Here is a 72089-nt window from a genome sequence, read left to right on the forward strand (position 1 = left end):
GAATCTCGAAAGTCGTCCCAATAGGCCGTGATAGGGATTGCGAAGGTTGAATTGATTGTTCACAAAATGGTTGCTCGAGTGACACCGTGTGAACCTAGAGGACACCAATTATATTTGTCAAACTCTTGATTTAACTGATTAATTCTTGAGTACATTTTTTTCATTAGGCTTTTAATAAATTTTATAAACTTTAAGTAGACTCTCAACAAATTTTATAAACTCTAAGTAAACTCAATAAACTTTGAGTTTACCATCGAGTCAACGAGTTAATAAGTTAAAAAAATTAGACCAAAATATAAGTCATTTTTATAACATTCAACATATCTTAAGTATTATTCTCAAATACAAAATTTTCACATTTAATAATATCACATTCTTGTTCTCTAATAACATTAAACTCTGGATGACAATGATCTACCACTGCTATAATCTCTGCAAATTATTATCTATTAGTGATATATTATTACTAGACTTGATTATTTAAATACACTGAACTTTATAATTTATTATTTTACTTTATTATATTATTGAAATATTTAATTAATATGTTATTTATTGATATTTTATTATTATTTTCATATGAAATAAACTCTTATAAGTCTACGAGTTGAGTCACGAGTCGAATTTATAAAGTTTTCACGAGTATGTATAAATTCTCGAGTTTGATAACCTTGACACCGATGCTATTGAACAGTGGTTTGACATGGCCACCATTATTGTGTTTTGTGATTTCGGGTTTCTCAATTCGGGTTCCTCGATGGAAGGAGTTTGTTGATAATTGGTAGTGGTTGGAGTGCAAAGGTGGGGGGTTTGAGGGTTTGTAGTTGGTGCAAGCTCCATCTCATTCACCTATCGCCCTCAACTTTCCACCATCTCCTCCACTGCCTCCCTCTGAGTCATTGCCCAGTGTTCCTTCCGTCACTCCTTCATCAATCTCCTCTTTCCTCCGTCTGAAGCATCAGCTCCCTCTTCTTCTCATAACTGCGCCGCTTTAAACAGATTCACCGTCACTCGTGTGAAGATTCATTCTTTCCATTATTTTCTGTGGTCTTCGTTCATCAATTCTGAACTCCATATAGAGTTAAAAAGTTGGCATGATTAAATGTTAACACATAAATAACCATTTAAGCAGATTATTATACAATATATGATATAACAAAATTGACATTAATCTTGTGTCATGATGAAAGCCAATTCCTTCTTAGCCTTGCCTAAACATGTACATCTCACACCTATTTTCAATGTTCAATATGCCCAAAGTTATGCATATTATGAATTGAAACAGAACAACCAATGAATAGCTGCCTCCCTCTGAGTCATCGCCCAGTGTTCCTTCCGTCACTCCTTCATCAATCTCCTCTTTCCTCCGTCTGAAGCATCAGCTCCCTCTTCTTCTCATAACTGCTCCGCTTTAAACAGATTCACCATCACTCGTGTGAAGATTCATTCTTTCCATTATTTTATGTATTGTATTTATGATGATGAATGAACATTTTCATGATCTTAACTTTTCCCATTTTCATTCCGTTATTATTAGTAATTTGTTAATTATAAATACAGCCTTAATTTTGTACGAAAATAGCCTAAACTCATGTCAACTTTAATTTGTTCGAGATGTTTGATTTGATACATGGCAGTGCATTTCGAGAAATAGGAGAAAAAGGAGAAATCCACCTTTAGCGTCTTTCATTTTTGCTTTTCGAGAAACAGTCTTGGCTTCTAATTGGTCGTGTGAGGAATAGATTAAAGGGTAAAATTATCTTTAAATTTCATTAAAGCAACATGTGCCTAAAATATGATAAATTTTGTTAACAGAATCTTAATTGTGATGGTGCACGGGTGCCTTTGTAATGGAATAGTAAAAGGTAAGAGATTTTGTGTAGGAATAATTTAAGGAGGGAGTGACCGTGCAATGTATTATTTAGAATTTCTATTGCACGTATTGAGAATTTCTATTGCATGTTTCGTTAATTTTGGGAGTTTTGATATTGTTAATCTTTTAGCTAATAGTAACTAAGTTAAGTTGTTATTTCATTATTTTAATATTAGTAATAATTTTACAATATATTTAAATTTAATTCCTGTATAATTAAAAAATTTCTTTTTAATCAGGGACTCTGGGCAGTGTGGTGGTTCAACTATGGTATTGGTAGATCATTATGTATGCAGTAGGGGATGGGATAAGATTACAAGAATGTAAAAGATTCCTGAGAGAGTCAGAGTGGTGATCCCTTTGGTCTTTGGAGTTTGGATAACATTTTATTTTTATTTTATGGTAAAACAACAAGGTTTAGGTAACAGTATTGAGGCGTATCTCCAAGATGTTGATTTGTTATGAAGTATGGTCCCCTAGTTAGCGGTGATTTTTTCGTGCAGGTGGGGTGGGGAAAAGTCTCAGCTTCTTTGCAATTTTATTGGACCAGATTTTGGTAGGTTGGTTTTTTGGGGAAACTAGTTTAGTACCGTGCATACGAACGGGTGAGCTATGAAAATTAACCATATAATTATATTCGTATGGCTTAAAAAATTTATGATTAATACGTGTAAATTGAATTGAAGGTCTACCATAATAAAATAAATATTATATAATAAATAATCAATTAATAAAGTCATAATATTAGAGACATTGTTTTGTTTGTAGGAAAAACACGCCCATAAAATAAAGTGTTAATTTATAAATATTTACAAATGTTGGAATAACATTGTGTTTAATTTATAAACATAGTCAACATAAGACATAGTTAATTGTTGGATCAGAGAATTCGAAGACAATTTCCATGTCAGGTTCGAAAGATTGTTTCACAAAAAGTTTTTCATTCGACTCCAATTTTAATTGTCTTTCTCTAGTGATTGTAAACAATGCGACATTCTGTAATATCTTCCAAATTCAAATGAGTGAACCCTTTGTCTTTCATAAAATAATACATACTGTTTGGGACGTCTTGATATTAACAATAACTATATGTGAGAAATGGAAGAAATTAAAAACTTTGACAGATAAAGGTTGACTGAATGATTAAGTAAATTATTGAGTAACTTACCAAGCTGCTGCAAGTAATTTTGTATTGATTCAAAAGCACGTTGAAAGTAACCGAATTCGGCACTTATTGGTATAATGAGTGTCATTTTGGGAACAATTTTGGATGACTACTGGTTTTGAATATGGTCATCAAGAATAGACTTTGACCATAATGGGTTAACGTCACTTGATGATCTACGATCAACGAAATCCCTCAACGCTGTCCACCCTGATACAATGGCTAAATTGTTCAAATCTTGGTTGTAGACAACAATATGCATATTTTCATTTTTGTCAACCAAATGTCAGTAACGTTCAAGCACGTCCATCCACCTTATGGCAAACGACCTACTAACTTCACCGTAAGTCTATATTTGAAATAGGTGTAACATTAGAATGAGAATAATTGTTTGGTCAGTTGTACAAAATAATTGAAAAAAATGACATGTTAAATAAAAATGAAAATGACAACAGTATCATAATAAATGGTTGACCTGCTCCTTGGCATGAACAATGTTTAAAATCTCTGATGTTCTTGTGATCTGCAACATGATGGTCATTTCATAGCATTTTCTGTGGTCTTCGTTCATCAATTCTGAACTCCATATAGAGTTAAAAAGTTGGCATGATTAAATGTTAACACATAAATAACCATTTAAGCAGATTATTATACAATATATGATATAACAAAATTGACATTAATCTTGTGTCATGATGAAAGCCAATTCCTTCTTAGCCTTGCCTAAACATGTACATCTCACACCTATTTTCAATGTTCAATATGCCTAAAGTTATGCATATTATGAATTGAAACAGAACAACCAATGAATAGATAAGTGTAATGAGATGAAAAAAGCTGCGGCACTCATAATTTGCTGAAAAGGCAATTTAAAAAGGTAACATAATAATGTGTCCAGTTCTCTGTTTTCTGTTCCACAAAGTTATGATTATAAAAAAAATAATATACTCTGTTAACGAAGAAAGGGATGATGAAAGCCCCTTCATGCAATGTACATAGTGTTCATATAAATCAAATGGGTAAAATAGAAATTGTTTTCAGACAAACATTTATTTTGTAATAACAGTTAGGTCATTCAATTAGCATGTCTAACATAATCTGCATTTGGCCACTCGTAATGTTTTTTTTCCTAAATTCAAACTAAATGTGCATGTCTTTGTGTCATTGTTCAGATTGTTTTGATTATCGAAATATAATATCCTCCGATAACCAAACAAAGTGCATGCATAAAACATTAAGCCTAATATGATGTTGGGTCTGTGAGTGATAATACAAAATCATTCAGTACAACATAGGAGTTTGAACATTCTTACCAGGCGTGGTGGCTTGACGTGTGGCTAGTGGTTGGTTGAAGCTGCCAAACAGTGACGATGGTGGAACAGAGCGTTGTGGTTGCACGTTAGACGGACCAACTTCGTCTTTCAACCCTGGCTCGATCTTCATCTTTGCTAGAAAGTCATGCATTCTTCACTGGTCAGTGCAAGAGGTCTCTTTGGCTTTGGAAATAAAAAGAAGCAAATGATACTGCGTACGGAGTTTGCGGTTTTAAGAACGAAGCATTCATCACAGTACCAAATTTTCTTCCTACACCCACCAATATACTTGGACGCCCAGGCCATTGTGGACAATTACAAAATTGTCCTTTGTTGAATTTGATACATATTATGAATCCGTAAAGTCATTATAGATTTGCAATTCATATGGGTCAATGGTGATTTTGTGTTGATTGTGCATTATTTGAGTGTGTAAAAAATTAATTTGTACATAAGTTCAGACCAACGTAGGACATTAATATGATACTTTTAAATAACTTCTGCTTTATTTGGAAAACTACTTAATTGAAGACTTTGATATTTAAAAAGAAAAGTTACAATTTATTTCAAGTGGTTATAGAAAAAAACATGACTCGAGGTAGCATGAATGTATGGAAATTATAGTACATGTGTTAATTCTTTCTTTATAAATCAATCAATTTTGTACTTGGAAGTGTTTTCATATCAGCACAAATGGTCATTATATACACAACAGAGGAAAAGACATGCTAATTTATTGGGTTGCATGAAGCTTGCCATTTTTAAAATATCATAATTGCAAATTGATGATACCTTGCAGATAATAGCCTCAGAAGTTGATTCTCATGACTCAAAATAAAAAGATGCACCATTACAGCGCCATACCATTCAACCACAAAAAATGATTTAATACAAAGTCACACTAACTTTGACTTACACCACACGTGCTTAAGATTCTAAGTATAAACATTGCATAAAGTATACATGCATTTAGTGTAAAGCTGAAATCTCGTGGTTGAATGATCTTGTTGCATCAAAACATTAGTTGATTTTAATTAGTCATACAACAGTGATGTTATAATTCAATGAGCAACAACAAACTCTTACACTGTCAATACAATATTGCACACAGTAATTAATAAACACATGTAGTTTGCACACAATAATTAATAAACACATGTAGTCTTAAATTGAAACCAAGTAATTAAATAAACCATATCTAAAGAACTCATGTTGCAAGCTTAGGATAAGGAAGCTATTACAAATTTTGTCTTGAATGAAATTGTGCAAAAAGAAGATGTCATGAAGCTGTTACAATATATAATGTAGTTAATAACCCTGCAATTAACTTTAGATAATCTTAATCTGATTGCTTTGGAAATGTATTGATATCAAGACAAATGGTCATTACATACGCAACAGACGTATAACCATCCTAATTTACTCGGTTACATGAAGCTTGTCATGTTCAAAATATCACATATGCAAATTGATGATACCTTGCAGATGATAGCCTCAAAAGTTGATTATCATGACTGAAAATGAAGGGTTGCACCATTACATTGTCATACCATTTAACCACAACAAAAAATTTGATACAAAGTCACACTAAACTTGAGTTACACCACATCTACTTAAGACACTAAGTATAAACATTGCATGAAGTATACATGCATTCAGTGTAAAACTGAAACCTTGTGGTTGATAAGCATTGATGCATCAAAATATTAGTTAAATTTACTTAGTCATACAACACTCAAGTATTTATTCAATGAGTAACACCAAACTCTTACACTGTCAATATAATTTTGCACACAATAACTAACAAACACATGTAGTCTTAAACTAAAGCTGCAATAAATAAACCATATCTAAAGAACTCATGTTACAAGCTTAACTGGATGAAACTGAGGTGAATTTTGTTGTGTATGAAATTGTGCAAAAAGTAGATGTCATGAAGCTGTTTCAACTTGCAGATTTGTTAATAACTGTATAGTTAATTGCAGATGATCTTAATCTGATTGCTTTGCAAATGTATTGATATAAGCATAATTGGTCATCATATATGCAACAAAGGTATCACCATGCTAATTTACTGGGTTACTTGAAGTTTTTCATGTTCAAAATATCACATATGCAAATTGATGATACATTGTAGATAATAGCCTCGGAAGTTGATTATCATGACTCAAATTAAAAGTTGCACCATTACACTATCATACCATTTAACCATAATAGAGGATTTAATACAAAGTCACACTAAACTTGACTTACACCACATCTGCTTAAGGCATTAAGTATCTATTGCATGAATACATGCATTCAGTGTAAAACTAAAACCTGGTGGCGGATAAGCATTGCTGCATCCAAATATCAATTGAATTTACTTAGGCATACAACAATGATATTTTTATTCAACGAGTAATGCCAAACTCTTACACTGTCAACACAATATTGCACATAGTAACTAACAAACACATGTAGTCTTAAACTAAAACCAACTAAATAAACCATATCTATAGAACTCATGTTGCAAGCTTAGGAGGATGAAGCTGAGGTGAATGTTGTCTTGGTGAAATTGTGCAAAAAGTAGATGTCATGAAGCTGTTACAACTTATAATGCAGTTAATAACCCTGCATTTAACTACAAATTTTGTAGTACTTCCTTGGAAATCAAATTGGTTGTTGTATTTAGTGGTTTTGCTTCTTTATCATGAATAAGAATTTTCAATCAACTTTTGCTTTGAACTCTTGAGAATGCCACATAAAGCTGACCATAACTGAAAACTGGTTGAGGAAGATATAATCCAACACTTTGAAGAGATTGGCCTTGAGATTTATTGATTGTCATGGAAAAGGCATGGTTGGATAATCCTTTAACGATTTTTTGTTGGATTGTAATAACTCTTCAATCTCAAACATTGCTAAATTTTGTAACTCCTTTGTTTCCAACAGTAAATCTTTGGACACAAAAAATAAATTGAATTTTTAAGTTCTAAACAATAATTGTAACTGCAAAAGGAAGTAATGGTTTGATATATGTTACTTGGTATGTTTCTTTCTCTAATGATGAATGATACCATCAATTATGCACTCCCATGTTTCAGACCATACATGATTTGGTCTTTCAATGCTATTTGATATGAGCATTGTTGCAAACAATTTTCTGAGGAATTGGCTAGAACCCCAATGGTATGCTTCTCTTAAAGCCTCAATATATTCCTTGTCATCAACCAAAAAGCCCATAGCAAAGCAAACTTCTCTAAATGTAGAATACAATTGACCATTGATTGTACAAATTTGTTCATAAGTGGTTGGTCCTTTAACCATAGCCAACATCATCCTAATATAATACAATTCTCCAGTACTTGGAGGCACCCAATTAAGCCTTCCAATTGCATAGCCTCTTTTACATGGCTTCCAACATCTTTTATTGGAGACGTATGTAAATTTTCTTATGAATTACAGATATGTAAGATCTTTTGCTTGCTGGAAAATGATGTTAGCTTGCATCCAAGAGGTAAACATGTACTCTTTAACAGTTGACTTGGACAACAAAGCATCAATGTCATCACCATCTTCAAATATTATAGATTTTTTGTCAGGAAAATGAAAGTACAACCTTGTGGGAGAAAAAAGTGTTTAAAACACACATTGCAAAATAAAAGGATCTATTTTGTATTTAAACTATATTATAAACATATGACGTATTAAAAAGTGTACCTTTTAATGAGCTCTTGAAGCATCTACGTGTATCCACACCGAGACTAAATTCTTCAATAGTGTGAAGACTCTACGTGTATCCACACCGAGATTAACCTTTATTCGTCAACAACTTTGACTAGTGGAAAAATAAGAATAGAGAAGTGATATTGGGATTATCTCAACGTGCAGCCTAAGGCTCTATTTATAGCACGCTAAGGATACCAAATTTTTGATCAAATCAAAATCATTATTGATAGTATCCTTTTTTAAGCTATATTATTTCTTGTTACCTTTTATTGCTAATCATTTAGCAATTAAAATTGAAATAATAATTGACCAAGTCAATGATTGGCTGATAGTATCAAAAGTTTGTCTAGGTCTTTGATTTAAAAATGATGGTATTAATGGTCATTGCGGAATCGACTTTAGAAACATTAGTCTTGATTAGAGATTTAGAAGGAACTATAGTGAAGCAGGTGGACTCAAAGAAGGTAATTGCTGCAAATACCAAGTATGGCCTGAGATTAATAGAGAGCAACAATACCATTTTTTGGGAGTGAGAATGGCCAATATATGTACATATAAAGGATGTAGTCTAGTTTAGAAGTTTAAGGGTGAAAGTGCAAATGTAAAATTGAATATATGAGGGGTAGGGAAGTGTGGATGAGAGGGAAACAAACTCTAGCAAGAAATTCTATCAATCAAAATAATAGAGGACATATGAATGTATGATTAATTAAATGAGACATCAAAGCAATGGCATCTGCCCAAACTTTTTTTGGAAATCTCATGTTGATCAAAAGTGATTTTGTTGTTTCTAAGTTATGTATATTTTTCCTTATAGTAATCTTATATTGTTAATTGATAGAAATACATGAAGACTAGTGAGATTGCCTTGTTAAGCCAAGAAATTGGAGAATGTAGAGAAGAAATATTTTTTAGTATTATTGTTTTATAAAATATGAAATAACATATTTAAGTTGTGTTGGAATTTCAGCACAAAAGGTAGGAAAGATAGGAAATTGATATTAAAAAATTTGAGAATGAATTTTTAAAAATGAGTCTAGAGAAATTGATTTTGTTTGTATGTTAAAGTAGAATCACTTTTGACGTATAAATATAGGTATATTTTTTAAAATATTATTCATCTACTCGGTGACTTTTCTCACAATTAATTCTCATAATAAATTTTGTTTAGTATTATTATTATTATTATTCAATTTTACTATCTAAAAAAAGAAAATAAATTTCATTTTTGACTTTTCTCACAATTAATTCTACTCAATGAATTTTTTTATGGTCTGAATATTTCTTGCTACATTCATCTAATTAGTATGTTACTTTGGTAACATATATAGGAAATCTACACGAAATAATGAGTTTTCAATATTTCTCTTTTCATTGAAATCAATTAATCCTATAAATTTGTGAATGACGAGACCGTTATTAATGCTTCAACATTAGTGTACATTTGATTTTAACATAATATGGCAATGGTCTTAAGTGGAAAATCAAAACTCTTGAGATTAAAAATATTTAAATGTCAAGGTTTGTCATACTAGATTAGATGTTAACGTGCCTGGATTGGATTGGTAGGTTCATACGTAGGATTGTAAGGCTTGTCTTTAGTTTTTTGTATTCACATGTTCATTAGCACTTAAGTACTTGTATTATTATAAGCATTAAGTTAATTTTATTTTAGTATGATTTATGAGAATGAAGTGGTTGGAGATGATGTGATTGAGATCCCACATACAAAAAAGATATATGGCCACAAAATGTTGGATCTCATTTCATAACTTTAATGGAGGAGGAAGTTAAGAAAGATAATAGATAAACAACTACTCTTACAAGGTTGGCATGACAACACATCAAGGAAGAGATGGATTTTTTTTGGCAATGAATACACAAAATATCAGTTTAAGAACAAGTTTAATTAACTGAGAGGAAAGTGGAAAGATTTCACTAATTTGATTAAAATGGAGATTGGATTAGGGTACAATTCAACTACTGGACAAATTATTGCCACAAATGACAAATGGAAGAAGCTATGTGAGGTATGTTTCAATTCAATTTTATGTCTTTATGATATATTATTATGTTATTTTTTTGCAATATATTAATAATTGAAATTTTGATATTGCAGAAATATAAAACAACAAAGCAATTTAAGAAGAAAAGTTGTCTTCGTTATGATAAGTTGTCTACCATATTTGGGGCACAATTGCTTATGGTGCAAATCAACATCCTTCTACAAAGAGTCCTTCAATAAGTGACAATGATGATGGTGAAGAACATGATGATGATCAAGACGAACATAGCTCTCAGCCAAAAAGAAGGCATTTGTTAGTCTTGATACGAAGAAAAGAAAATCAAGAGAAAACTTTCAAATGACATTTTTTAAGGCTTTAACAGTTATGAGTAAAACTTCTAAAAGAAAAGTTGATATTATGGAAAATATCAACACAAGTTAGGATGTAGGGTCATCCTCTAATGCTACGGTGGGGAAGTAGTTGGACAAAACGATGAGGATAGTAACAAATTGTTGACTATAGGAAAAAGGGTATTCAAAAAACACACATTGCGTAATAAAATGATATATTTTATATTTAAATTATATTATAAACAAATGACATATTAAAAAGTGTACATGTTGATGAGCTCTTGAAGCATAAAAATTCTTCAATAGTGTGAAGACTCTACGTGTATCCATACCGAGACTGACCTCTCTTTGTCAACAATTTTGACAAGTGGAAAAAATAAGAATAGAGAAGTGATATTGAGATTATTTAAACGTGCAGCCCAATGCTTTATTTATAGCATTCTAAGGATACCAAATTTCTGATCAAATCAAAATCATTATTGATAGTATCATTTTTTAAGCTATATTATTTCTTATTACCTTTTATTGCTAACCATTTAGCAATTAAAATTGAAATAATAATTGACCAAGTCAAACTTGTATCTAGCTGCCTTTTCAACCCAAATTCCAAATACAAAATCATACATGTTTGTTTCTCTTCTTTCACCAAATCTTTCATATTATTTATATTTTCAGTGCTAGCCAAAATATAATAATATTCCACCTTTTTGAAATCAATTAATCATCAAATATTAAAATAATTTATTTAACAGAGATTAGAACACTCGTTTGTGTGTGACCCCGTAGGTTCAATACTAAGCCGGTAATATATTAATCAAATTAATATACTAATCAAGGTAGGCGTCTAGCAACACTCCTTAACGTCCGGATAGCATGAAGTAACATTTTACTTTCAAGAATCATTAGAAGAGTAGTGTAATAATTTCTTCCATCTTTACAACTCTGGGTTAACTATAGAGTATGGTATTACTATCAAACTCTTTTGAGTTAACTCATAATGACTTAAGAAACTCATTTCTTCTTTCATTTAATTTTCGTGGCCAGGATATAATTTTATTCATAGAGCTCAAACTCATTACCAAGAGTTGATGGATTCCTTCTTGATTAATCATTAATTCTACAGGTATTTAATCATATCCAATATCCATTCAACAAGTGCTCTAAAGCATTAGGTGTCCGAAATCAAAATACAACAAATAACCTGTTAATTATTATGAGAATCTCAGGTCAAAGAAAACTATTATACCTCTTCTTGAGAATTTTCTATTGACAGTTTATGGTAAATTTAAACCATTAGAAAATTTCAATTGAGTCCGTTCAATGATCACATCAACATGTGACTCATCTATATATGCAAATTAATAAATGAGATCTATTAATATTTATCTAATAAATACTATCACATAGTATAGATGGTACAATTGTTAGAATATAAAAGTTGAATTAGTGGAAGACTTTGTACTCTTGATTGCTATGCTTTCGTTGGTAACAACACCTTTTTGGTAGTTGGTAGACTTAGTATAGCTTAAACTACCTTGTAGCCACCTGTTGGCACATTGTGACTCTATTTTTTTATTGCCTAGAAAATACTATAATCACAACATAGCGAATTCTAGACATATTCGATCCAATTGGTAATAGGCTGCCAACACACTTAAAAGCAAACCTTCTTTTGTTTTTGATAATAACCTCTCATGAGTCAACTCCCAACTCTTCCATGATTTATGTTGGACACTTATCTGCTTTGCTGTGATTTGTTTAAGACCATTAAGTTGAAATTGATTTGGTTTTGTCCAGAAGTTACTTCATACAACAAATGATTTTTTTTATGATTCCGAAAGGTCTGTAACACATGTTTTACAACACAAGCTAAAATGTACAGGCTACAAATAATTGGAAAATATTGCTTTTTTTATTTTTGTGGAATTGACAAAGTTAAGTTTAAAGGCATGCTTTGTTGGCCTAAAATGTTCAGTATTCTTCTCAACATTCCACTTTAACAACATTCCATTTACCAGGATCAACATTTTTAATTTGAGCAACAATCTTATGAGCCTATGTAAATATTAAAAACTGTCATATCAGATGGCAATTATTTGACAATGATCACATTTTGAACATACCAAAGATGTTGATTCATCATTATAATTTTTTGTAGCCTGGGCTGCATCGTTCCTACTTCTGCCAAAACCTTGATATCTTAGGTCCTCCCTTTGCTTTTTAATCCATTCAATTAAAACTGCAGGTGGAGCCGACTGTGCAATAATCATCTTAGCATTTTCAATTGATGATCTTTATCCAACTGTCTTTGCACCTAACTGGCAATACCAATGGGTTTAATTATCATTAATAAGTCTCAGTTTTGACACAATTACATCATGATAACACTGAATTTTTGACATACCTCTTGTGCCACAGTTAAGAACTCCTTGGCATGAAACATCGTTAGCACTTGCTTGTCATGACATATTTGATGCACCATATATCCATTAGGATAATTAACAATATCTTGAAGACATCTTCCTTCAACACTTTCTCTTTCTATTAAAAATAGTATATGTTTGCTAATAAGCGAAATCACCTGTGGTGGATACACTTTTGGATTAGGATCCTGAAAAAGTCAAAAAAGTAGGTTATGCAACATTGGTTAAAGTATTGAAGCAATCAGAGGTCTATGAAAAATCTATAAGTACCTCAGTTGACAAAATAAGATTTTGGCAGTCCTCATTGAGTAAGTTTGCTACATCAGCATTTGGTAATTTAAACCATGCAGTTTCAGAATTATAAACTTGAGCTATTAATGAGTAGTTGCAATGCCATAATAAACTTATTTTTTAATTCACTATCATAGGAATGATTTGTGTGCAGAACAAAATGTATGAATTACGTATGTTTACCTGGGAATTAGTGGAACACTGACTTCAGTTTGGTAATGTCTTGTGTCATTATATTCTACCAATTGATGATCATTTTCAAACTCCCACCAAGGTGTATTATCCATGGATCCAACGATTTTGGCCCAAACTGCACACAAATCATCCTTCACAGTGAAAATATCATATGTAAATATTAGTGAAGACCATATTAACAACTTCAACAATCCAACTAAACGGTTGTATATGAAGGATTAAAAACACTGACCTATCCAAATAAGTGCAGATCTATAATCCTTTTATAGGCATTAAGAATTAGGAATTTGAAATAAACGTCTTTTTGAATTGGTCCAAGATTAATCACATACACTTTTTCAGGCCTGACTTTGTTATGGCACACGTAATATTAATCTTAAATGAATGCATATTTGACCAATGACAAAAGCAATATACATTTTTGCCAAAATTGCAACTGTAGTAGGTACACATTACATGAATGTATATACCTTATTCCAGAATTAGACATGGTTGGCAAGTTTGGATTCAATATTATGTTAGTGACATTAGCCACCATTTCAATATACATTTACCTTGTTTCATTGATATGTTTTTAGTTAATATATTTACAAATGTATGTTGTATCATCTAGCGAGAACGACATTCAACATTAAAATTAATGCCTATCATGAGTCAACGCACCACATACTTGCAATCTGCTATGTTGAATTACCAAAAAAGGAGCAGGAATATTGCTATCTCTCACTAAGTTTATTATAACTTTGACATATTCATCACAGAAAACACACTCAATAGTATACCTGCACAATAATACAGAATTGAATATTAGACACTGTGTAGTATACAAAACGTAATTTGAAAAAAAAGTGAATCTTACTCTCCGTTAGTGACGTTAACAAATATTCTTTGAATAGTGGTGCCATTTTTTACAAAGTTTTGCACTAAAGATATTGCTGAAATTCACCTAGCTATGTCTTCATTACATAAAATATCCAACAAATTAAATCACAAACTTGCTCATAACATTGTAACTAAATCCTATTAGAATAAGACAACTACTATACCTATGCAATATGCAGGAATTTCAAAAAGGTTCAGTAATGGCTTCTAATGGAACTGGTTTCAGGCAAAGAATTTTGTTATTTCAAGCTTATATTCATGATTTGTCAAGCTTAATTTAGCACCATTCCTTAGTACACTAACATTATGCAAAATATAGAGCTTTCCTTCTTCCATATTTAAACTCAGGAGATTCCAAACATCTTCTCTTATAGATGTTTCAATTTGATCACCCTTATTCCATATGAAAATAAAACTTGGTTTAAGGCACAAACAGTTTTCCATAAGTATCAAACAAATAAGATATAAACACAATAACTTCATATCTGACTATCAAACAAAATCATTTCAAACCTCCCAATTGCACTTTCATTAACGTTGTCAATTGTTTTCCATAACATACTGACTTGAGCCTTCATAGCCTAATAGGTAATAGAAGAAGTAATAGCCTTCACTAGGATTAACATGTATCCTGAAATTGCCATCACCTTAGGACAACAATATCACGAATACAGGTGTGTTGGATTTGTAATGAAATAAACTACTATTACTGGCAGTGTATGAGCAAAGCACCTCTGCTAGGCCTTCACTGCTCTGTGCTTTTTGAATTTGAATTTCTTTCGGCCAAACGCTATGTAATGCCGAGAGTGTTAACCTGTCATTTCATGTGCACAAAAATTAGTAGGCTCTACTATTAGCAACTATGTGCAATTTACACCCATCTCGCTAAAATATCTTCGTATGCAACTATGTAGTGCACAAATCAATAACTTTGACTGCAATGTGACTTAAACCATAACATATATCATTGTTACTGCACAATTCTTGTTTGTTGTAAATAAAAGGAACAACATCTATGTGACAGTCAACCAATAGCTCAAATATTAACATATCAATTACCAACTCAAATACATTTGGTTTGGTTACATTATTATATTCATGTATGTACCATGAACAAACACATTTTGACTATGTTATATGTCAAGAGACTGCCTAAAAATTACTGAATTTTTAGCACTATTTTAATTAACAATCCGAACACAGGTGACAACCTCATAATAATACCAAATTGTGTTATATTTTAATGATTCCATAAGGTGTGCAATACATGTTTTAGAATAGTGGATAAAATGTAGTGGGTGAATTAACACTAAATATACTTATAACACTAATGACTTTTATTTTGAATTGATCATAACACAACTCTGGTGTATGAGGAAGACACCTCTGTTGTATTAGAAAGTGGTATACAGGAGGAGAAATACATAAGCTCGCGTCCAATATGAAACATTTCATAGTCAAGAAAACATATTTTATATCTTAATTTAAGCATGCTACATAGAGCATAAGTGTTAACATATTACAACACCCAAAATAGAGCAGTTTTGGTGAACCATCACCCCTAATATTGACATATTACAACACACATAGGGCAACATTTAACAACCCAAAAAATAAGCAAGCTTCAAAATCTTTTTATCCAACTATGTTTTACTCAGACTTGATATGCTTGGATAGTCTGGAACAGGATAACTAAATTCTCTCTTTGTAGGAGTTACTGACTTAGATGATTCATGATCAAAATCTCCACTGGCTAATAAGGATTGTTGTTGTGCAGTATATAAATACAACAAATGTGTTGGACAAGTGGTCTCAAATATCTTAAGAAGGGGGGGTTGAATTAAGATATTACAAACTATTTCCCAATTAAAATTCTACTTTGATTTTAATGCAAGTTCCAAGTTCCCTTAAAGATGAAATTCTAAATAATGATTCAAATTAAACAATCTGAGTATAAATGTAAAACAACAATAAATAAAAGAGTTTAAGGGAAGAGAAAGTGCAAACTCAGATTTATACTGGTTCGGCCACACCCTTGTGCCTACGTCCAGTCCCTAAGCAACCCGCTTGAGAGTTCCACTATCTTGTAAATTCCTTTTACAAGTTTTGAACCACACAAGGACAACCCTTCCTTTGTGTTCAAATTTCTTTACAACAAGAGGCCCTCGACCTCTTAATTCCTTTTTGAGAATTAAAGTGAAGAGAAGAAGAAATCTCTCTTGAAAGAGATAGATTGAACAATTTGAGCACTCAGATAATTTCTTATTGAATTGCAAGTGTATTGGCCAAGGAATTTTTAAGAAGATAAGATGATTTTGCTTTTTGAAAGGATAAAACCTTTTTGTTCTGAAAAACTCTAAGCAAATTCGTATTCCAAGTCACATATAAATAGACCTTTGATGACCATGTAAAAACCATTTGAAAAGTTGTGACTCTTGGAAATAATTTTCTGAAAATCTCCTCTGGTAATCGATTATAAGACTTGTGTAATCGATTACAGGCTTTAAAATTTGAATCATAATGTTTAGTAACTACTGGTAATCGATTACCATCCATGTGTAATCGATTACACAGTGTAAAGTTTAAATTCAAATTTGTAATGGCTGTTGTAAATCATTTTTTGCCACTGGTAATCGATTACATCCTCTGGTAATCGATTACCAGAGAGTAAATCTCTTGAAAAAAAACTTTTTAACTTAAATTTCTTGGCCAAACCTTTTGCTATTTCAATTTGGAATTCCCTTCCTAAAATACTAGACATCTTCTTGATGTTGTATCTTGTATTCTCAGATTGTTGTCTTGAATTCAACTTGAGAAGCGCATTTCCATAAGACATCAAATCATCACGATCATATGGCATCATCAAAACATCAAAGGCAAAGTCTTTGCTTCTACAATCTCCCCCTTTTTGATAATGACAATTTAATTCCTGAAATCAAGATACAAGCAATGTATATGCATGATATATTGCGTTCACTCATTTCATACTCCCCCTATATTTTGGAATTGATGATCACTTGATTTCTAAGCTTCTATACCACCCTATTTCTCTCCCCCTTTGGCAACATCAAAAAGCCAAAGTGCGGGGCAATCAACACAAGATAATATAATAAAGTGGACACAATCAATCATAAGTCACAACCAAACATAAGCCAAGCATAAATAAGTCATAACCAAACATAATCGAAGCATTCAGAAGTGAAATATAATCCAAACAGTCATGATTTAAAACCACATAGAATCCAAGCATAAAAGACTAAAGTCCAAATACCGAAGAATAATTTAAAGTTTAGAAAATGATAATGTAAAGAGCATAGCCAAATACACAGCTTATAAGAAAAGATAATAATAATCTAAACACTAAGAGGGTGGTGGTGGTGGTGGAAGATCGAAGCTCTGACGAATATAACCCACATCCTCTTCAAGCTGCGTGAGACGGATATCCATTCCTACAAAGCGACCATCCAAAGAATCAAATCGTTCACCAACATAAGTGCGAAGACCCCGTAACTCTGAAAGAACTTCAGTCATAAGGGCTGAATCATCTCACTGAGGAGCAGGAGAAGGAGTACGCTCGTCTTGTGGAGGGAGTGCATCTTTCTTTAGCCATTGACCATTACGATCCTTACAATAACCAAATGAAGTGATTGCACCAACACCTATAGCAAAGGAACGCTTGACTTGAACAAAAGGTTCATCATCAAGAGGAATTTGAAAATGATGGAGAAAGAGGGTGACCAATTGAGGATATGGAAGAGGTGCATTGACCCGTAATGCCTTATGCATTCGGTACCGAACCAAGTGAGCCCAGTCGATCTGACGACCGGTAAGGAAAGCCCATATCAAAATCAAGTCCTCCTCAGAGGCTTGAGCCAAATTTGAAGACCGGGGAAGCAAAATTCTAACAATAATATAATGCATGATGCGATTATCAAATGTCAATGATCCGGCCAGCAATCTACCGGTCATTTCAGTCTGGTCATTACAAACCATACGACGAGCATCATGACTAGAATAATCGAATTTCTAGTCATCAACAATGGTGCCCTCAAAAGGTGCACCTTGACTGGGTAATTTTGTCAATGAAAAGAACAAAGATTGATCAATGATCATAGAAATAGCATGCACCTCAGAAGAAATAATACCATCCTGAATTTTTAAATTGTTGTAAAAGACTTTAACAAGTTCAGGATAGTAAGACAATTTTAAAGACATAAAATCAATCAATCCAGAGTTTTGAAACACTTGATAACAGTCAAATGTCTCATCATTAAAGAAATCTGTGTCTAGGTACTTAGGATCTAGAATGATCCTAGAAAAAAATTGAGAAATGTAACGTAGAAATCTTTGATGTTCGGAGGTCGAATGTGAACCCAAAAGTTATTCATTTAATTCATGGACTGCATTAAAATTGCAGGCTTTGTGGTTAGGCCTAAAATGACCATACTAACCCGTATACTTAGGCCTAATTAAAACTGAAAATTTAACCATGATATTCAATAATTCAATGCATGTTAAATTTAAATAAAAAAAATTGTTTATGGTAAATTCAGGAAGAGAATACTAATAGTCATATCTTTCCTGATTAGCTTTTAAGAAAATCTTATGAAAATTATTTGTTTGACATGATAAATTTATATTTTTCTTTTACTAAAAAAATATTTTTTTATCTATAGGAATCAAATAAAAGTATTAGATAATTTACAACAAATCACACATTTTGCTAACCAATTAAGCTAGACTCTCTTTATAATTTATATCCTTTTGTTTTGCTTTTGTTTCTATTTTTTTCTTTCAAAAAATACCTCTAATATTACTCCATCTGCTCCTTTAATTATATAAGAAACAAATAATTTATTCATCAAGACTCTCTTTATAATTTATATCCTTTTGATTTGCTTTTGTTTCTATTTTTTTCTTTCAAAAAATACCTCTAATATTCCTCCATCTGCTCCTTTAATTATATAAGAAATAAATAATCTATTCATCAAGACTAATAAAAATAGATAACCTAGAGCACCATTGCTTAACAAATTTATACCATAAATAACATATTTTTCAAGCAAAGTAGGACCTGTAAAATTAAGTTAAGCACTCATTTTAACAATCCTAACATTGGAATGAATTTTCACATAAAGTGCTTAAAGTTACATGGAATTGAAATACTCACAAATTTAAAATAACTAACTCATCTAATCAATTATGCATTGTAGATACCCTTGGTTAATTTAAATCTTATTCCAAAAAATACTCATAGAAAGTAGTAATAATATTTAAGAATACTACACACAAAGCAAGGGATGATGATTCCCACCAATGGATGTGCTTGTATTATTAATAAGTTAATAAATATACCTACTTACGTGGAGAATGAATGAGCATCTTTCACAATCAACTGAGAGTTTAAATGAAATTTAACAATAATACATCTTAAAATATATCAATATTTTTTATAATTAAGTTCAAAATAATAAATTTATTTGTTTGTTATAAAAAAAAAAGACTAGAGAAATATGATTATTTCCTACTCTTACCATGTCAAATGCTACTCAGTTTGTGAGAATGAATATTTCAAGAAAAAAATTTAAAATCCTACTGTATGTCTTTTCCAAGGGGTCAATATAAAGATCATATGTAAAACAATATCACTCTCGTGATGTTGTCCTCCTTGCTGTTGCTTCAGATTGAAATATAAGTTTTAAAAAAATAATTAATGTGTGATTGACTAAAATATAAATAAATTTTAAGGTTTAAATATATTTTTGGTTTATTTAAGTTATTTTTTTTTATTTCTACAAATTTATTTTTCTAATTTTAGTTTTTGTAAGTTGATGAATTTTCAATTTTCGTCCTTGTAAGTTTTTTTTTTGTTTTTATAAGTTTTTTTTTCCAATTCTATTCCCTTTAAGATTCAAATTCTTTTATTTATAGTCTACACAAGTTTATGTTTACATGAATCAAAATTAGAAAAATACAAACTTATAGGGATTAAAATTAAAAAAAAAAACTTACATTAACCAAAAACATGGACCAAAAACATTTTAAAGCCAATTTTTAACTAATTTTTGCTAATTTAAAGATACCATATCCAAAATACTCTTCATTAACTAGAGTTTTATTTCCAACAACCTTATCTCTTTTTGTGTTATGCAATTAGATGTAAATGATGTTTTAGTAAATGAATTGGGTTTGCTTTTAAGAATACCAAAATTAAATGATGTTATATAATCTTATTAATGGGTGTGAATTATTTTTATTTCTTATATTTCAGTATGAGGAAGTATAAAATCAAATTAATTTTCAGTAATGCAACTCGTCTTAATCTCCATTGAATTACCTTTTTCCATAATTCATAATGTAACTTATGAGTTTTATCTACCTATCACCTATTATGTAATTTTATATATCTTCATTTTTCTTATAAGACAACTATTCTTCCACTCGTTCGGTATTGTTTTTGGTCTGAAAAATTGTTTTAGACTACATAATCTGGTTTCATTTTTCTAAACTAACTAATATCATTACTACTTAGATACTTCCACGATTCACTGAATATATTATTTGAACTTTAATATTTTTTTATCAATAATAAATTTTTAATTTTTAAGTTTACTTCTTAATAAATTTTTATTTTACATTCTTTATTACAACAACAATTTTATTATTTGTCTTTAATATTTTATTTTAGTCTTTGATAAATTAATAAATTTTATATTTATTTCAAAATAAATGAATAAATTTTATATTTACTTCAAGATAAATTAATAAATTTTATTTTAATTTCGACTAATAACAAATAATTTATTTATGAGAAAACAAACACAAAATTCCCTGATTTAATAATAATTAAAAAATATTAATAATAAAAAATAAAATTTTTATTTAATCAAACACTCTACACAAAACAATTTTCTTTTTAGAAATCAAAGCAAAAAAATAAAATATTTATTAAGAATAAAAACTCATTTATTTAAGCCTATTATTTGATTCATTTGTCATACTCTTTTACTACTTCTTTAAGTTCAACCTCGAACTTTTTTATAACAGGTGTAATTTTGGTCTTTATCCTTTATGCTTAACCTATCCAAATGCAAAATCGTGTCATTTGGGGTTTCATTCCATTAACCAATTCATGTTGGCCATACGAGATTTCTCACCTTAGTCCCTTCGCAAGAAAATCCTTCATCCATACCAAATTTGAGGCTATATGGTTAGTCATGCAATTTTTTGAGTTTGCTGAAACACAGTTTCATGCAGTCATCCTATATCTCTTAAGCAATACCCTATAGTAAATCCCCTCAATTAATTTTAATAATTATGTGGCCTCCATGTGAAGTTAACATAAACCCAACCTTGCAACATTCAGCATCCATATAACAGTGTAAAAAGCACCAAAGCCTCCATGTGTAGCTGGAATAATTTAAAGATCATAGAAACGAAAAACGACCTTGAAATATTAGTTTAAAAAATTAATATATTGAAACCTTAATTCAAAATTATAATGAGAAAACACATTATACTGTAAACAATACTTCCTTGAACTTACTTATTCATTCACATGAATTGTAGAATATCAAAATACAATCATTTTGTTACCGTTGCGTTCATCCCCAATTAAAATACTACTAGCATTTTATGACAACAAACATCCTAACAAAGACTATACAGAAAATCAATTCCTTATAATTTTAATTAGAAAAGTCAAAAGCAAAAAAACACCCAGTCACCCACAATTCAGAAATCAAGAATACTCGTTTCAAAATTCAAAGGCTGGAATCAAAGCAAATCTTAAAAAGTAAAATTAATATTAGAAAAACATGAAATTAGAATTTCAAAGCCTTGAGTAAATTCATGAAAAGGCATATTAAATATTTATACCCATAAGGCTATAACTCACAAATGTAAAAATAAAAAAAAAAAACCCTCAAATCTAAATCAATAATAAAATGAATGAAGCCTCAGTGTCTTAGTGTTTGGAAGTTAATCCTTCCAATCATCTCAATATCATTACAAGCCTACGAAAGACATCATTGGCAGTGGCAACAATTTCCCAAAAACAAGAAAGGAGTTGAAATACGATAAAACGATCCATTGAAAAACAAAAATTCACAATTTTTCACCTTTTTATGAAAATCAATTAGAGAACACGTCGAAAATAATTAAATTCACTAAAACAGAAGAGAAACTAAAACATCAAAAGTCAACAAATTGGGAACGAACGAAAACTATACCGAGAGCGGAAAGAGGAACGAACGAGAACAAAGGATGATCGCAAGCTTCGACGGAAGTGAAGTGACGTGAATTGCGGGCGTTAAGGTTCTTTATATATAGGGGAATCGAAATGTAAAACGAGGGTTTCTGTTCAGTGGTAAAATCGTAATTTAAGAGTGTAGAGGCCCAAAGGTTGAATGTCAATGAGCTAGGTTGTTTGCTTTCAGACCCAATAGAAATTCAGAGGCCCATTGTTGTTGTCATCAATAATATTATTAAAACTTTTCAACCACGCCACATGTTTTTTAAATTTATTTATTTATTTTATTCAATTACTCAATTTATTATTCATTATTTTACTGTGTTTTTTTTCTTTGAAAATTTGCACAATGCATGAAATTCAATGCTAGTTGTTCAAATAACATGATAAAAGTGGAAAAAATGGAAACAACGAAAAAATACTTGAAAACTAATCCTTTTAAAGAGTAGAGATTATTAAAGCAAGTTTTTCTTTAATAATAATTTTTTATACCCAATTGGAAATTAAATTTTAATTAACATGTTTAGCGAACATAATTATCTATATAACATGTTGACTTTGTTAGTGAAACATAATTTCTCTTTAAATAAGTTACAAAAAGTCTTAATTATCATTAGTGTAACTTTGCCTATGGTTCTTCATAGCCAATCTCAAGCCCGAGTTAAGGAGGAGGGTTGTGTTAGGTCTTTGTTAGCCAACATAAAACTCGTCATTAAATCAAACATTGATTATTTATGATAAATTTTTTGCTAATTCAAGGTCGTTACTCCATAAGTAATGCATTGTATCTTCCGGATATGGTGTCAAATGAGCAAGGGCTACTGCTTTGGAGCCCTACATTGTTGTAGTGGACATCTTTTTGCTAATGCTAGGTCGTTACTAAGATGTAATGCACAGTATCACTTAGATATAATGTCAAATGAGTAAGGGTTGTTGCATTGGTGCCTCAGATGTAGTGTTAAATGAGTGAGGGTCCTCACATTTTTTTGAACGAATGCGTGAGTAAAGAAGCTAGTCCAAAAGTGTTCGGATCAAATTTGCTACTTGAAATATTGGTACTTTGACCGGTAAGTCTATACGGGGGTGGCATACACCATGATTCAGGGAATGATTAATATTATGTGCCTATAAGAGATTAAATGGGTTGGAGAAAAAAGTAAAAAAAATAGATACTATAGATTTTAAGCTTTGAAACATGGGAAAAGTTAAAGGAAATAATAGAGAGGGTATTATGGTAGGTATAATTAGAAACAAATTGTGGTGGATGTAAAAAGATGTGGAGACAAAATCTTAACATTAAAATTGATGGTGACACAATAGATTATCAATATCATAGGTGCTTAGGAAGAGTTGGAGGTGTTGATTTAAGACATTCCACTAAAGGAAAATGTTTTCTTAGGTGGGGATCTAAATGGACATGTTGGTAGTCAGAGAAAAGACAATTTACAGGCGTGCATGGTGGTTGATTTTGGAGATTTAAACGAGGAAGGACAAACTATTATTATTTCTCTATAACCTATAATGTTAAGATTATGACCACTTATTTCGAGAAGAGGAAAGAACATCTTATAATTTATAAAAGTGGAAGCTCAAGGTCAGAAATTGATTTCTTTTTTGTTAGAAGTGCTGATAAAAGAGTCTGTAAGAATTGCAAGGTGATTCTAGGAGAGAGTTTAACTACACAACATAAGGTTTTGATTCTTGATGCTCAGTTCAAAAAACATAAACAAAAATGCAATTATAAATCCAAGGATTAAGTGCTGACAATTGAAGGAAGATAAACTTTTATCTTTTAAGCATAAATTATTCGAAGGTAATTGGAAATTACAAGATAGTGAGAAAAATGTTAACTATTTTCTAAATAAAAGAAAAGAAAATAACCACTTCTAATTATTCTAATTATTGGGAGGAGAAAACAAAAGATGGGGACATGTGCTTCATAAGGGAGTTTTAAAATGCCTATTTGTTACTACTTAACAATAAGAATTTATGAAAACACACAAATAAGAAAAACTTAAGTATAATTTTTAGTTTTTTAAGTATTATTTATCAATTAAAATTAGTTTTATCTTAATAATTAACGTTGAGTTTGAATATCAGTTTTTATTATATGAATCACTAAAATACAATTACAATTGCAATAAAGAATATCACTAAAAAAAACTAAAATTAAATTATTGAACAAATAAACAAAGGCCATTAATTTTATATCAAACAATGCGGTGCCTCTCTTTTCCTTGATTCTGTGCATATGCATTTATTGTGCACATATATATTTATATCACACAAATGCCACTGAATGATGAAGGCACATGCCACACCAATCCACTTAGCTTTCCATACTACACATGTTCATATGTCACGAGAACACAAGGATTAAAAGAGAAAAAAGTTATATGTAAAATATACAATAGTTTTATACTATCATCTTCATCTAATCATAATTGAGGTTGACTTTTTATAATAATTAAAACAATAATTTATAATAAAATAACAGTATAAAACAATGCATCAAATTAAACTCAAATTAGAATGTTGGCTTTGTATAATAATTGAAACAATAATTTATAATAAAATAACAGTATAAAACAGTGCATCACATTAAACTCAAATTAGAATGTATGGGTATATATAATATACTTTCACTTATATTTGTTACAACATTGTCAAAAATATTTGATTCCAAGTATCTGGAACTCCAGGCAAACACCAATGAATGCAATCTGCATTTCTTGGATTGGCCTTTTCCTCCTCAGTCAATAGCTTTCCCCCAGTTTCAGTGTAAACAGAGGAATGTGCATCAATCCTATACTCTGAGATTTGTGTTATGTTGATAAATGTCACTGGAACTTTCATTTTCTTCACCACTTTTTCCACCACGCTCATCATGCCCTTATTAGAGCCACTTCCCCAATGATTCTTTTTCCCTATTGGCTTTGTCTCGTTGAAACATTTGATACCATCTTTGTTGCCCCAGTCTAAGCTTCTGAAAACATGACACAATATTGATTTGGAATTTTTTAGAATTAATTAATTAATCATAACCATGTTTTTCAGTTTTAGTGTTTGAAATATTGCGTTAAGATACAATTGACTTGGAGGTTAAAACTTGAAGAAAGCTGAAGCTTAAAGTTTAGAGAGAGACCTTGTGTGTGTTGGGGACATAGTTGTGAAGAAGACGCTGGTTTTGTTTGGATTAATAGTTGAGTCAACCCAATTGGCCCATGTCCTTAAACCTAAGTTGTAAGCAATTTGTGCGTCTAATTCTTCATACCCTTCTTCTCCATTGGCAAATGAACCCCATCTGCAATTAAGCTATACATTAGACAACAAATTTTTTAAAGAATAAATAATATATATATATATATATATATATATATATATATATATATATATATATATATATATATATATATAGTTTAACAAATAATTTGAAATTTTTTACACCATCTAACTACTAAGAAATTGTTATGTATGATTTTTTATTAGTTGATACTGTAAAAACCGTTTATTGTTAAAAATTAAACTATTATTTAAATTGATTATTTGGTTTTTATACACGAAAGAAATATGTTTTTTAGGTCATTATGATATTAATGGGAAATATCTATTAATTTTACTAATGACTAATATTTGTAGTTGAACTCGATTGAATATTTTTAATGCCATCTTTTCTTCCAATCATGTTTTTTATTTATTTATAAGATTCAAATTCAAGAATTTATTTATTTGAATCAACTAATAAAGTCAAATACTATTTGAACTAACGATTTATTTATAGAAAAAAAAAACACATTTAAAACTAAGTTTTGTATCAAAGAAAACCTAAATTTTAGTCTGTATAAGAATATATGAAGCCATAGTGACTGATTTTAAAATAAATGTGACTAAATAATTAATTTAACCTTTTGTTTTTGTTAAAGATCAAAAGCATAATGACTGAGTTTTGATGAATGAAAATGATCGTGAACAAAAGAGATGAATATGACAAAGACAATGATGGTCCTTTACATAGTTTATTTTAGGTGACATGTGATAGCTATCTAGGTTCAAATTGAAGAGGACTTACAGTGCTTTAACCTTAATGTCACTCATCCACCATACATAGGTATTGAAAACAAGAATATCCACTCCCGTCCAGTTCTTGGCACGATCCATGATGGCATCAACTTTTACTATTTGCTTCTTGGGATCCCTTATGGTAAAAAACTCAGTGTTGGACTCCACAAGCATTGGGGCCCAATAGAATTCTATGGTAGCATTATATTCCTATATCAAGCACAGACAGGATATAGAAAAAAAAAATTCAAATTCAAAATTATATATCATTTTAAAAAACATATAAACATATGTTAAATATGTATGTTAAAAAACATATAAACATATAAACATCATGAACAAAAAATACCAGTTTTTTATTCACAAACATTGTTAAATATGTACTTTTGCAAACGATTGACCAAGTTAAGAAATGTGTTTAACATTTAATTCACAAAAGTTAATTTTTTAAGTAATTTACTTAAGAATATCAAATATTATTTACTATTGCGACTAGGACACTTGTTAGTCAGATCATTAATTCATTAAGATATCATTGATAATAAGGTCGATTTTGAAGGTATTCAAAGTAACTGTTCCTTTAAATCAGAATCAGAGCAGAATGTGCTTAAATTATTAATGCTTAATGTGCATGTCTCACCCTGGCCCCATCTATTCGTTAGATCAATACCTTGGCTTTGAAGACTGAATGAGTCCCTCGTTTCATAGATTTCTGCTTTTCAGGTATGATCCATTCAACCATACACACAAAAGATTCCCATTGGCTTTTTTGCAGTGAATCCCCTACGAATAGCAGCCTCTTTCCTTGAAGCTTTTTAAGAGCTAGCTTTGGATTAAACCTAGAAAATGTTGTCATTTTATAATTTGGGTTATGTCAGGTTAATAAACATTTCAATGACCAAATTAAAAACCAACTAGATAGACTTGTGCAGTTTAAAGGTTAGTCGGTTAGTGTAATAAAATCAATAATTTATTTCATATATTTTTTTTTATAGGAAAATATCAGTTCTTAATCATTAGTTTTTGTGTTAATAGAGGGATTCGAATCCGCAACATCTATTTTCTTCCTTTTTCCTTTACCACTAAGTCAACATTATAACGTCTAACTTGTTTTATATGTATATACACTTTATTTTAACATAAGTTTTTTACATGTCAACTAATTGAAAATCATTCTAAATATGATTTACTTCAAAGAAATTATTATAAAAGTCAACAATTTTCAATTATATAATAATCTATGATTAAATGATAAATCTACTGTTATATATCATCATGCATGATTAGTTATGAATGTAATTTAGAAGAGGAAAATTCAAAATGCAGAAGATAAAAAAGACTAGCTCTGCAATCATAAAAATATATAGGCATGTTAATTAGAAAGTTTAAGACCTACTTGGGCAAGGTGCAATCTTCTGGCTGCCATTCCCAATAACGGTAGTCAGAATCTACCCTCCCATTGTTGACACAAGAATAAGGTCTACTTATGTATGGACAAGTTGTGTCTGAATACAAAGGCTTTATTGAACTGTTAAACACCCATTTTCCATTTGTAAAATCGCACTCCTCAGGGTCATAAACGAATCCATCATGAAACCATAGTGAATCATTAGGAACCACCTCTTGTATCTTGTTATCATCTTTTGGACAATCACAACAAAGCATGAGACATCATTAATGCATTAGAGTCAAACACTCAGTTTGGTAAACACAAGAGGTAAATAGTTACACCAAAAGAAACACTAAGTTTGTGAAATAAAAATTTAATTTTCATTTTACAATTATACCAAAGTTTTGGTGTGCAAAGGATAAATAGTTACACCAAAAGAAACAACATTGCACAGAATAGATGAGGACTTACTGGATTTAGGCTTGGTACTATTTGTAGGACATGGTTTGAAATTGAAAATGGAACCGGAAGAAAGGAACTTGAAACTCTCTGCATACAAGATAATAATGAATATAAGAACACAGATTTTGATGATAGGAAACTTTCCACTGGGAGGCTTCATCATTATTCCTGAAGTGATTCTGATGATGGGGATGAGAGAATTCAAGCTTAAATGTTGCAAGAAGAAGTGCTTTAATTGATGCAGAGGACATACCTTAGAGGAAATTGTTCATAGTCTTTTGAGTATGAGTGAAGTTGAATCATAGAGGCATTGGCTAAATAAAAAAACACTTAAGCTGAAGTATACTGGAGGTAAATAAATGACTTGAAGAGTGAAAAATCTTGTGCTTTTCATCGTTTGTGTCTGTAACCGGAAGATATGCATTTGTTCAGTTTCTGTGAATTATATGTTATTGAAAGGCTTGTTATCTCTCGCTATCCTCTAATCTCTGGCTCCATATGATATTTGCTAAATAAAAGTGCATAATAGAGAAGTTATATTTTTACATTAATTTTCTGATGTTGAGTAGTTTTAATTACTATAATATTTTGATATGAGAAACTTTGAAAATTATACTTATGAGAAATTATTATATGGTATTAGATTACTATAGTCTAAATCGATATCCTTATACATATATATAATTGGGTTTCTTTTAACTATTGTCATTAGGATTTTTGGTTTTCTAGTAAAATCTAGAGATATATTTAAAATTTTTGATCTTTTGAACAGATTACAAGATTGATTTTTGATCCCAGGTTTAATCATACTTAAAGATTTTGTCTCTACCTAAATTATAGATTTTGTATTGCATATTTAAGTTTAACTAACTCCTTCTTTGTTAATTGGAAATTCTAAATATGTATCACGTGAAAATAGTACTAAAAAATAGACTATGTAACAAATTATCCAACATTTTGCCAATCACCTGTGGATTTTTCCAATGTGATTTTCAAGGTAAAAAGAAAATAAAGAATAAAAGTGTGTTTTTTTTTTTTTTTTACCAAACCTGATTTTGCTTACAAGCCCACCTAAGACCGAAATTGAAAAAAAGTAGCTTCCTAGTTAAGTTAGATATTTTACACTAAATTTTGGTATAAAATTTCTTTTGAATAAAACTTTCAAGACATTAATCAATTCATTTCGAACTCAATTTTTAACTTAAATTAATTTTGTAATTAAATTCAGGTTCACTTAAAATTAATTAAATTTACAAACATTTAGAAGTCTTAGGGTTTTGGAGAAATAGTTTATGTGTTTTTGAATTTTGAGTAAGAGTGAAGTTGAATTATAGGCATTGGTTATTAATGAACTTAGCTGAAGTATACCGGAGGTAAATGAGCAACTTGATAAAAATCTTGTACTTCTCATCTTTTGTCCCCCAAACTGCTGGAAGCAGTATATATATGTGCTTTCCATATTTCCTGCCTTATCTAAGAATCTATTTACAATATATAATTTTGAAGTATATGTGATATTGATCGAGATGTTATTTCAGTACATAAGTTAGTATTTTTTTTATCACATAATTAATGTTTAGTTGTGACAAAAAAAATTCAATTTAACTGTTTTCTCTTTCATTTTCAATTCATCATGTTATCAGAAGTAAATCTGTATGTTATTTCTTTGCTGACAAATCCTATCTTTTCATAAAAACAAAAAAGATTAAAATATGTGTGATCCTAATAAATGTTCAAATTTTATATTTATTTTTTAATATATTTTTTGTTTTTGTTCTCTAGTAAAATAATAAATTTTTTTTTATCTTTGACATTTTTTAGTACCTATTAAATTAACAAAATTTATGCTCACTTGTTCTTTAATAAAAAATTTCTGTTATTAGTCAACAAACAAACACAAAATTTAAATATTTATTAAGAATCATAAACATATTTTAATCAAAACAAAACTCATAAAAGCATAATTTCTAATAACCAAACAATAAAATCATGAATTACAAAAGATATCCAAACTAAAAAAAGAATGATTTCTTGAAAAAATTCTACCTAACTCCGATATTTTCTCAATATTTAAAAAAATCACAATAAATCACCGATAATATTTCCTATCTCTCTCCTCCTATTATCTATCTTGCTTTCATGTGCTCTTTCTTGATTTTATGACTAATCGATTATATTAGCTAATTGTTCATGATATATATAATTAATTAGTTATTCTCTATTATTATTATTATTATTATTATTATTATTATTATTATTATTATTATTATTATTATTCTCTTTTAATGATTATTAATTGGATGTTGTGATTCAGTGTTGACTCATGTAATCTTTTTTATGTAATTTATTCTCTGTAGGTTACTATATATTGTTGCTATTGTGTTCGATCCATTCTTTATAAAATTATTTCCGCATAACGATAATTGGTTCTTTTATATTCTTTCCGTGAACTAACTTTAGTTAATATCATGCATTAATTACCCGATATTTACGTAAAAATGATAATTTCAAAATTTTAGATAAAAAAATAGATGGAAGGACGAAACTTGATTTAAAACTAAAGGGACTTAATTGATCTATAAACAGTTAAGAAACCAAAATTACAGATAATCCAAATCAAAATAAGTAAAAGTGTAATTAAACTTAAAGATTACAAAATAACGTGTAAACTGTAAAGGGAACCGGCTAGTTACTTACTCAATTAGTTAATTAGAGTTAGTTAATTGACATGTCATCAATGCTCTGCATGACAATTATACGTTTAATTGGCGCTCTTCCTGTATAACAAAAGCAATAATGAATAGATTTTTTTAGTATTAATATTTAGGCTGTTATAATTTTAACCTTGTTTAAATTTGATTCGTGATTTTAATTGGCTGCTTTATTATTTTTCCATCATTTTAGTCTTCAGATTTTACAAATTTGTAATTTTGTTTCAATCCTTAATTTTGTATACATTTTATTTATGTTATTTTGGTCCAATTAAATCATAAATCTAACATTTATTTAAGATATCAATTAAAAAAATAACTTAATTAATTAAATATAAAAAATAAAAAAGACATAAACATATGAAGAGTAAATCAAAATTACATATTTTTTTAATTTAAAGACTAAAATTAAAAATAAAAACCAAAAATTGAAAATAAAAATTTAAAAAAACTAAAATTATAATTTAATCAAATAATTATTTAAAATTTATTGTCATGTGAGATACATCTAATTTTAAAATTTTTTACAACACAAATAACTACTTTTGATGTAGTTATATTTAATTTCTTTTGTATAATAGTTATATTTACTTTCACGTTATTAGAATATATGATTAGGGGTGTTTGTGGGTCAGTTTTAATCGATTTTGATCAAATTTAGGATTCAATCCAATTAAATTTGATCGGTTCGGTTTGGTTCGATTTTCACAATTTTTGTTAATTCAACCCATTCCATTCATGAATGGTTTGGTTCGGTTCAGACTAACAAATTATCTATTTAAATTTGGTCTTTTCTTTTTCTTAGAATTACTATTTCATATCATGATTTTTCAAATATCTAATACAATTAACACAATATTATCAAATGTTTGGAAGTAGTAAAATTGATTCATTTAACACCGTCAACATAATATTCTAAAATAGACCAATATAAATTAAAACAAAATATTATTCAACGAGATTTACTATAATATTCTGAAACATAATTACTTCTTATAAACTAATTTCTTGTAAACAGATGTGCTACAACCATATTTGTTTGTTGCAAACAGATTTGGTAAAACAAATGACAAATGAAATCTGGGAGGGGAAAAGCGAACGAAAGAGGAGACAGGTGTTTTGCATTTCACGAATAGAGCCGCAAGCAAGGACACTGTTTCCTCACTAGTTCTACTTCGATCATAGAGATTTCAACCTTTTACTTGCTTCGCTGGACATCTTTGTCCCTCTCTCTCCATAATCATTCCTGTTTTTAAACATGGTAAATAAATTATACATTTCTGTTGCAGGACAGTAGATTGTGATTTAGTTCATTTAAAGAAGTAATTATTGATTTTATGGAGATGAAAATTTCTTTTTTAAAGATGGAGTGCTCCAATATCTTATAAAATTTGAAATGTTTTGATTTAGAGGGTGGAATTTTTATTATTATGGTTTTGTCGGATTGGGAGCACCGCACGATGGGGATGTTTCGGTAATTTAGCAGAATGCTTTCTTGGATTTGCGGACAAGCTGGTGTGGCCCGCATTGAAGTTATATTGGTTCGTATAGTTTGCTTTTTCAGGCGTTTGGGCAAGGAATTTTTAGTTTTCTTGCTGCCCTCGTATGCCAATGCCATAGATTATAGATACCTTGGCAAACCACATAGCTAAATTAGCTAACGAGGAGACAGGGAGTCCCATGATGGAGTCGAAATTAAATATTTTTTAACACATTTTAATGATTTATAATTAATTAAGGTAATTGTTCAACAAATAAAAAGGTGGTTCATCATCATCACCATTCTAACAAATCTATTCAAGAAATCAATTGTAAATTATGTTAGGTGTCTCTCATATGCAACATACATGTTTGTGTCAGTGAATAGTGGTGATTGTCTAATTTCAGGAATCGAACACCAAGTAGCGACTCACAAACTGACTGTTTAGCGTGCACTTTACAAGTTTTAAAATATTCAATTCATCTTACTGTAGTGGAATTTTAGGTGCTTTTTAGCATGAAAGATACAATAAATGGTAGGAATTGTGATTTAACATATTTACATGTCCCTAAAAAAAATCATTTTAAGTGATTTTAATTGTCATTTCTTCGGGACTTCTTCTAAAACCTTGATGATTGGGAGTGAGAAAACAATATGATTGTTGTTTATTTAAACTCACATGTTGACAATTGATAAAGACCATCTTTGGTTGCCCCATATACTAAAACTTTTCATTGTCACACTGTCCTTAAAAAACAAATTTGTATCAATAGTGGTAAAACGAATAGCAAACTTTTCAGTGTTTATGGTGTTGTTGGATAGTGGTCGCCGACGGCCTTATGTTTTATGAAATATTTCCATGTTTCTACAAATAAAACAAAATCTTCAGTCTTGTGTGTATTCATAGCCACCGCAAGAAAGGAGAGAAAGAATATGGAGAATCAAAGGCAAAGCGAGAAGATGGTTTCGCGAGTATCAGTGTTTTGGACGTGAAAAAAAAAAAGTCTTTTTGCATAACCATAGAAGAGTATGGGAAAATGTCTTCTAGTTCTGTTTTTTAGTTTTTTATTTATGTTTTAAAAATATGTTTAAAATTTAACAGAAGATTAAAAAATAAGAGTTATTAAATCTCATATGACAGTTCTAAATTATTGATTGATTGCGAAAATATATACTAGAGAAGTAAGTGCATGCAATTCAGATACATCGTGCATGATCTTCCGAATTGATTCCTCTACAGAATTCAACACTTGTTGTTGTATAGTCAAACTCGATGCTTGTCTGAGAGTATAAAGAGCTTGTAAACACCTAACTTTGTCCGAATTTACCACTATTTTTATGAAGTTAAAAAAATGAGAGAAAAGAAATTAATAAAACGGAAAAAGCAAAGAAAAGAAAAGAAAAGAGAGAAAAAAAACTGAAAAATTAAAAAAGGAGAAGAAAGAAAGAAAATAAAAATATTACACTCAAAGCCCAGAGCTATTGACCCATTGAAACTAATTCAAGCCATGCCCACGTTAAACTCAACTCACTCTAACCTAAACTAATTCTTCCCCTTTAACAACCGTTGTGTAACATCCGCATACATCTGTTAGCCACTACGAGTGAGTGCTTCTAAAAAGCATTTCCATCTTCAATTTGGGCACTGAACTGTTAACAAAGGCAAACTTCAATTGGTAATCCATCTTGATTTTCTCTGTAATTGTTGTATAAAGAACATGTCTTCTATTGGGTATTCTTCTGATGTTTCCCTGAAGTATCCTTCTTGTTTTAGCCCTGAGTTGTTACTGGCTTTGAAATACAATTTGTTTGCTGCTATGCGGCTTGTTTTGCTCTCGCTAACTAGTTGTTCGACAAAATGCATGAACCAATAAAAGTTGGTAATTAAGAAATTGTTCCTTACTAAATGCATAACGCAAATCTCAGAGTACAGGATTGATGCTCATTCCTCAGTTTACACTGAAACTGGGGGGAAAATTTTGAGTGAAGAGGAAAGGGCTAACCCACTAAATGCAGATTGCATACATTGGTGTTTGCCTGGAGTTCCAGATACTTGGAATCAAATATTTTTGGCAATGTTGTAACAAGGACCTGTGCTTTTGTTTTTTAAGTGACATGAAGATGTCAATTATGTAAAATCATGTGTCCACCACATTTAGCATTTATATCATCTTTTGGTTCATTTTCATGACATAAAGATGTCAACCTTGTAAAGCCATGTGTCCAAATTCATCCTTTGCTAGTAATTTTGTGATTTAAATATACATGGATCACAAATGCCTGTGCGTGTGGTGGTTCAACGAAGCCCACAAACAAATTTGATTGATTGATAAAGTTGGTCACAAGTTTAAATGTATAGATCTATTGCGTTATGTTGATAAACCAAAATTACAGATAATCCAAATTAAAATAAGTAAAAGTGTAATTAAACTTAAAGATTACAAAATAACGTGTAAACTGTAAAGGGAACCGGCTAGTTACTTACTCAATTAGTTAATTAGAGTTAGTTAATTGACATGTCATCAATGCTCTGCATGACAATTATACGTTTAGCGCTCTTCCTGTATAACAAAAGCAATAATGAATAGATTTTTTTAGTATTAATATTTAGGCTGTTATAATTTTAACCTTGTTTAAATTTGATTCGTGATTTTAATTGGCTGCTTTATTATTTTTCCATCATTTTAGTCTTCAAATTTTACAAATTTGTAATTTTGTTTCAATCCTTAAATTTTTATATATTTTATTTATGTTATTTTGGTCCAATTAAATCATAAATCTAACATATTTATTAAAAGTATCAATAAAAAAATAACTTAATTAATTAAATATAAAAAATAAAAAAGAAATAAACATATGAAGATTAAATCAAAATTACAGATTTTTTTTAAAAATTTAAAGACTAAAATTAAAAAAAACAAAAATTGAAAATAAAAAATTAAAAAAACTAAAATTATAATTTAATCAAATAATTATTTAAAATTTAGTCTGATAAAAATAAAACACCATATTATCTCACATTCTCTCCATCCTACCATTAATATTCGATGCAGAGGTATACTCACATATTTATTGTCATGTGAGATACATCTAATTTTGAAATTTTTTATAACACAAATAACTACTTTTGATGTAGTTATATTTAATTTCTTTTGTATAATAGTTATATTTACTTTTAGGTGATTAGAATATATGATTAGGGGTGTTTGTGGGCCGGTTTGGATCGATTTTGATCAAATTTAGGACTCAACCCAATCAAATTTGATCAATTTGGTTTGATTCGATTTTCACAATTTGTATTAACCCAACCCATCTCATTCATGAACGGTTTGGTTCGGTTCGGACTAACAGATTATTCATTTGAATTTGGTCTTTTCTTTTTCTTAGAACTCCTATTTTATATCATGATTTTTCAAATATCTAATACAATTAACACAATATTATCAAATGTTTAGAAGTAGTAAAATTGATGCATTTAGCACCATCAACATAATATTTTAAAATAGACCAATACAAAATATTATTCAACGAGATTTACTATAACATTCTAAAACACAATTACTTCTTATAAACTAATTTCTTGCAACCAGATTTGCTACAACCACATTTGTTGCAAACAGATTTGCTGAAACAAATGAACAAAATATGATCCATTAATATTATAAACATGATAGAATAAATAAATATGAAAAAAAGGTGAAACAAATAACAATGTACCTGAAAGTAATACTTTAAGAAGTTTCAACACTATGTAGTCCCAACACTTGGAGTCCTAATGCTCATAGAATTTGAAGCCAAACCAAACAACTCTAAAAAATTAAGTACAACCCTATTAGCACAAAAACTAATTGATATTTGATACAAATATAAAAAATGAAATAAGAGATTACACATCTGATTCAATCTTTTTTGCTTCATTTATTTCAACTTGCAAGTCATTAACATTTTGCTTAGTAGATCTAAGCCAATTTTGGATACAAATGAGAGCTTCAACAGTAGTAGGACTCAAAAAGAACTACTAAATGCAGATTCAAATTATACAGTAGATACAGGAATAACCAATATATCTCTAGTCGTACAGGAAAAAATATAATATTTGGATGTTTTCAATTTCCACGAATTCAAAATGTCAAACTTAGCGTGATCATCTTCAACATCATCCTCCAAATCTAACTCATTTTTTTGCACCTCACATATGCATGAACTCTCCATTCAACGAAATATGTCGATTTCAAACCCTCATTGCTCTAGCTAAATATAAAATAGCCAAGTTATTAGCACTTGCATTATCCATTGCTACACAACAAACTTTTGAAATCCCTCTTTTAAACAATTCTCTAAGGTTATCCTTACGATTTCACCTTTGTGGTAAAAAATCAAACAAAATTTCAATTTTTTTTTATTTAACTCCCACCCTTCATCAATGTAATGAGCTATCACACACATATAATTCATATTTTGAATTGGCGTCCAAGTATTTGTAGTTAGTGGAACCATTTGTTTATTTTCAGACAACACATGCTTCAACTTCTCCTTATCATTAAACACATGCATGCAATGTCTAGCAATAGTGACATGAGAAGGAATTTCAAATTTAGATTGAGCATCTTCCATGAACTTCCTAAACCCTTCATTTTCAACAAAATTACTGGCAAGTTCATCAATAGTTATCATCTTTGCAAGTGTTATTAGAGTATGCTCTTGATTAAAATCAACAAGTTTCATACTAACTTTATTAGGGCCACTTTCACTATCACTTCCAAAAACAATTGTCTTTTGCTTTTTATCAACCTGCCTGTATGGGTTTTTCTTACATTGTTGGAACACATGTCTATTCAAGTTAGAGGTTTCATAGATATAACTAGATGCTGCATATGATGCATTACATTACTTACAATAAGTCGTACCATCTTCCTTCTTAATAAAATGTTCCTAAACATTAGAAGGGGTCTAGCAACTCTTTTTTTTCTCCTTACATCTGGTTGTGCAGATTCAGGTTGTTGTCCTTGCCCTTGTTGTGGTGGAGTTTCATGTCCTTGTGGTTGTGAAAGAGCTTTTGTCCTTTGTTGTGGTGGACTTTCAATATGACATGGAGAGTGAGTGCTAATGGGTGGAATGGAATTAGAGATTAATCATTGACTACTTTTCTTCTCCAATTGTCTCATTTGCAAATTCTAAAGAACCTACCCACAATAAAATATTACACGGTTTATTTAATTCCAAAAGGCTCATGCTAACCGCTAATGCCTAGATCCTCGAGGAAATCATTCTAAGAATCAAACTCAAAATAAATAAAACATCCAGATAAATCAATTCTAGAGAATAAAAAATATGCTATCGATTTTGAATCTAAGATCAAAAGGCTGCCGCTTAAGATAAAATAACTACATCTTGATATAAAAAATATTGGTAAGGATAAATATTCATATCAATGCAATATATTTTTCCAAAAACTAAATTAGGGTTCGTGTAAATTAGACAAAATAAGCAAATTTTATCTAGACATCGAACAGATCAACAAAAATGAATCTCAATAATCTAACTATAATAGTTACTTTGATACCACATAGAGTTTTAATAATATTTGTAAAAATAAGTGACGCGCACAACACATAATAAAAAGAGTTGTTAATTATGTTGGTTAGCGAAGAAAATTCGAGAGTTAGAAGTGGATGTAAAGAAGCATGAACTATGATTTGTTGTGAAGTGAAGAGATTGTTACTTGAGAAAATAAAGCAGCATAGCACCATAACACACCAGAGTGTGTGTTCTCCTTTCAGACAGAATTTGGATGATTTTTGTAACTATTCAAAAATTAAGTTAAATTCAATTTTTAGTCCTGTATTAGAAAAAAAGAGTTTTTTGATTTTATCCCAACATGAGAAAATCTTTTAAAATTAATTCTTGTTATATATAAAGAAAAAGTAGGACAATTTTATGAGTTATTTTTTAACGAAAGTATTTTTATATAAAAAATCTTCAACTAATGTTTTTTTTTTTGGATTTTTCTTATCTCTTTCTATCCTTTTCATTTTTTTAAGTTTAATTTCAATCTTTTTTTAAAATAATTTATCAATTGTTAAAATTAATCTTATATCACAATATAAGTTATTTATCATAAATTTTAATTATATAAAAAACATTTATCACAACGTGTTCTTGACTTCTTGCGGTAACAAGATGAATTTATCCCCAACTTATTAAATTGTTACTATTTTATTAAAAGTACTAAAGGAAATAATCCATTATCACACCTTCGTTGATTGTCAATTTATTTTTTTAGTTTTCAATATATATATATATATAATAAAATTAATATTTTAATTACGGGTTCACGGATTAGTTCAACGGATCAACGAATCTATAAATTTAATTCTATGACCCAACTTGTATCAATCAATCAAATTTGTTTGTGGGCTTGATTGAACCACCACACACACATGCATTTGTGATCCATGTATATATAAATCACAAAATTACTAACAAAAGATGAATTTGGACACATGACTTTACAAGGTTGACATCTTTATGTCATGAAAATGAACCAAAAGATGATATAAATGCTAAATGTGGTGGACACATGATTTTACATAATTGACATCTTCATGTCACTTAAAAAACAAAAGCACAGGTCCTTGTTACAACATTGCCAAAAATATTTGATTCCAAGTATCTGGAACTCCAGGCAAACACCAATGTATGCAATCTGCATTTAGTGGGTTAGCCCTTTCCTCCTCACTCAAAATTTTGCCCCCAGTTTCAGTGTAAACTGAGGAATGAGCATCAATCCTGTACTCTGAGATTTGCGTTATGTTGATGACATTCACAGGAACTTTCATTCTCTTCACCACTTTAGCCACCACACTCATCATGTCCTTGTTAGAGCCACTTCCCCAGTGATTCTTCTTCTTTACAGGCCTTGTCTCATTGAAACATTTGATACCATCCATGTGGCCCCAGTCTGCGCTCCTGAAAACATATGACATTTGAATTCTTAGAATCATAATAAGATTTTATAGTTTTAATGTTCACTAAACTTCAGGATTTATGTAACATGCTTTGAAAAGCTACTTGACATAAAAGTTGGTGTGTTTGGGGTGAGGTTTGCAAACTTCACTTTAGATGATATTTTTTTTTCGAGAAGCCACTTTAGATGATATTGATTTTGAGTTATTATTATTTTTTGTTAAAATTGAATTTCAAATGAAATAATTTTTATTTGGAAAATTTATGAGTAGTGAGTGATTTTAGTCCACTCCAAAATGGGGTGGATAGAGAGGAGAAAAGGTAAAGAGAGAAAGTGATAAATGATGTGAGAGATAAAAAGAAAATGAGGTGAAAATGAGATGGAAAAAGGAATTTTGATATGTAAATTTTTATACTATTCTTAATTTATTATGGAATGCCAAAACTTGAAGTTTGAGAGAGAAAGAAACAAACTTTGTGTGTGCAGGGGACATGGTTGTGAAGAAGACCCGGGTTTTGTTTGGATCAATAGTTGAGTCAACCCAATTGGCCCACGTCCTCAAACCTAGTTTGTAAGCAACTGGTGTATCCAATTCTTCAAACCCTTCTTCTCCATTGGCAAATGAACCCCATCTGCAAGCAATTAATTAAGCTAAAGGTTAGGCATCATTTTCCTAATTTTAGTTAAAGATCAAATGTTGTCATAGACTGACATTGGTAAATGAAAATGATCATGAACCAAAAATATGTTTGATTGAGACAATGATGATCCACCAAATATTTCTGTTTTTTAAGGAATGTTTGAAGTTTGATGATAGCTAAGTTCAAAGAGAACTTACAGTGCTTTTAATCTAAGACCACTCATCCACCATACATAGGTGTTGAAAACTAGTATATCCACTCCGGTCCAGTTTTTGGCACGCTCCGTGATTTGATCCACTTTTATTATTCTCTTCTTTGGGTCTCCTATGATACGAATGTCAGTGTTGGACTCCACTAGAAATGGGGCCCAATAGAACTCTATGGTAGCATTATATTCCTAAATGAAACATACATAATAAAAGAATTAGCCTTGGTTCTTTAGTGTCTTTGATATCTAACATATAGCATCTTCCAATAGTTCAATTCAAAGAAATTTCTAGGAGTCCTCTTTTGAGTTTATTTGGTAATTACATGATTCAAAACCAGAACTTATGCTATGAACTACTTAAAAAAATTACATGATGTTACATAATGAACACTCTAAGAAAACTGTTACCCAAACCATTACATGTTTATGATCTCATTTAATATTTACATGACAAATGGTCAAATTGAGTTACATGTCATGTAGAGATTGAGAGGGACCATGATAATGGTGTACTATGTAATAATTTCTTTGCCATCTATTATTAGATCTTATTGTGTCATTACCTTAGCTTTGAAGACCGAATGAACACGCCCCCTTTTCATTGACTTTTTCTTTTCAGGTATGATACCTTGTACCATACAGACAAAAGATTCCCACTGATTTCTTTGCAGTGAATCCCCTACGAATAATAGCCTCTTTCCTTGAAGCTTTTTGAGTGCTAGCTCTGGATTAAACCTACCAAATATATTTAGTAAGTTCAAAATGTGACTTACATGAGTAACACACTTACATACACCTCAATGAGAAAAAAAAAAAAAAGTAGATGAATAAAACAAAATGTTGAAGTGTGACACTTACGGAGGCAAGGTGCAATCTTCAGGTTGCCACTCCCAATGGAGGTAATCAGAATCATTCCTTCCATTCTTGACACAAGAAAATTGCCTGTCTATGTATGGACAGCTTGTGTCTGAGTACAAAGGCTTCAATGAACTGTTAAACACCCATTTTCCATTTGCAACATTGCACTCTTCCGGGTCAAAATCGAACCTATCATCGATCCACGAGGCATTTGCAAACACTTCCTCAGCTTTTTTATCATCTGTTGGACAATGACATCATTGAATTAGAGCCAAATTGGTGAGAAACAAATCATATGCAAAGATTCTATGAGATATGTTTATGACATTTGTGAAGCCAATAAACTTACTAGACTTTGATTTGTTGTGCTTTCTAGGACATGTTTTGGACTTGAAAATGGAGTTGGAGTTAAGGAAACTTAGTCTCTCAGCATACAAGACTGCTATGAAGAGAAGAACACAGATTGTGGTGATAATGATTGGCAGAGGAAGCTTTCCTCTGGGAGGCTTCATTGTTCCTGAAGGTATCATGGGAATGAGGGTTAGAGAGGCTTAAAGCTAACCAAATGGGAAGGAAGAGTGTGAACTAATACACAGCACAACAGAATGATAGTGACATTGTTGAGACTTAAGAGGGTTTTAGTTAGCTTTTGGAGTAGGAGTGAAGTTAAAGCATAGTATGCTTTGGTTGTGAATAATCTATGTTGAAGGATATTGTCATATTTGAGTTTAAGAAATGACTTGGAAGGTTAACATCTTGAGCTTGTCTTATATGTCTATACATTGATTCAATCACTTTTCTTATGTAGGCCATGAGGAACATACATGTGGTGGGAGATGTGTATTATTAGAAGGTTTGTTGAATCTCTAGATCTCAAGTTCACACTCTTTTATGGCTTGTGTTTTAGCATGATTGCATATTTGTTCATACCTACGGGTAGATGTGATGTCGACAATATAGCCTAGAGAAATAACTATTCTTGTACATTATTTCTTCTTACTCAATATTTTCACATAATCTTTTTATTAGGGTGTGTTCTTCATATGCCCCATATTATACATGGTGAGTCTCTTGGACTAAATGAATTGAACCAATTCTTATGAAGAGTTTGAATGGACAACACAAAAATGTGAGAGTTGCGGCACGGTGTGTAGCAATTTGTCTTTCTCTATGTTCTATATATATTGACCTGAAGCCAGATATTTTTCTTAGGAAGTACAAACATTTGACAACATTCCGATTGTTTCACATAATTGTTTTGAAACACTTGAAAAAGAGCTTCCTTTGCACTTTCCTCCTTTGTTAGGTGTCTAGTCATTTTATCCATTTTCAAAAGAGCCTAAAGTAATATAAAATGGATGGTTTTAAAATAGGAAATGAATGTTTCTCACTCACCATGTACTCCGGGTATAATTGATTTTCTTAAATCATAACGAATCATGCAACGAAAAGGAAGAGAAAGTCATCAAGGATTGGTAGCAATAGCAACCAAAATTTTAAAAAGAATAAGAGAGATCACACGCACAAACAAACAAAAAGAGATTTATAGAGATTCAACAAATATATCTACTTCACCGGAAGTAAAGTGATTTTTTTTTCTTATTCATAAATACTGGAATTATAATAAAATATATAATATATGTGAACATTATCTTAAATTACATTTTTACCGTCCATAATTACATTATAAGATGAAGTTACATTGTAATCAAGTCGTTCATCCATATAACGCACTACAGAATGCTTGATATCATACCAGATAACATTTCAGAGAATCCTCATCCGATCCTTTTTTTTTCATGTTAAAAAATATAAAATAAAAAGTTTAATTTTTATGTACCTTCAGCTTAAAAATTGTTAACCAACAAAATATCGTGTTAGCTATAACTTTTAAGATAATTATAAAATTTAACAAACTTAAAATTAATAATTTATAGTTGAATGAGCGCATTTAATTAAATTATAAAATAAATTTGTTATATGTGCTTTTTTCAGCCTTAGAATTACAACCGTGGAACTTGTAATTGAAATTATGCAAAGGCGTGCCCATTTCCATGTCCTACCTATCAATTTCTCAGTATTTTCAATGGGGTCATATCCTCTTTGAATTACAATTTTTCACGGTCTAATCAATTATACACCCCAAGTCCCATGAACTAATGAAGTGTTTAAAAGTAGGGTGTGAGAGTGACCTTCTTTCATGGGAAAGATGAATAGCTTGATGATATAAAATCTTCAAAAGGAAATGGACTCACCCTAATGCATTGTAGCAGTAAAAATTTCATCGCTAACCACCCAAGTTCTTGTCTTTAAAGATTACATAATTTAGATATAAACATTGCAAGTTAACACAGAGTGGTTAGTAACCGAACCTCACATGAGCTGAACATCCCTTAAACTGACAACCACCACATTAAATAAAATTATCGCCTCAATCAACCATACAAAAATTGATTGGGCAACTGGCATGGAAGTTGACAACTACCAAAACTATCACTAATCAAATCATTATTCAAAACAAACGTTCAACATCATCCTTCATCATCGACTCATCACCAGCATTGTTCACAATCACAACTAGTACTTAAGGATGTCAAAGGGATCCCAAATCGATGAGTCAACTTAACTCATCATGAATCTGGGTCAGATTGGAAAAAAAAATATAAGTTTCACTAACAGAAAATGGATTCGACTCACTTAATTCAAGGGTTAAGTGGGTTCGAACTAGATTGGTCCGTTAAACCCATTTAAATAATAATTGATAAATAAACTAATAAATTAATAATAGATTGTGTATGTTGTTGAAATATGACTAAGACTAATGTTTGGATTTAAGACTTTGGGGTTTTAAGACTTTTGAATGATATTCTATGTATTTGAGAATTGAGTCATTTGATTTCAATGGTTATTTTCATGATTATATTATATGCTTAAATGGTTATTTACAACATTTATCTATTATTTGTATTTGTATTGGAATCATTGGAATGTTTTTGGTTTAAAAAAATGTCACTAAAAAAAGAGAAAAAATGTTTTTAATTTTTTAAATTTTTTTTTTGGATTTTTTTATTATAAAAATTTAGTGAGCTAACCCACCAACCCGTGGGATGACAAGTCGGGCTGGTATTTTCATGGCTCATTTAAAAGTGAGTTGGGCTGGTTCGGCCCATTTAAGTCTTAACTCGTGGTGGGTCAATCCATGTGGGCCAGGTTGACCCATTTTGACAGTCCTACTTATACTATAACACGATTGATTCAATACCTAAGAATTAATCAGGATTTGAATACTGAACCACTTGGTTAAGGACACAAATCTCTATCAGTTGTATCAACTGTTGTTGGTTTAATAACCCGTAACTTAAAACATGGATTTAACCTAATGTCCTTACATTGATTTTTCAACTACACATTAACTTTATTCCCTCGAATTTTCTCATTTTCTTACCTGGTCATTGCTATTTGCACTCCCCTAGTTGTTAATCCACTCCCTTTTTTGTTCTTTTTCCCAAAATACCCCCCTTTTTCAAATCTTGGGCTTGGTCAGATACTACAATATCTAGACAATAGGTCGTGAATTTTAAACCAAACCACTACGATTAGTATCCACCATTTTGCCTCCTCTTGGGTATTGGTAAATCGAATTTGAAACCAAACCTCTAGCCACAACTGCAATGTTTTTTTAGTATTCACTGTCAATAACCTTATATATAGTGGTGATCTTGAGCACGGTTAAGGTGAACGACTATTTAGGAGCTCATTTTTAGAGGGGCATCAAAATTTTGTCAAGATACTCAACAAAATTTAGTTTTGCTTGAGTGTTTTGACAAGATACTTAACAAAACCACTATGACAAAATTGTGCCAAGATCATCAAAGGTTAGTTTTTATTGTATATCTTGAAATAATCCAAACTATTTTTTTTCTTATCAGGGACATGCAAAAAAAATGAAAAGTATCTAGTGAAAAATCACATGGAAAAAAGCTATAGAGGATAGCAAAGAACGATGCTTATAAAAAGAAAATGAGAAGATGTTTATGGAACTTGAGGAGGTGGGGCGGAGAGGGTGGGGGAAAGGGGGTGCTTGAAGAATGGGGAAAGGGGATGGTGAGAGAGGGGTATAACAAAAATTTCACAAAAAAGGTGGTGAGAAGATCAAAATGAAGAGTGTGTGTGTGAATAACATAGGTCAAAATTCTTTCTCTCTCTTTCATTCCTTTTCGTTGGCACCTTTCTTGTACTATATATAGAATGTGTAATGTAACATCCATGATTGTTGATTTTTCGATGATTCTCACATTATGACACTTCACACGGTGGTACTTCACTCAATTCTTTGCTAGTTAGAATCCTTTCCAAGACCTTGACAATCTGCTTCTCTTGTTTCCAAGATCAATGATTGTCCCCACAAACTAACACGAGACTTTTCAGTGGACTTTTTTCTTACTCACATGCTTTCTAATAAACTTTCCAAAAAGTTACCCATATCATAGGTAGGGGTGGATAAACGGACCCAGGTCCATGGACTGGCCCGCGGTCTGCGAGGGTTACGGACCAATTTTTTTAAACGGTCCATGGTTATGTCATATTTTTGGGTCTGCCCCGCTTAACTCGTGAACTATGCGAGTTTGGCCCGCGGGGTCCACGAGTTGCCCGCAGCCCGCATTAGGTTTGATTTGTGTGACCCTGACCCAATTATATTAGGTTTGATTTTCTCTTTTTCACTTTAAATCCTTTTAAAATAACAGAAATATATTAGATAAGATAAAGATTTAAAAATAAAAGTAAAAGATTTAAATTAAAAGATAATAAAGATAAAAAAGGATAAGATAACATAAATAAAAGATTAAGATAAAAAAGATAAGTGATAGCATGCTAAAAATCTTCCTTTTTGATATTTTTTTTTATCTTTTTTTCTTTTAACCTATCCTTTTCATATATGCAAGCCATAAATAATAAAAATATCAATTCTTATCATTTAAGCTAAAAATAATTGTTAAATAAATATTTTTAAAGATATTTCAATATATTTTTATTATAAAAAATGGCTCACATCATATTTAGCAGTTATCATTGTAGCAGGCTAAGAACACTTTTTTCCTCACATTTTTATCCATCACGCAGTCACGCACGCGCGCAAGTCATACGACTATTTCCCTTACAAGGAAAACAAAACACGACTCACACTCACGCAGTCACGCGACACACCACAACGGCTCAGCCTCGATCCACCACCGCGCCATCATGTTTGTACTCTTAAATGTATAGATGGAGAAGACTCAAACTACTTCAAATATGGAATCATTTGTTATTGGAAATGTTTAAATTTCATATTTTAGATTTATTGCTTGGATTTTCTTTTGTTAAGACATTATTTATTTTATTGATGTAATTGACTAATTATTGAGATTTTATTTACATCTGTATTGAACTTAATTTGATTGTATTATATTTTTATTAAAATTGAAATTCTTTTAAAACTAGGCCCGCGGACTGGCCCTTTTGACCCACGGGGTCCGCGGAGTGGGGGCGGACCAATTTATTTGGTCCATGTAAGAAGCGGGGTGGACTGGCCCGGTCCGTTGCCAATGCGAGCTTATGTGGGTGGGCCTTACGCGGGATGGGCCAGCCCGCTTACCCACCCCTACTCATAAGTACTCCAAGTCAAACACACTTAATTGTGGAGTTCTTAACTGATAAGGCTACCGAAAAGTATATGCATCTTGTTGGTATATATAATACAAATTAATTCCTTTAAGTCATCATCAATTGTATAGTCTCATATCTACATAGCCTTTGGACCCCTCTCGATTTTTTGTGTGATTTGTCAGGATGTTACATGCCCACCAACTTCCACTTGGTTAATCCTCGAACCAGACCATATTGGAAGAGATATTTTCTCTCATAAAATTTTGTAATGTCCCTAATTCTCAATTTCTTGGCGGCTCTCACACTACGACACTTCACATGTGACACTTTACTCAACTCCTTGTTTGGTTAGAACCCTCTATCAGTCAAAATCCTATGTAGGTAGCTCTTTTCGAGACCTCGACAATTTGCTTCAGTTACTTTCAAGATCAATGATTGTTTCCATAAACCATGAAAATTAAGTTGCTTTCTAGAATTTCTTAAAAGTAAAAGTATGGAAACTATTTTCAAGACATTTACTTATATCTAAACATGAAAATGTTAACAACACTTTTTTTTTATACTCTCTTTCTAAGATTCTCCCTATAATTTGGTGAAGCGTAATGGAAGTTACCAATTTTGGTGGCCTCACTTCTAAATTAGGTGAGAAAATTATTAAATGAAAAGTGACACCTACTCAAATTAGTGATTTGCAATAAATTTTTACAAATTATAGTGTGTTAGAAAGAGAAGGTTAGAGAGAGTGTCACTGACCATCCTCCATAAACATATGTCTTCGAAATTAGTTTTCAAAAAGGATATTCTTTACAAGAAAAAAAATACAAAAATGCAAAAAGAGAATGCAAGGAAAAAAAAGTTTGCAAATAGAATCCCAAAAAATATTGGGCTTTGGCCCAAATTGTATCTTTTTTTATTTTTGAGGCAACACTCACTCAAACAAACGCTGAAACGAAACAGATAGCTGCTTCTTTCTCTCACGCAACCGTCGTCGTTCATCAATGGCTACACTCAACCTCTCTTCGTTGCAAGCTCTCGCCTTCCATCGTTTATCCTCTTCTTTTCCCCAAAGTACCCCTACCCTTTCCTTCAATTTCCAACCAAAACCCTTCGCTAACCCGCGCCCAATTTCTCTGAAACCCTACGTTTCCGAGAAACCTCGCGCGCGCGTGGTGGCGCTGGCCGTGAAGAGCCTCGGCGAAACGGAGGCGGTGGCGGTGTCGCCGGAAGATGGCCAATCCGCCGGAGAACTGCCGTCTGGATCCGGCGTCTACGCCGTGTACGACACGAACGGCGACGTTCAGTTCATCGGTTTGTCGCGGAACATTGCCGCGAGCGTTGCCGCGCACTGGAAATCGGTGCCGGAGCTTTGCGGTTCCGTCAAGGTGAGGGCTTTTTGGTTTTATCTGGTTTTGGTTAGTGAAAAAAAAATTATTGCTTGGAGAATGATTCGTTTTGTGTGGTGCAACCTTGGGTTGTTGGATTATTGATTTTTTTAAAACTTAAATTTACAACCTTATGTTAATATATCAATTTTTTTTTAAATTATTAGGAATGAAATCGTGGACTAAAGAAATAGAGAATCCATGCATGGTACATGTGGTTTTCTAAATCTTGCTTGTAGAAAAATTTTCACTCTGATTTACTAGTTTGGTCCTTCCACTGTTTCTATGAAGCACACTTATCTTCCCCCATCCCTTTTCACTCTTCATTTCCTTTCTTGGTTTATAATTTTAGTGCTTTGCGGTAATAAAAAGACATTTTTCATCATTGAATGGAGCATCTTCTACATGAACATGATCTTTTAAAATGTGCTAGCTCAAGATTTATTTAAACCCTCATAAAACAATGCTTGAGAATGTGGATCTTCCTTGTACAATTGGATGGCTCTACTAGAAACTATTAGTTTATACATTGTAACATTGTGCTATTCTTTTTTCCATTCTTGTGGTCGGGATGAGGTTAGTTTTGATCCAACCTTATGATAGAACTTCGATGAGGTTCTCCAATGATGTTTAGATATTTTATACCATGACCAATGCCATCTCAATATATTGTTGTACTTTTTCTCCTAATGAGTTATGTGCTTTGAGAAAGGTGATTTACTCACGTCATTACACTACTTGGGTTAAAGAAATGGAAAACCCGTCTAATGTTCAAAGTAATAATCTTAATCATAATTCACTATCCATGTGTTCTTTAAAATGATTTGAAACAATGTAGAAAAAAAGCAGTTAAAGCACTGATGACAAACAGTATAGGAAGTGATATAATCTCCTGAAAACTCCTCTTTCTTTCTTTTTTAAATACATCACAATAACTTGCTCTGTTACATGCATTGACTTTAATCTAATTAGGATCACTATTCTCCAGATTTCCAGTGATAATACTTTCCTGATGGTGTGTTTTTCTTGGTAAAATTGTCTGCTGTAGGCTGGGGTAGTGGATGAACCAGACAGAGAAACTCTAACCCAAGCATGGAAGTCTTGGATGGAAGAATACATAAAAGTTAGTGGAAAAGTTCCACCTGGCAATGAATCAGGAAATGCCACTTGGGTCAGGCAGCCACCTAAACGGAAGCCTGATCTTCGATTAACGCCCGGTCACCACATGCAATTGACCGTCCCTCTTGAGAACCTCATTGATGCGTTGGTGAAAGAGAACAAGGTAGTGGCATTCATTAAGGGCCCTAGAAGTGCACCATTATGTGGATTCTCACAGAGAGTAATAGCCATTCTTGAAAATGAAGGAGTAGATTATGAGAGTGTAAATGTGCTGGATGAAGAGTATAACTACGGATTGAGGGAAACACTTAAAAAATACAGCAATTGGCCAACATTCCCTCAGATTTTTGTGGATGGTGAACTGGTTGGGGGTTGTGATATATTGACCTCAATGTATGAGAAAGGTGAACTTGCTAGCTTGCTCAAAAAATAATTGTGCAAGTTACCTGCATTTAGGCATTCTTTTGAAGTTGGGGGATAGGAGTAGAGAATGGAGAGTGAGGGAAGGGTGTAATGCATTCAAGGTCATTTCAACTCTGTTGTATGAATTAATCTTTTAGATCCAAGGGGAGAAAAGAAACAAAAGAAAAAATTAGTTATGTATATTTGATTTTTATCATAGTACAAAATGGTTCTTTTTCATTCACGGTATGTGCATCAATCTGATTTTCATTTTATCCAGGACTTTGAAAGAGCAATGGGACCCTGGTGGGCATTAGTGATTTGCTTTCAAACTGATGTGTGCTGCTCACGTGTAGTATGTTACTAAGATAGAGAGATCTTGATCTAACATATCTGCAGATGATTAATGCTTCAAACACTATGAACTTGTTCGGATATTTTTTTGATGAGTATAGTTGTACAGGAAAAGAAAATAAGAAAACAAAATTAATTGACCTTCTCTACAAGATACCTTCAGGAGGAAAGAGTGTAAAGTAAATCACACGACACACCTAATATGTTTGTTGTAAAGCGATTATCTTTGAGTTGATGGTACGAGATTTTTAAATAACTAAAAGTTTCCATATTTTATCCTTTATAATTAATACAAAAGACAATCATTTCAATTTTTAGATTTTGGTTCTTGAAAGTGTAACGTGTTGTCGTGTTAATCCCTAAACCGAAAGAAATGGCGAAAAAGTTTCTGAAACTGAATTCTGCATGTCACATTAATTTAAAATTGTTTTCATCCTCTATGTCCTTACTTCGTCCTCATGCATAATAAGGAAATTGTCGATCCCAACACTCTTCTAAGGAATTCGAGAATGGAGTTACGAACTGTGGTGGATACTGTTCGAGTCTATAATAATATGATGCAGTGGTAGTATCTTGTTCCTTATTCAGTGAAAAATTCAGTACTTACATCTCAAGAACCTGTTGCCAAACAATCAATTCGGATTATAATACATAAAGATTATAATTTTCAAATCAAATTCCATTAGCCATCAATGATGTTTATTGTCTGTAAAGTGGCAATCTTTACAGACAATAAACAAAAAACAGTAATTAGGGGGAGTGTTTAGTGAGTTTGAAAAGCTTGTTAAGGAGGGTATCAAGAAGAATTATATTAATAAACTTTTCAGAAAAATTTAACCAGTTTAGAACTATTTTCTGTTACACAATAATAGTACGTAGTTATTATATCCTAGCACCCTCCTCAAGCCGGAGAGTGTATATATAGATAGCACTCCCAGCTTGGCAACAACTGCTGAAATGGAGAGAAGTCTAGGGGCTTTGTAAAAAGTACTGCATGCTGATTTGATGAAGAATTTGAGAATTTAGAATAGATGAAAAGATGAGACTAAAGGTTCTCATGAACTATATGACAATTGAGGGTGGATTGACTATCACAGTAAGGAAAAGTGAGGGTGATAAGGGGAACCATGAGGTCTTGGAGAAAGTAGGTAAGGCACTAAATTTCACAGGTTGTGGAAGCTAGAGCTCAATATTCGGCCTCAGAGGAAGATTGCGCTACTATAGTTTGTTTCTTTAGGATTTCCAGGAAATCAAGGAGGAACCTAGAAAAATACAAAATCCTATAATGGAGCAACAAGAAACAGGACAGATGGCCCAATCAAAATCAGCCGGGAAGAATACGGGTGTGTTTGGTTTGATGTTAGGTTGAACGGACACACATTCTCATACACATTTTGTGAGAAGTGGAATTCCTAGTTTTTTATTCAACAGGCCTCCAAGCGGAAAATCAAACACGCACTAAACCATGTGCTGGTGGTGCTGGGTAGCTGCCTCATAGTGATGAATAGTAGGAGCTTGCATAAACTGACTCAAAGTATGTACGACAAAACTGATGTGAGGCCTTGTGGTGTTGAGGTACTAGAGGCGCCCAATTAATCTTCTGAATGAAGCAAGATCATGAGAGAACGCATCAGTGACATGTAGTAGTTTATTGAAGAGAGGAAGACAACTTGGCAAATCACTGAAGACTAGGTTGTTTTAAGCCATGCAATGATTTGGCACGTAGAAGTGAGGCCCAGAGGCAGCTCCAAACTTCCTCATGTAAATCACCGTGAAGAAAAGAAAGGCATTATCCACATCTAACTATTGTAAATGCCAATTCTGAATGGCAGAAAGAGCAAGGAGAAGGCGCACAAGTTATAAGCTTTGCCACAGGGAGAAAGATGTCCAAAAAATGAAAAAATAAAAAATAAAAAATCAACTCCCTCTTGTTGTGTGTAACCCTTGGCCACAAGCCTAGCTTTGTAACTTTCGATGGCGCCATTAACACAATGTTTGATGTGATAAACCCACCTATAACCAATTGAAACTTAGCTTGGGGAAAATCAGTTAGATACGAAGTATGATTTGCTTCAAGAGTATGTAATTCATCCTTCATAGCTTTTATTAATACAGTTTCATACTTAACAGCTTATGCATATGTTTTGGGTTCAGAAATTTTTGAAATGGCTAAGGTATATATTTGAGATGACTAGGAGACAAATGATGATAGGACAGAACAGTGGATAAAGAATATAAAGCAGTACCTGAAGTAGAAGAAAGGAACCTGCTGAGTTGAGAAGATTGCATGTAGTGAAAAATGAAAATCCTTGAGTAGATGGACTCACGGGTGCCCACGAACTCCCATTTTTGCCAAGGCATTATTTTCTGTAGGCTAAAATTAATAACAAATTAAACCCTTTTTGCTGATGGAAACTTGAGAGTATATATTGTCAACAATTATATTTCTTTTCATTTTTCCTGGGCTAACATTTTTCTTAGCTTTAAGTTTTACTGTCTTTAAATTTATAAGAGATAGTGAATGCCAGTGTCGTCCAGGGGCTTCTTTAATGCTTTCTAAAAAGGGAATCAAGTTAAGCATATGAAAGTATCATGACAGCTCTCGTCCTTGTTAATCTTGTATATACACTAGTATTCAATCTGTGCATTGAGAAATATAACTTTGACATCTTAAAATAATACCATTGCATATTTGTAAGTTCAATAAAAAGAAAATCTTCGTTCAAACACGGTTAAGAGCCAGGTTGATTGTGGCTTGCTTCCCCTACATTGACGGAGACATGGAAATAAATTCTTTTTAGTCGACCGTTCAAGAGATTAGGATATTGATATCATATACGCTTGTTTTTCTCTTTTGGTGCACAGTGAAAACATCATATACGTCTTATAATTTCTATAGCACAATGCCCCCACAACAAAGAATAGATGTAAATGTGAAAAAATATCTGGATTCAAGAACGCTAATTTTTTTCTCATTCTGTTGCCATCAACACGAGCATTTGTATAATTATTAAATTAAATGCTTCTCATTTCTCAAAATACAAAACATTAACCAATACACAGTCACAGTCACATGCCATACATTGAAGTTGCCTAATGGAGTCTACAAAAGGAGCATGTAATGTGTTTCACTTTTACAATCGACTTCTTTGAGCAACTGGCTTAAAGCTGGCAAAACCAGTAACTTCTCTACCTGTAACCAAGGTGTTAATGTCATACGTGCCTTCGTAGGTATAGATGGGTTCTAAATCACAGAATGCCTGCAACAGAAGAAAAGAAAAACAAAATTAATGTTATAAAATATGTTGGGCTAAATTAGGTTATAAATTATATATAACTGCCATGACTACAGAATAAAACAAAGATCATTAGAGCATTGTACTTAGCCCTCAATGCTAGACAATCCATACTCATCAACATACCACCAAATTACCCAGTTTTAATCTTTGATCAAATTTGAGGTTCCACAGAAGAAATCTTGAATTAAGAATTAAACATACCTTCGCCACAAGGAAATCGGCCAAAATTCCATTGCCACCTAGCAACTCTCGCCCCAAAGCAGCTGTTTCTCGTGCTCTCAAAGTGATCCATGACTGAAAGGTGATGACAAAATTCATTAGCATACATCTACCATAATGAATAGTTACAAGTAGTATTACTTGAATTTGGTTTTAAGAAAGAAAGCCGGGGTTACAACTATGACATAAGTTAGAAACTACCTTTCCCAAGCTAGCTTGACCTGGAGTCATTTTACCACTCTCATACAATTTGCAGAGGCGCCAACCAACAAGTATCATAGCTTGAATATTACCAAGCATCTGAACAAGTTTCTGCTGGCTGATTTGGAAAGCTGCTAATGGTGCTCCAAATTGTTTCCTCTCCATTAGGTACCTATTGATCAATACAGGTTCAGAAATATTTGCAGTGAAAATGTAAGTATGATAACATTCTAATTAAGCAATACCTGTGACACATATCGTAGATGCCCATCGATATACCAATGGGTTGCCAAGCAACCATTACGCGTGAAACAGCAAGTACCTGTTTTAAGAGTGTTAAACAAATAAGCAATGGTAATGATGTAAATCAAGACATGTGCATGACAGATGACAAACACATATTAAAAAATTAACTGATGCAATCAAGATTGACGCAAGGATAGTAATTGCATCTAGGTTCTTAACCAGATTTGTCCTATCTCTGCATCAAACAGAACAATGAGGACGGAAGACACAGATTGGTGGAATTTAAAGTTTCCTTGAATAAAACAAAACAGTTGTTAAAATGAGAACTGAGGACACACCAACCCAAGATTGATATATCACATATCTACTGCTTCATCAGGTAATAGAATTTTTATCAACAACGACCAACTGAAAGCAATTTTGTTGATTTCATATTGATTTATTGAAAGAACAATAAAGAAACACCACACATGGCCCTACCTTGTTTGTGTCCTGAAAAGAGTTTACTCCTGCAATTCTGTCCTCGTCAGGGACAAAAACTTTCCTCATAACAATGTCTCCATTTTGTACAATCCTGAGTCCAATTTTATTCTCTATTTTTGTGACTGTTAAACCAGGAGCATCCTTTTTAATAATAAATCTGAAATAGCAAGTACAAGGAAAATATGTAAATAGAATATTACTTATGAAGCAGGACACAATAGGATCACAGTAAATAGAAGCTTGGAGAGGAGAGAGAGAGAGAGTATGCGTGTGTATCTTAACATGTTATTATCATTACTACCTAGTACCTTAAACTTTCATTTTGACCAAAAGGCATTCTTTACTGTCTATTGTGTAACCATAAATAGAAAGAATTCACTCTTCATTGATCATTGTGTATTGTGTGAATTCTATATGCCATAGAAGGCACACATGTGGTCAGACTAAAATTTCACCACATCAAAATATATGTCAGTTATTGTATTCATTTCCCCCACTTTTTTCTTTTCCCTTTTGGGAAGCGGTGCAATGGTATAAAAAAAGTCCATAAAATTTCAATAAATAACTTGATTGCTTTGGCATTTAGATGAGCCAGTATATTACAACTAAGCTAACATTTTATATACAAGCATGCAAAGACTAAATAACAAAAGGACTCATCCCATACCCATTTATCTGATTAGCTGATGCATTCCTAGCAAAGACAACCAAAACATCAGCAAATGTACTGTTTCCTATCCACCGCTTTTGACCCTCCAGGATCCAACCTCCCTCCACCTGATCATTTCAAATCAAAGCAAGACCATAATATCAGCACTACTGAACTTTGGAACAATTGAGCACATAAAAATATGACTGATTAACAAAACAAACAAGGTAAAAAGAATCAAAGCAAATAGTAGTTAAGGTCCACATAAGTAAAGCACCTTTGTGGCAGTGGTCTTCAAAGCACTAGCATCACTTCCATAGTCAGGTTCGGTCAAAGCCTGATGTTAAGAAAATAATCCATTTCAGAAGTGGTTCTTCAGCAAAAACATAAAATAACACAATGCCTAGAAAATCAACTAACCCAACATGCTACAGTTTGCAATTGTGCCAAAGAAGGCAGATACTTTTGCTTCTGAGCTTCTGATCCACATAATGCTAAACTTGACAGTCAAAGTTATAAAATATCAGGAACTATTAACATCATATCATCTAATACAAATGGAACAAAATTTAGGGAATTATTTACAAGAAATGAAACAAGGTTATTACCAATAGTGAGCATTGCCAAGGATGAATGGACCAAAATAAAAGTTGAACAACTTGCATCAACTCTTGCAACTTCTGCCACAGCTATAGCACTTCCAGTGATAGAAAGACCAGGACAACCATAATCCTGAGAATCAGAGCTAGCTAAGAACTCCATAGACCATAAAATATCTAAACAACAGAGGAAAATATCCATAGAGAGAACCTTGATTGTGCCACCAGCAATGCGCAACGCACCAAGCTTTGGAATAACATGAAATGGAAACTTGGCCTTCTCCCAGTACTGAGAAGAAAAAAAAATTGCATGATGATGGGATTGAAAGAAAGAAAAAAGATAACATTATGGGAGAATAATTTCACATCGTAATTGTTTCCATCCAAGTAGTAACAGCATCACAAATACATGCCTCGGTCATTATTGGAGCAATTTCTTTTTCCATACACTCTCTTACTTTCTTCCTAATGGCTTGCTCCTCTGTTGTCAATAAGTTGTCCAATTGAAAATAATCTGAAGCTGTACTTTTCAAACATCAAGACATAAAAATGAAAGTGAATTCCTGAAGCATATCTTGTTTAACTCAAAATATTAAACAAATATATATATCTGCTTGCCAAGTAATGCACATGTTACTTGTAGCATGTCCTAAATAATCAAAGAAATTTCTTACCACAAGGAGGAAACGTTGATGCTGGTGTTGCTTGTGGAAATGCAGCAGAAACATCTAGTGGTGGAGAATAAAAATACGAAGGCATTGCATTTTGGACAGAACCATCTGCACAAACCAAAGCATTCATTAAAATGCACAGTACAACAGCTTAATAAAATTATTACATTTAGTAATAAGTGCTAGAAAAATTCAACCAATAATAGCACATATTAATTACCACATGTGATGATTGAATTCACAATATCAATTGCGTATTAGAAGACAAGAATAAACAAATTACTGGAGCAAATAATAACAAAATAGTAACATGTTTGACTGACTCTTTCAGTTCCAGGTAAAACAAGAACTGTGCACCCAGTGATCAAACATTGCACCAAGGACAGATCCTTGAATAAACCCATTACTAATTAAATGTTAGCACTATTAATACAGTAGAGATCGTAACATCAAATAAATAAGAATTAATATTGTGTCAGTCAACCAAGCTAAGAATACTGATCAATATCTTCTAAACAACACTGATCGCTTCTAAACAACTCAAATAAATAAATAAAAACTCAAGTACTTGCAGCAAAGAACGTAATGCTTCACTAAATCACAACGACACTTCAATTTTCTCATATATTAATAGTATAGTTCAAGCAGTAAACAAAGCAATATGAAAAATACAGAAGAAGAAAAAACTAGCAATAGCTAATCCTTCTCGAATCAAAGAGGGCTTGATTATGCTCTTAGATTTCCGTTTCAAGTAGGAAATAGTGTATTCGTATATCATGGTAACAATAAAGGAACAAAATTGTACCACAACAACAAGTCAACAACAATAATACTCAATTAATCTCCTGAAGTGGATTCCTAGTGTATTCTTAACAACTGGATTCAAAAATCAAACTAGAAAATCAATCTCCGTGAAGTTTGAATTGAACGCAATGATTGAATGAAACGAACGAAATCAAAGAGTGACAGCAAATATAATTGGGAAGGTGAAGAAAGAACGGACCTGGATTCTTGGAAGAGTTGATCGCCATGGTTGGAGAGAGGGATCGAAGAAAGGGAGTGTGTGTAAATTAGGGTTCAGAGAGAAAGAGCGCTGCGAAGGTAAACGTGAAAGCCAAGTGGTAGATGGAGAAAAAACTGGGCAGTATGGTATGGTAGGAAGGAAGGAGGGTATTTTAATAAAAAGCACGACGGAAAGGCACGCAAAATAAGGTGATAACTACAAGTTTGTAGATAGTCGTAAAATAAAAAAGATTACTAGTTTCCACATCAGCAAAATAATATGATGTTGATGATTATTAATTAATACCTTCATTATCAAACTGATACGGTTGCGTGCCTTTCCGTCGTGCTTTTAATAGTGTATTGTCTGGTTGCGTTATGAAGAACGATATTTAGGAGCCGATTCAGCCTACAAAATTAAGGGGCCAAAATATAATTCAGATTATTTTGTAATTAAAAAAATTAACTATTTTTTTTTATAAATTTTTTATACAAGTTAATATTTTTTTTCAAAATTTATATAATTATGTTTAGTTTCATAAATTTAAAATTATATTATACATTTAACGACAAAATTAGATTGGAAAGAAAAACAATGACATTAGAGAAAAAATCATTATTCGTGAATTAAAGTTATCAATTTTTTATCTAATGTAAGTTTATCTCAGACAAAGTAATATGAATCCAAAAAAAAAAAACTTAGAACATCAAGATTCTTTGACATTTTTTTGACTTTGTAGATTCATATAAGAAAGATTAATTATAAATAACATTTTTTTTTAATTTTTTTCAAATCAATTATAACCAAATCCATATAAAAGAAAGGATAATAAAGTCATTTGGTTACAAAGGTAAATATTTATAATCTTTGAAATAATAATAACATATTATAAAAGGAAAAACATTAAATAAATAAATAAATAAATAATATCGAATATTTTTTTAAAGAAGGAAAAATATTATTATTTCAACGATGAAAACTATAAAAGAAAATTAGTATTTATAAAAAAATAGTATATATGTCTAAAAAGAAGAAAAATCATTATTTTGTAATGAATATTATAAAAAGAAAGTAAAATATTTTGTCAAGATATAAAATAAAATAGATAATTAATACTTAAATACCACTATTCTTATAATCAAAGTTTTCAAATAAAAATAATTAATTATTAAAATATTATATTACATATGTATTATAAAAATTAGAATTAACCCCTCTCCTCCCATACACGTACGTATGCCCCTGACTATATATTCAGAAAGAAAAACTCATGCACGCTGTGCCAGAATGAATAATTCTAACCCAATGAATTAAAGAATGATTTATTGAATTAACCACAGTCAGTGAGGGAGATTAATTTATAACACAATAGATTGGAATACTTTCGATTTTTGACTCAAAACCAAAAAACACTATATATAATTAATTCACATAAAATATAAAAAAAATAATGGGCTAGATGTTATAAGTTGAAAGTGTTTATTGGCTCATTAATAACTAATTTTTGTCTAAAAAATTTTATCTAAAAATTTGACTGACTATTTTTCAATAAAGTCTCTTTTCTTTAATCATATTTATATTCACTAAGACTTAAATTAAAATTATATTACAAGAATTTGAACTCAATTCTACTTGCACCAATGTATAATTGATATAACTACATCAATTAAAGAAACTTGATTGTAATAATAAATTTATTAATAAATTACATTTTTTTTAAATTATTAAAATTGATTATCTCACTTTTCTATTTAATTCATTAATTTGAAAAGACAAAATAGTTATTATACAATTTATCTTATTAATTTTTTATTAGTTTTCCAGAATCTTCACACGAGGAAAAAAGGTTCTTGTTAATTTATAATACTTATTATTTATTATTTATAAATTAAAAAAATTATACGATGATTAAGAGTATCCTAATAAAAATAAAATAATATAATTGATCATTTGGAGAAAATTCAGTAAAAAAAATCATTGGGAGAAATTCTATGCAAAAGAATTAACAAAATTCTGGAAAAAAAAAAATCTTATATAGAGTAACCAAGATATCCGAATCAGTGCAGCAGCGGGCTGATAAGCATATAGCAAAGGCAATCATTTGGACAAAAATTAGTACAGATCTTTGGGACATTGACATAAAAGGAAAATAGAAATTAAAAAGAATAAATATAATAGAGAATTATTCTCTGTTTTATTATATATATATATATATATATATATCTATATATATATATATATATATATATATATATATATATATATTCTTTTACTAAATAAGTTTTGAGAGTCGCACACAATTTGGTGGGCCATAATTTCCATCAATTCACGACCTTTCTTCTGATTATTGAGTCAATAAGATAAAGATGAACATATAAAATATATGTATAGATGTATCAAGCTGAGTAATTTCTTTTGTCGTTTTGGTGCTCAATTTAATATAAACATTTAGTTTAGCAAAGCAAATAAAATATTAATAGGATAGAATTTACTAATTCAGCGAGTTAACAGTGAAAATATTTTAGTTTTTCAATATTAATGAAAAAAATATTTATAAGCGATGTCTGATTAATTTTTTATAATTTAAAAATATTTAAAATTTAAAATGAAAAAATTAATAGGTTCTGGTAGTTTTATCTTCCAAGTATCTTTAAAATAAAAGTTGTATTTCTTTATCTCACATTAATTATTTTCGGATAAGAGGAAGGCTTATTTTTCAATTTTTTTTACTAAAAAACAATTGAAATCCCCAAAATTACTATGTCCCAAACATATTCTTAGTGTGCACTTCATTTTTTAAATTTATTTCATTTAGCTTTTTTTTAAAAATTACTTTTTCTATTTTCTTTCATAAAAAATAAGTTTCTTAATTTTTTAAGAGTTTTTTCTCTAGGTATATTGGATGCAACTTCTCCTTTTAAATCAAAATAATCCAATGATCTTAAATTGTATTTTGTATGTATGTATTGAGAGAGGTGAACTTTTAAGTTTGGAAAAAATTGAATTGAAATATATATAAATATAAATAAAAGATCTCAAAAACCTTAAACATTTTCCTTTGTAGTAATCATCTATTTAATTTGTTCATGTTTGTAAATAGAGGAATAATATTTATGAAATTTATCTGTGATCTATCTATTACTTATAATAAAAGAAGGTTTGACCCACACACATGCCACTCTCTTATTGAATTTTTTCCCCTCTAAAGTTCCTTCTTTTTTTTGGTATAGAAATCTTCTTTCTCTTTAGCTTTCCTCTCTTTTATTTTTTATTTTTTTTCCTTTTTCAGTTTCTTTTTTTCTTTTCTATAATCTATATAAGAAATCTATCTATCTATTACTCTTAATAGAAGATTTTGATTGGACAAATGTCTTTTTCTGTATTTTGGAAAAGTTAAAACAGTTAATTATGTTTTCTTAAAGTATATTTAACCTTTTTATGAGACTTGGCATTTTTTTTATTGTAATAGATTGAATTTATGTTATGAATCATTGCATTTTTATAGCTTATTCAATTTAATGACATCTAAAATTAATTTTAAATTTAAAATTAGACAAAAAGTATCTGCAAATATATTAATATAAAGCATTAGCCATTTATAGTTGATGGGGACATGACAAATATACTTGATCCCGAATCGAAAAGAGATATGTACAAGTTAGAGTTTGAACTTATGTTTTAAAAAGACAAATTATTTGAATTTATGCTTTGAAATTATGCAATTAACATATTTTAAAGAATTTATTCTCATGTAGTTTTTTTTCTAGAGAAATTCTCATGGAGTTGTTGAGCATTAAGTATTTTTCTTTCTTTCGCTAAACAAAATATATAATATATTGTTTTTCTTCATTTTATTAGTTTTTTAATATTCATGGATACTCATGAGTATTTAATGTTTACAAAAATTTGCGGATATTCATGAACTCACAAGGTAGACATAGAGGAATATTTTAACTCGCGGCATAGGTAGTAGTTCGACACTACCCATGCCTTGATCATGTTTGTTACCATTCCCAGGGGGATGGGGGTGGGGACCAGGAACATAATATACATCCCCACCTTATTCCATTATCATACTTATTCGTAATCATTACTTTTATATATATATATATATGTTAAATAGTTAAAGATTTTGATGAGATTAAAATATCTTTTAATCTTTTAATTATTTTATGTTTTGGTTTTAATTTTATTAAGTGGGAATAAGAATGAGAAATGACATATTCATTCTTGTTTTGATCCATTGTTATGTCTATTCATAATCATCACTTATACATTTTTTGGTTTTAACTAATTACAAATTTGAGTAAGATTAAAATACATTTAGTCTCTTATTTATTTTATTTTCTAAATTAAAAAAAATACTTTAATATACTCACATGTCTTTTATTGGATGAATTTATCATATAATATTATATACAAAATAATTTGTCTTCTCTGTCTTCTTATTGTTGCTTGTATACAAATTTGAATGCCATCCATGACTAATCCTATCTTACATGATATCATATTTTTCATTATAAAAATTCACATCATATTTGCTCCTACCTAAAAGTTTTCATTTTATTATGTTCTTATTGATCACAATTAAATATAATTTATACTCGTCACATAAAACAATGATTCCTTTAACAACAACCACCTTATAATAAATTGAATGTATATTACATTATTCAGTTGTCTATAAAACGTGCAAAAGTAGCCGAGTCACCGGTATGAAGGCACGGGTATTATGCTAGTAATTAGAAAAAGAAAGGGGATTCAATAGTGAGAACCGGAGAAAAATGCTTGCTCACCTAACAGTGTACAAAACAAATTACACAAACACTAACTAAAAATTTAATTCTTTAACATCCATTTTGCAGGCTTCAATTTGTGTGATGTATCTTCTCAGGGTCTAACTAGAGCCCAACACCACCTTCAATACCACTGACAAATCTTGTATTAGCTAATCTTCTCCCAACAAGTTCCCTCAACTCAATTTCACCAGGAAATCTGTTCTCTTTCAGTTTGGAGAAAACCTATGATGTCAAAAGGAACAAGATGATCATAAAGTCATTAAAAGTATTCAAATAATAAAGGTAAACACTATTGCAATAGTATGCTCTGAAGCTGAATGCTTCAAAAGATTTACATGACTTAAGTAAGTTCCAGAGTTTCACCCTAGCAGATATACATGTAAACACCACCATCAATAAAGGACACTAACATAGTGGTTTTTTTAACAATACACTAACAGTGTATTTGGATAGAGAATTTTAACTGAGGAAAGTAATTTATAAGAGAATTTGAATTTCTGTAATTTAGAATTCATTGTTTGGATGTTTTCTTGTGAAGAATTTGAAATTTTGAAATTTTAAAACAGAATTTTAAACAACTAAAAATCTGGAATTTCAATTTCCTTCTAAAAGGTGAGAAATTGAAATTCTCTTCTTACAGTCTTCTTCAAGAAACACCTTTGAGATCGTGGAACATTGATCGGGTGTGAGTGTAGAGGAACACGTATAACTAACACACCAACCATATCTTCTCTTTTTTTCATTCATTTTTTTCCACCCTCATAATTTTAATTTTTTTTATCCAAACACAAAATTTTGAAAATAAAAAAATTTCAATTGAAGTATTTGAAATTCTAAAAATTTAAAATTTCCTCATCCAAACACACTCTAACAGTGTTTGAGAGGAAAAGTGGTTTATAATTTTAAAAATGTGATGACTAAATTTTTTGCAAATTTTTATTCTCCTCCGTTAATATTTATAAGGATATAGTAGTATATTCTTTCCCTCCTCTCCCCTTGCAAACCAAACAAGTGGACCCTTCCACTCCCTACCCGCCCATTCTCTTGAACCAAACCAAAAGAAGGGGATCCTCCCGTCCTATGACCCAGAAAGTATGTAAATAACTAGCCAGCACAGACCAAGTACTCACCAAGTCGCCATTGCAATATACTTCAAAAGCACCAGAGCTTTGTAGGAAGGATTGAAGAAAATTTGTAAGAAGCCAGGTGCTTGCAATACTTCTAAACTTATTGGCACGCAAGGAATAGTACCATGGTGGTGGTGTAATTCCCAATCTAGGGAATATTTGGTCACCAGCAACTATAGCTACAATAATTCCTGTTTGCACCACTGGAACTACTTTGCCAAGAATCCGCTTTGGAAGAGGAGGTGGATAGTTAGCCAAAACAACATTAATCCCAGGAAATTCAGATTCCAGCATGTTTTTAACTGTTACTGCATTTCCCCTGCAGAAAAAGCCATGAAAATTACACAAGATAATGGTTTGTTCTACTTGTGAATATGTGGATTCTATAAGTGAAACAAATTAAGGATGAATGCAAACAAGTAAAGTCCAGTCCAATTTCTGAAAACTTACTAGTTATAAACACTACTTAAATTTTAATACTGTCATAGATAGATTGATATTACCAATAGTCCAGTACCACCATTTTAACTCTTTGGCACCAATAGTGAAAACTTTTAGAATAAATCATACTCCCCTCCTCCTTCCCTTAAAAAGCTTAAACTAAAAATATATTGCCCTCCTCTCCAATTTTAAGGAGTACATTCCCTCCCAAGGAGATTCATATGCACTACACTAAATTCATTCTAGTGCAAACAAGATTCTTAGGTGTTAGGTTCAATTTTCTCTTATTGGCATAGCAACAATTGAGGAAAAGATGAAAGATCTCAGAAAACCTGTTAAGGTGGCTTAAACACATACAAAGAAAGCTACTGAAAGCACCAATGAGGAGAGTAGATTGCAAGGTTTTCAGTCATATGAAAAGGGGAGAGGGAGACCAAGAAGGACATAGGTGAAGTTGTTAAAAGGGATCTCGTGGATAATATTAAATAATCTCTCTGAATATTGGGTTTTTAACCGAACTAAATGGCATCGTGTGATCCATGTAACCTTGCACGGTGGGATAAGGCTTTTGATGTTGTCGGTGGTGGTAAATCTTGTTATTGGCAACTAGTTTTGAACCTCTACTGTCAGTTTTGAAACTTCAAAAATTGAAATAAAGATTATATATATGAAATTCTAAAGCATGTTGTGTGAATATTTAAATCACCATTTAGTTATCGGTAACTTTAGAAGTTGCAGAGGAAAGAAACTACTCCTAGCAGGCTTGCTCATAGTTGTTCACCACCACTAATAGACTCATTCACATTAAAATGAACTAGCACATAACTAATCTCTTAAGGAAGGTGTGAGTAATTTTAAAAGGAAGAAGCAAGGGCAGTGTAATATAAGCTTCTATCAATGGAGGGGAGTATAAACTACTCAAATTTACACAGGACTAATGGAGGAGTTGACCATTTACAAAGTATATACAATCTCACGAAATGAAAAGCAAGAACTAGAATATACATGAATGATTCTAAAATGAAAACAAAACACAATTTCCATCTATTGGTGACTAAATAATCAGAGTCATTGATTAAATAGACCTGAATCAGAGAGGCCGAGATAATTGAATACCAATAGATGTTGTAATTATAACAAACTAGTAGAAAGTCTATCTGTATTTTTTAAAATAAAAAGTAAAAAAGAAAAAGCAGTTGAAGAAAGTAGTGACAATAATTATATTTTGAAGGTTCATGAAAGAAATGTAAACAGTTATATATTGAAGAATAATTAATGAATAGGAAATGTGTACACCAAAAGGGGGCAATTGCTTTTATTAATAGTTATAGATAACTAACACTAGATAGATACAACTTAGATATGCAAGACATTTGTTAACTAAGAAGCTGCAGAAGTAACATTTTCTATCATCCAAATTTGCTTTCTAGTCCATCATTTCCTTTTCAATACCAATAAACTAAGAGGTGTTTGGAAATGCATTCTATAGGCAAAAGCTCACGGTCATGATGTGAAAAAACGCAAAAAGTTAGAACTAGTAGTGTTCACTTTGATGTTAAAAATTACACACATGATCCGTTTCCAAACACACCCTCAAACCCAAAATAGTAACAAAAACAATACGGCACCAACTTAATACTAACAATAAGGGAGGGGAATAAAAACCTTATTGTTCCAACTAGGCACATATATATATTGAATAAGAACCCAACAACCGCAACTTAAATCAAACAATTAGATCGGAATTGAAAAAAAGCAAGGAATTGAACAAACTTGTAAGAGCAGGAAGTGCAGAAGTCAATGCTCACGGTGTTGCCAATTCCAATAAGGCCAATACCACTTTGTTTCTGTACAAAATTGAAAAGGAAAAAAACGGTCAGAAGAAACCCAGATAAAAGAACAAAAATTGGCACGAGGAAGGGATTCAAAATCGTAAATTTCGAAGAGGGTAATCGAGAAACCTGCGTGGGGAACTCGAGGGGTTGTTGAAGGTGCGGTTGAGGGTGCGGTTTGGGGTGGATGGGAGGGAGATGATGATGGGTTGGTTTGGGAGAGGGTTGAGGAGAGAAGAGGTTGAGAATGTCTGAGAAGAAGAGGAAGATTGGTAATCCAACGAGAAGGATTTGGGTTCGATCCATTGAAACTTGAAAGAAGAACAGGGTGAGAGAGAGAATATGATGTAGCGGTGCTTTTGGGGGATCAGTGTGTGAAAATTTGATGTAACTGCCAACAGGTTTACTTGCAAATTTGCAATGTCTTCTCACGATGGGGGAAAAACCAAAGCTTTGTTCGAATATGCCAATGGCCATCCAAATTCGTGGACTTTCTTTTCCCTTCCTTTTTAAAAAAAAAAAAAACAAAATGCCTTTTTTTTTTTTTTAATTATACCATACTAGGGACGGGTAAAATGGACAAAATGTGTCCACACCCGATCCATATTCTTTTGGGCTGAAATTTTGTAGGCCCTGGGGACCATCTGGATTATTTATATTAATTTTAAAATTAATAAAAAAAATAATTTTACATAAAAAAATGTATAAAAAATTATAAATTTAAAAAATTATTTAATATGTATTTATTCCACCTAACAAGTATGGATAAAGTCATTTAAATTATGTTTAATGAATACTCAAATTAATAATATTATTTTTGTCACTTCTTGTGGACACTTAATTTTATATTCAATAAATATGTTTTTCTCTTAAAAAATATAAATTATAATTTAAAATTATAAATTATATTAATAAGTTACTATATTTTACTTAATATTTACTAGCGAAAACAAATATGTTATCGCATTTGTGTCCGTATCTTTGTTGTGCTATTGTGTCAAAACTTAATATAGTACAATAATTTCCAATTATAATTTCTGAATTTTGTTCAATAAATGGCACACTTTAGATGAAAAAATTAAAAACAAATTGAATAGCTTACAACTAAAAATAAAAATAATTAATTTTCCATAGGAAACCACAATAATCTTGGCTTTGGAAAAAAATTTCTCCCTCCCTTTTTCCATAAATTGCTTCCTTGTTGGCAATGGCAGTTTCCAATTGCATATCCCATGAAAGGTCTCTTAAATTAATTGAAACAGTAATTAATAACAAACAAAGGAAATGAAATATAGAAAAATCTGTAAGAATGAATTGTAATAAAAAAAATTGGGGATAAATACATAAAGTGATGAGAAGAACTAGAGGAGAAGGACCGTGAGAGAAAAAAATGTGTTACTTACCAAAATTCTTGTCATTGAAGGAAGTGTCTTTGATCAAAATTGTTGAAAGAACATAAAATATAATAACACTAAAATAATAGGAAGAAAAAAGAATACAAATATGGCTCGTGAGAGAACAAGAGTGAAAGCAATGATAAATTGATAATAGGAGCTTTGAGGAGCGGTTCAATTATGTTTATAGATAATGTGCATTACAAAGAGAGTGTGCAATTTTCCATCTTTGAAGTGATGGAAAGTTATAGTTGGGCAATTTCTATTAGCGAAAAAGTGGGTAGATGAGCAAAATTGGCTAGATGAAAGTAGAGACCATATTAAAGATTTTTTTTTTTAATTTTCCATTTGTACATGATTGTTGTTATTTTTGTTTTAAACATGTAAAGAAAATGGGCAAATAAAAGTGGAGACCAAGGAGCAGTTACAACAATCTATATCGCCTTTATCTACCTGGATCGAGTCTGTTTGGCCCATTAGGCTAAATGGGTTGGGCAAAAAAAACTTATTTCTATTCGGGTGGACTCTTTTTTAGCCTAGCCTAACCCTAATTGTGGGTCGACCCATTGGGACAAGTTCATTTTGTCAACCCTATACTATACTATTAATAGTGTGAAATGTTAATTGGATTTATCAATGACTAATATCTAATGAGTTCGATCCTTGTAGAATATTACACATTTAGGCCCACCAATATTTTTTTTTATTATTAGTATTTATAAAGTAAAAAAGACCTTGTACAATGATAAAAAAAAGTTACATATGTTAACATAAAGATCCAACATATTTAAAGCAAAAAAATTCTTTTAAAATTTATTTTAGGTGTCACTTATCATTGAGTCATCCTGTACTATACTCTTGGGGAGGGGCTTGAAGAGGGACAATGAACTTTAAGTCTAACTAAATTCCGACCGAAAATTAGTCTCATAATCAGTCGAAAGGACCAAAACTTATGGAGATGTCTTGGGTATATCTAGGGAGCCTAAGACCCTAATTGTAGTGACACTAAATAATAAAAACAAGAGTTTTGGTAAAAAAAATAGTTTTACAAAAAAATAAAGTTGGAAATATTTGTTTTCATGTTTAGTTTATTTAAGAAATAAATAAAAAATATTTCTAGAAAACAATGTTTCTCAATGGTGCTTTTCTAGCTATGTTTCTCATTGGAGATGTATGAATATATTTTTTCAGAGTTAGAAAAAAAAAATTACTATGAAAAAATATCATATTACTCTTATTATACTATTTAACATAATAAATAATAATTTTTTTAATGAAAAATATTATGTAATTTTTTTATTCCTAAGAAACTTAAGGAGTGTATTCAATTAGGAAGTGTATTGAATTAGGATTTTAAATAATTTGTAGTATTTGGTAAAAGCTTTTAAATGATTTAGACAAAATTTTGCATATTCAATCAAAACTGTAAGGATTTTTTTTATAAAGAGCAACAAATATGGGTGGTATTTATTTAAAATTATAAGGGTTATTTTCGCTCTCCTTTGCTCTCTGCCCTTTCTCTCATTTAAAAAATATATATTGAATTAGATTTATTTGCAATATATATTTGATGCCTTTTCAAATAATAATATATTTGAGTAAGAAACAATGGGGTGGGGATGGGTTTATGGTTTCCCATCCTTATATCCGATTCTCCAAGGTCATCCTCATCCTTGTCTTCGATAGGTATGAAATCTCTTTCCCATTCCAATTTCCGATGGGGATCGGGTATACTCTCCCCAATCTATCCCCACCCAATAATTTTAAAAAATATATATTTTTTAAAAAAAAATCATAAAAATTAATTTTAGAAAAATAGAACAAGTTAAATATATCAAGTTAGTCAAGTTTAACGACTATCTTGTTATAATCAAATATAAAATTATATCCTAGGAAAAATTTTCCTATGAAAATCATATTCCCATCATTTAAAAACTATCCTAAGACTTGAGACTTGACAAAGAGAGAGCATAATTCCTTATAACTTATGTTTGTCTTTAGAGTTTTAGTTTCCGTCTTCAAAAAGAATAGAAATAATAGACAAAATATAGTGAGTATAAAAGTCTAACAAAAGTAATTAAGTAATATACATAAAAATCGAATATTCCCCATACCCGTACTTATACCAGGTTAAAGTGGAAATTATCAATCAAAATCAGGGTAAGTATGAGATGATACCCACCGATTCAAATGTAATTGTCATATCTTGATCAAAACACTTGATTTTTACGACACTCTTAATAAACCAAAATTATGTCATCAATGGTGTAAATACCAACAAGATTCTATATCCTATATTATAAAAGAGAAGTATAGGAAAATTACTGTTGTGCCCCTGCTTAGAAAATTGGCACTTGTCCCTTTTGCTGGGTTTATTGTCATTTTGTTGGCTTTTTGGTTTCTGGTGGAGGTTCTACACGTGTGTGGTTTACGTGTTTGTTTTTTCATCAAAAAGGAATTGTTGTGCCATGTGTCTGATGACTAAGCTAGCTTGCACTCTTTGATTGGGCACGTGGTTTGGGTGTTTTGTAGAATGTCATTGGTTGTTGTTGTGTCATTTTCGTTTGTTTCATTTTCAAGTTTGAAAGCAAAACTGGATTTGAAGGTGTGAGGCTCTGCCTTTGTCGTTTCTTTTCTAACTTTTATGTTGTGCATGGCTGTGATTTTCCTTTTTGTTTTCCAGTTTGGTTTTGTTCTGTTGTTCGGCTTGGCTGTGAGAAGAAAAGGTAATGTTTTTTTGTTTAATGTCTTTGCGTTCGGTTTGGTTTCAGTTTGTATGTGTGTTAGCTTTTCCAGGTGATTTTAGAACTCTTTTTCGGTGTTTTTCTTCTTTGGTGCTTTGTTTACTAACTTTTATATTGTGCATGGCTGTGATTTTACAGTTTTTCTTTGGTTGAGAAGTTTCTTTTGGAGTTTTCTTTTGCTCCGTTGTTGGGTTTGACTGTGAGAAGAAAAGGTAATGTTTATGTTGTGCATGTCTGTTTTAGCTTTTGTTTTTTGGTTTTTAATGAGTTACGTTTGTTTTACATTTTGCCTTTTGTTGGGTTTGTTGTCATTTTGTTGTCCTTTTGGTTTCTTTTTCAGCTACAACACGTGTGTTGTTTACGTGTTTGTTTTTCCCCTCAGAAAGCAACTGTTGTGACATGTGTGTGATGGATAAGCTAGCTTGCATTGTTTGGTTGGACACGTGGTTTGGGTGTTTCGCAGAATGCCGTTGGTCGTTGTTGTATCATTTTCGTTTGTTTGATTTTTAAGTTTGAGAGCAAAACTGTTTCTTTGCTTGCTTCTAGATTTCAAGGTGTGAGGCTATGCGTTGGTCGTTTGTTTTCTAACTTTTATGTTGTGCATGGCTGTGATTTTCCTTTTTGTTTCCCAGTTTGGTTTAGCTCTGTTGTTCGGTTGGTTGTGAGAAGAAAATGTAATGTTTTTTTATTGAATGTCTTTGTATTCAGTTTGTTTTCAGTTTGTATGTGTGTTACCTTTTCTGGGTGATTTTAGAACTCTTTTTCAGGCTTTTTCTGATTTTGATGCTTTGTTTTCTAATTTTTCTATTGTGCATGGCTGTGATTTTACAGTTTTTCTTTGGTTGAGAAGTTTGTTTTGCCGTTTAGTTTTGTTGCCTTGTTGAGCTTGATTGTGAGAAGCTAAGGTAATGTTTATGTTGTGCATTCTTTGGTTGAGAAGTTTGTTTTACAGTTTTCCTTTGTTCGGTTGTTAGTCTTGAGTGCGACAAATGAAAATTATACTTTTGTACCCATGTTTGGGTTTGGCTGAGAGAAGTTGAGCTTTAACTTGAGGATGATTGTTTTTTCTATGGTTTGTTAAGTTTGGTGTTAATGCATTCTTATATGTTTGTCGCCTCTTTTGTTAATTCTGTTTACTCACATGACCAAGTGTTTATTTTTACTTATTCATATGCAGTTTATTGTGGTCTTATGTGTGTTTTGTGAGTTTTCTTCTTTGTTTTTTTGGTGACAGGTTGTTAACTTTGGTTTCCAGTGGTTGAGGTGGTAGTTTAAGTTTTTCGCTGTTTGACTATATGCTTGGTTTTTAACTGATGTTCTGTTTTTCTTGGTGGTGTTGTTCAGGCTTTGCGATTATAAAGTTATGGCATGTGTTGCTAATAAAATTAAGTTGATAGATGGATCAAGGGAAGCTCTTAAGCTTTCTATAAGGATCACTGATCTTTGGTTCATTGGGATTCCCAAAAAGTCTGAACAAGCCGAAATGGTGGTTGTTGATTCTGATGTATTTTTTTGGTGGTTTTTTTTATTATATATTATATTATTGACCATTCAATCAGGTATTTATATGTTTTCTATATTATAGGGAGATGAAATCCATGTTGTTTGCAAACAGGATCAGTTGAAGTCTCACAAGGTTGGTTTGAAGGAAAATTTGACTTATGTGATGCATAATTTTAAAGTTATGAAGAATGACGGGAAATTCAGAGTTTGTGATCATGAATATAAATTATGTTTTACTAGAGTTACTGTTGTTAGGCAATCTGATATGGAACACTTACCTTTTAGGAAATTCAAATTTGTTGATTTTTCTAGTGTCATTGCTGGTCATTTTCAAACTGGACTCTTGGTTGGTAAGATCATTTTTTGCAATTTGTGGATTGATTTTGATTGAGGTGCTTATGACTTTTCAAATAAGATGCGTTTACCTTGTGGTTGCTTTAGATGTTATTGGCGTGGTTGATGAAGTGATATTCCGATATGTGTCATCGAAAAATACGAGGGTTGTTTTCAAATTAAAGGATTTGAGGTTATCTTTTACAATTTAAGTTTTGAGTGTGTGTGGTTTTTGTTTCTATCTGATGATGATTAGATGCTGATATACTGATACATTAATTGTTGTTTCCTTATGATAGTGGACAGGTGCTATCCTGCACACTTTGGGAAAATTACTGCTTACAGTTTTTGTCTTATTTGAATGAGGTTGAAGATGAAAGGCCGATTGTTATTCTTTTGACACATGC

At 31.2% G+C, this 72089-nt stretch overlaps 6 protein-coding genes across 7 annotated transcripts in view; 2 read left to right on the forward strand and 4 right to left on the reverse strand.

The window, feature by feature from the left end:
- Positions 1 to 25044: 25044 nt before the first annotated feature.
- Positions 25045 to 28577, reverse strand: LOC114406117 (protein trichome birefringence-like 3). Its single transcript, XM_028368699.1, has 6 exons — positions 28381 to 28577; positions 27916 to 28159; positions 27190 to 27358; positions 26530 to 26729; positions 25606 to 25764; positions 25045 to 25446 (listed from the first exon to the last, which is right to left on the reverse strand). The coding sequence occupies exons 1-6, from the start codon at positions 28532 to 28534 to the stop codon at positions 25116 to 25118; spliced, it is 1257 nt and encodes a 418-aa protein (XP_028224500.1). The 5' UTR covers positions 28535 to 28577; the 3' UTR covers positions 25045 to 25115.
- Positions 28578 to 39003: 10426 nt separating this feature from the next.
- Positions 39004 to 41793, reverse strand: LOC114406118 (protein trichome birefringence-like 3). The gene is made up of 6 exons (XM_028368700.1): positions 41586 to 41793; positions 41237 to 41477; positions 40942 to 41113; positions 40368 to 40567; positions 40003 to 40161; positions 39004 to 39531 (listed from the first exon to the last, which is right to left on the reverse strand). Exons 1-6 carry the CDS (start codon positions 41764 to 41766, stop codon positions 39201 to 39203), a joined length of 1284 nt encoding a protein of 427 aa, XP_028224501.1. The 5' UTR covers positions 41767 to 41793; the 3' UTR covers positions 39004 to 39200.
- Positions 41794 to 47804: 6011 nt separating this feature from the next.
- Positions 47805 to 50029, forward strand: LOC114406120 (bifunctional monothiol glutaredoxin-S16, chloroplastic-like). The gene is made up of 2 exons (XM_028368703.1): positions 47805 to 48264; positions 49313 to 50029. Exons 1-2 carry the CDS (start codon positions 47881 to 47883, stop codon positions 49814 to 49816), a joined length of 888 nt encoding a protein of 295 aa, XP_028224504.1. The 5' UTR covers positions 47805 to 47880; the 3' UTR covers positions 49817 to 50029.
- Positions 50030 to 53067: 3038 nt separating this feature from the next.
- On the reverse strand, positions 53068 to 57654 carry LOC114406119 (acyl-coenzyme A oxidase 4, peroxisomal). 2 transcript variants are annotated; one of them, XM_028368701.1, is made up of 13 exons: positions 57510 to 57654; positions 56510 to 56614; positions 56249 to 56355; positions 56047 to 56124; positions 55845 to 55968; positions 55657 to 55730; positions 55514 to 55573; positions 55255 to 55364; positions 54585 to 54744; positions 54104 to 54180; positions 53859 to 54030; positions 53640 to 53732; positions 53068 to 53399 (listed from the first exon to the last, which is right to left on the reverse strand). In XM_028368701.1, exons 1-13 carry the CDS (start codon positions 57535 to 57537, stop codon positions 53274 to 53276), a joined length of 1314 nt encoding a protein of 437 aa, XP_028224502.1. In that variant the 5' UTR covers positions 57538 to 57654; the 3' UTR covers positions 53068 to 53273. The 2 variants fall into 2 exon arrangements, with proteins under 2 accessions (XP_028224502.1, XP_028224503.1); XM_028368702.1 differs by lacking the exon at positions 57510 to 57654 and having other exon boundaries at positions 56249 to 56360.
- A 4475-nt stretch (positions 57655 to 62129) lies between these two features.
- On the reverse strand, positions 62130 to 66200 carry LOC114406121 (selT-like protein). The gene is made up of 4 exons (XM_028368704.1): positions 65838 to 66200; positions 65650 to 65723; positions 63439 to 63754; positions 62130 to 62530 (listed from the first exon to the last, which is right to left on the reverse strand). Exons 1-4 carry the CDS (start codon positions 66183 to 66185, stop codon positions 62411 to 62413), a joined length of 858 nt encoding a protein of 285 aa, XP_028224505.1. The 5' UTR covers positions 66186 to 66200; the 3' UTR covers positions 62130 to 62410.
- A 2510-nt stretch (positions 66201 to 68710) lies between these two features.
- Positions 68711 to 72089, forward strand: part of LOC114404905 — a 7326-nt gene continuing 3947 nt past the window's right edge. Inside the window, exons 1-8 of the mRNA XM_028367632.1 lie at positions 68711 to 68762; positions 69786 to 69828; positions 69985 to 70045; positions 71081 to 71112; positions 71191 to 71350; positions 71432 to 71699; positions 71791 to 71875; positions 71982 to 72089. The exon at positions 71982 to 72089 is cut by the window's right edge and continues 20 nt beyond it. Of these exons, the coding sequence (XP_028223433.1) occupies positions 68711 to 68762; positions 69786 to 69828; positions 69985 to 70045; positions 71081 to 71112; positions 71191 to 71350; positions 71432 to 71699; positions 71791 to 71875; positions 71982 to 72089 (809 nt within the window). The remainder of the gene's footprint in view (positions 68763 to 69785; positions 69829 to 69984; positions 70046 to 71080; positions 71113 to 71190; positions 71351 to 71431; positions 71700 to 71790; positions 71876 to 71981) is intronic.

The sequence above is a fragment of the Glycine soja genome, chromosome 3 (assembly GCF_004193775.1).
Source record: "Glycine soja cultivar W05 chromosome 3, ASM419377v2, whole genome shotgun sequence".
NCBI lineage: Eukaryota > Viridiplantae > Streptophyta > Magnoliopsida > Fabales > Fabaceae > Glycine > Glycine soja.

Excerpts from the sequence above, each read along its gene's own strand:
- LOC114406118 (XM_028368700.1), bottom strand. The coding sequence starts at position 41,766 with ATGATACCTTCAGGAACAATGAAGCCTCCCAGAGGAAAGCTTCCTCTG. Across the intron at positions 40,568-40,941 it reads ATTCGGTCTTCAAAGCTAAG|GAATATAATGCTACCATAGA; the intron begins GTAATGACACAA and ends TGTTTCATTTAG. Across the intron at positions 40,162-40,367 it reads GGTCTTAGATTAAAAGCACT|ATGGGGTTCATTTGCCAATG; the intron begins GTAAGTTCTCTT and ends AATTGCTTGCAG.
- LOC114406119 (XM_028368701.1), bottom strand. The coding sequence starts at position 57,537 with ATGGCGATCAACTCTTCCAAGAATCCAG. Across the intron at positions 54,745-55,254 it reads TCAGCTAATCAGATAAATGG|ATTTATTATTAAAAAGGATG; the intron begins GTATGGGATGAG and ends TTGCTATTTCAG. Across the intron at positions 53,733-53,858 it reads GTCAAGCTAGCTTGGGAAAG|TCATGGATCACTTTGAGAGC; the intron begins GTAGTTTCTAAC and ends ATCACCTTTCAG.
- LOC114406120 (XM_028368703.1), top strand. The coding sequence starts at position 47,881 with ATGGCTACACTCAACCTCTCTTCGTTGCAAGCTCTCGCCTTCCATCGT. Across the intron at positions 48,265-49,312 it reads AGCTTTGCGGTTCCGTCAAG|GCTGGGGTAGTGGATGAACC; the intron begins GTGAGGGCTTTT and ends TGTCTGCTGTAG.
- LOC114406121 (XM_028368704.1), bottom strand. The coding sequence starts at position 66,185 with ATGGCCATTGGCATATTCGAACAAAGCTTTGGTTTTTCCCCCATCGTG. Across the intron at positions 63,755-65,649 it reads TGCACTTCCTGCTCTTACAA|GGGAAATGCAGTAACAGTTA; the intron begins GTTTGTTCAATT and ends CTTTTTCTGCAG. Across the intron at positions 62,531-63,438 it reads TATATTGCAATGGCGACTTG|GTTTTCTCCAAACTGAAAGA; the intron begins GTGAGTACTTGG and ends TTGACATCATAG.
- LOC114406117 (XM_028368699.1), bottom strand. The coding sequence starts at position 28,534 with ATGATGAAGCCTCCCAGTGGAAAGTTTCCTATCATCAAAATCTGTGTT. Across the intron at positions 28,160-28,380 it reads TAGTACCAAGCCTAAATCCA|ATGATAACAAGATACAAGAG; the intron begins GTAAGTCCTCAT and ends ATTGTCCAAAAG. Across the intron at positions 26,730-27,189 it reads ATTCAGTCTTCAAAGCCAAG|GAATATAATGCTACCATAGA; the intron begins GTATTGATCTAA and ends TGCTTGATATAG.